This window comes from Leptodactylus fuscus, chromosome 3 (assembly GCF_031893055.1).
Source record: "Leptodactylus fuscus isolate aLepFus1 chromosome 3, aLepFus1.hap2, whole genome shotgun sequence".
NCBI classification, from domain to species: Eukaryota; Metazoa; Chordata; class Amphibia; order Anura; family Leptodactylidae; genus Leptodactylus; species Leptodactylus fuscus.
In genome coordinates this window covers 217492837-217564925 of record NC_134267.1, presented here as the reverse complement: position 1 = coordinate 217564925, position 72089 = coordinate 217492837, and the positions used below count along the sequence as shown (strand labels likewise).

Genomic DNA, 72089 nt, shown 5'->3' with positions numbered 1-72089 from the left:
CTTAATCATTTTTTGTTCTAAATATTTTGGTGTTTGCAGCAGCCATTTCAGTTTGATATATCTAATAACTGATGGACACAGTAATATTTCAGGATTGAAATGAGGTTTATTGTACTAACAGAAAATGTGCAATATGCATTAAACCAAAATTTGACCGGTGCAAAAGTATGGGCACCCTTATCATTTTATTGATTTGAATTCCCCTAACTACTTTTTACTGACTTACTGAAGCACAAAATTGGTTTTGTAACCTCAGTGAGCTTTGAACTTCATAGCCAGATGTATCCAATCATAAGAAAAGGTATTTAAGGTGGCCAATTGCAAGTTGATCTCCTATTTGAATCTCCTCTGAAGAGTGGCATCATGGGCTACTCAAAACAACTCTCAAATGATCTGAAAACAAAGATTGTTCAACATAGTTGTTCAGGGGAAGGATACAAAAAGTTGTCTCAGAGATTTAACCTGTCAGTTTCCACTGTGAGGAACATAGTAAGGAAATGGAAGACCACAGGGACAGTTCTTGTTAAGCCCAGAAGTGGCAGGCCAAGAAAAATATCAGAAAGGCAGAGAAGAAGAATGGTGAGAACAGTCAAGGACAATCCACAGACCACCTCCAAAGAGCTGCAGCATCATCTTGCTGCAGATGGTGTCACTGTGCATCGGTCAAAAATACAGCGCACTTTGCACAAATAGAAGCTGTATGGGAGAGTGATGAGAAAGAAGCCGTTTCTGCACGTACGCCACAAATAGAGTTGCCTGAGGTATGAAAAAGCACATTTGGACAAGGCAGCTTCATTTTGGAAACAAAAATTGAGTTGTTTGGTTATAAAAAAAAGGCGTTATGCATGGCGTCCAAAAAGAAACAGCATTCCAAGAAAAACACATGCTACCCACTGTAAAATTTGGTGGAGGTTCCATCATGCTTTGGGGCTGTGTGGCCAATGCCGGCATTGGGAATCTTGTTAAAGTTGAGGGTCGCATGGATTCCACTCAGTATCAGCAGATTCTTGAGAATAATGTTCAAGAATCAGTGATGAAGTTGAAGTTACGCCGGGGATGGATATTTCAGCAAGACAATGATCCAAAACACCGCTCCAAATCCTCAGGCATTCATGCAGAGGAACAATTACAATGTTCTGGAATGGCCATCCCAGTCCCCAGACCTGAATATCATTGAACATCTGTGGGATGATTTGAAGCGGGCTGTCCATGCTCGGCGACCATCTAACTTAACTGAACTTGAATTGTTTGTCCAAAATACCTTTATCCAGGATCCAGGAACTGATTAAAAGCTACAGGAAGCGACTAGAGGCTGTTATCTTTCCAAAAGGAGGATCTACTAAATATTAATGTCACTTTTCTGTTGAGGTGCCCATACTTTTGCACCGGTCAAATTTTGGTTTAATGCATATTGCGCATTTTCTGTTAGTACAATAAACCTCATTTCAATCCTGAAATATTACTGTGTCCATCAGTTATTAGATATATCAAACTGAAATGGCTGCTGCAAACACCAAAATATTTAGAACTAAAAATGATTAAGATTAATAGGGGTGCCCAAACTTTTTCATAGGACTGTATCTTTAAATTAAATAATGGTCGCAGTGACTCTCAGGTCAGGCTTGGTGGATACCAAAGAACATTGTCTGTTCACTTTGATCAGTCCACCATTGTCCTGAGATGACAGTCATTGGACCCGATGATCCAGAGGAAGGTGAAACAACCCCCCCCCCCCCAATTGTATCATTGAGTGGCGGAAAAACATGACATGGTCAGATGAATCTAGTTTTCTTTTGCACTATACTGATGGTAGGGTCAGACTCTGGCACAAGAATGGATCAATAGACCCTTTCTCCTTTCTGTGCACACCCTGGTCCTGTGTAGGTAACGATGAATTGTTGTGGTTTTGAAGACCAAAGGAGATCCAATGTGTTACTAAATGGGTGTCTCTAATAAAGTGGCCATTCCATGTATATACCATACAATTTCATTTGTATGTGCACAGTCTATGTCCATTGTCACATGTCTGCACTCACCTTCCTCCTCCCTCTGACAACTTACTAAAATCCCTATTTTTTCCTACACTCCGGCTTCCATTTTTATTACCACCGTTTCTAATAAATGGGACACATTTCCATGTTAATCCACATATTTCTGTAACAGAATCCAGACTGGATAGTTTACATACATGACTATAATAGGAAGCATTTTCCATAGTAACCAGTAATGTCCATCCGATTTGTGACATATCCTGTAATGACTACGCACGTATAGTATGTGGCCGGGATCTGGAATGTGGTTTTTAGGAAGATTTATATTCCTTTGAGCCCTGGGTTAGTTATCTTGAAGTATGACTACACTTGTGTCTATTTCACACTGATAGTTTATATAATAAATTCATATTTTCTATGAAATTCTCTGTAAAATATAAGGATTTAAGATTGAGATTTTCAGCCGCAGTTAACATAAGTGGTGTCCCCTGAACTATTAACCAATCTGACATCCGGAAGGGAGATTTCAGGATATGACACAAAAGGTCACTGCTTAAAGGAAAGTGTAAAAGTTCAATCTTCCTAATGAAAAAAGCAACTTTTAAGCCATATGCAAATGAGCTATTGTGTGCACCTGGGGCGTGGCCATGTCTGCCATACATCTATATATGTCTTCTATATATGTCTAACTCCAACAAACTCAACATATACCAATCTCTGCAAAGGGACTACACCATGGCCACCTACCTAGAGAAAATACCCCTCCTCAAACACAGACAGACCCTAAGCCGAGACGGATTGAGGGCCCACAATCTAGAAATTGAAACGGGGTGGCACAAGCAGTCATACAAGCCACGGGAAAACAGACTGTGCCAACACTGCGACCAAGGGGCCCTAGAAGACGAGGCCCAATTCCTGCTACACTGCAAGAAATACTCAGCTATGAGGGCCGTCTACTACCGAAGACTGTCTGCCCACATCCCAGAATTCACATCTGCAGAAGAGAAGAGGAAACTCCACATCCTACTGGGAGAAGAGGAGTCCACTGTGGAGATCACTACCCAATATGTGTCCAGCTGCCACCAAACAAGAGGAAGATGAGACCCCAAAGACTATTAAACCCACCCACCACCCAAAGACCTTTAAATCCCCCTACCCACCCCACTCTATGCCCACCCATACCCACACGTCCCATGCAAGAACGACGAGACCCCAAGGACGTACCCACAAACCACACACCCCACGCCCACCCCCTTCTCCCACCGCCAACCATTCTTTGCTTTGATAATACCAAATGTTTTTCTTCATTTGTGCTAATAAATCCCGTTTGTATCTTGTATCTTTATGTTAATGGATGTCACCAAGTCATGAATAGAGATGAGTGAAGAAAAGACCAGTTTTCCTAAAATTTTGTGTTCTTCATAAAGCAAAATTTGATGGGGGGTTGCAACCTATAGATCATATGGGATCTCTTCATGCTCCAAAGTATAACTCTCAGAGTTAAGGGAAGATGCAGAAATACTACAACCCTATTACGACCTCTGCTATGACCCGCAGCCTGTGATGTTAGCAAAGTTAACAGTAGCCAAATTGAAGGTGTATCAGGAAAATTTGGAAAAGGAACACCAGATGCAACATTGAAGCCCAGTGAAGGTTAGTACAAGTGTTTTTTTTCTGCACCTTCCCTAGCCGCTTCCGATTCCAACTGAACAAGTTTGTTCCAAAACGAATGTTGCACTTGAGCCTCGTGGATATTCTTGAAACCAATCTCTTCAGGTTTGCCCATCATTAGTCATGACCACAGACTGTTCTGGTGGGGATGGCCACACAACCAGTAAGCTCATCACTTGCATATGGATGGTTTAGAAGCAATCTTCCTGTTCCTGCTACTTCTTCTCTAGGTAATAGGAGACTATTGGGACCTCTACCCCTCTCTGAATTTGGAAATTTGTATTTGGACCAAGAACAGTCTTCATCGTCCTGTGGCTTTCCATTTTCTTGTCCAATCTGTGAAAAGACCTATACAACTATAATAAAGCTTCTGAAATAGGTCATCTAGCTACAACTATCTTAGCAGAGTTTCTGCAAGGCACCATAAGACACGGTGTTATTAGAGATGTTATATCTATGTCCCATGTCCCAACTCCAAAAAGTTAATTAATTCAGAATCTTGCAAACAGTGAAATTAACATCTCAATCTAGAATGATGTCATCTCTGATAATTTTCTCATACGATATCAACCCCAAGAGACAAAATGAAAAAAATTCTGTAACCCTATCCAGAGATATCAACTCTGCAGTCAGTGTCACATTGATGCAAAATGTCACAAAATCTCAAAAAATGTGGCAATGATGAATTATCCCAATTAACACAACAAATCTTTGCCTATGATTAACCTTGAACAAATATGTGAAGCAAATTGCCTATAATTACGAAGAGAAAGCTAAAACTAAGACTGAAAATGGTAATAAGAATAATAACATAGAACAAGGGCCTATAGTGGGTGCAGAGGTGGTAGTTGTAGCAGGGAGTGGGTGCCTACAGGGGCTTAGAGGTATCCGTTACATAAGAAGACACTAGTATGGTAGTATTGTAGAAGGAGTCGTGGTTAACAGAAAGCCACCAACCAGGACGCATTTACAACCAGATACCTGGACCCTGAGAATTCGTAGAACCCATCCCTCCCTGGGAGAAGCAGAGACTTACAGTATATATTGTATGGAGTGGAGTAAAGGCACCATTTTATCATCATCTTATTCTGAGCATCCCTCACCACAAGCCTGGGAATAGCCATTCCAGTGGATACTACAAACCCCATCAGGAATCTGCACGAGTTGAGTGTTAAATGTTCTCAGAGTAAATTTTCATCTTCAACTGCACCACTGCCTCTGGAGTCTTTCCTGCGCTTACCATCAGGGCCCTTCCAAACACCATCACATGGCTCAGGGTAAGAGAGGTCCCCTCTCCAACTGAAGGTTCCCTGGGGGAACAACTACCACCACCACACATACTCACCACATCAGTGTCCAGCCTGGGAGTTAGACTGGAGGAGTTTGGTTGAGCATCCTTGGCCTACCACTGACCTCACAGCCATTACTACTACTCCTAGCTTCCGGTTCCATCCATTGAGTTGGGGCATCAACCAAGACCCTCCGATAGATAGGTTACGGTCAACTGAATCAAGCATTGTTTTTCTCATAAGAATTGTTACCTCTCTTACTAAGAAATCTCCTTTTGGTCAACATGAAAACAAGCTCTTTGGAGCAATAAGGGTGTTGTCATTGCTCCGAAGATCTCATTTGCAAAAACGGTAATATATTGGCAATGGAAGCACCGATTCACATGGGGAAAACACTGTATGATTCAGGTAACCCTAACCTATCAATCTAGGTTAATATGCTGGGTTCTGGTGCAGACTCCTTTACTTTTTGTTATCTTTATGTCTTATTTTTATGCATTTTTATGTATTCTCCAGAAAGCAAGATTTATGGGAAGCTCATCGTAGCTTGGAAATAAGATCTATTCCCCAACCAACCACAATTCTACAATAATATTTCTTATCTCAGTGACATCTACCAAAATCTAAAGTTAGTCTTTAACATGAGTTATTCTTCCGATACAAAATACCCAACTATATTCTACATGATGTGGTTTCCATAATATGTAAAGCTGAAAAAGTTGATTAATACTCTCGGAAACCAACGAACATCTCCAGGGTAATAGTGAACAGGATGATCAAAGGCTCATCCACTGCCAAAAAGTAGTTAAGCCATTTTTCACATATATGTAGAAAACCTCTAAGTCTATTATTTAATTAGCCAAGGAGCAACTGATCACAATGTTCCAAAAATCTCACTAAACCCTTACATTGCATAGCCGCGTCTACGGCTTTACCCACGTAATTGTTTTACGGGTCTGCTTTCCCTCATTTGTGCGGCACGTAGGTCGGCTTACAATTAAAAATTGCTTGTGTTCAATGGGTTCCATCACTTTGAGTGATAGACTATGTAATGTTGTCTGCAGAGAGACCTCGAAGCAATTGTTTTTGGATAAGTGAGCCCATTCCATCCAAACATTTTTGAAATTTTTTGCTATCCCTGGGTTCGAGTAACGCTTTCCTTCTGACTGCCTACACCGTATTTCCGTAGCCTGTTACTAATTTGATCTGACTTGAAGGACCTTATCGTCCGGGGCAGACTTGAGCAGCTGCAGACCTTTGTGTTGTACTTGGAGTGTAGGCAACGTATGACCTCAGCAGATGTTTCTGTAAAGGTGCAATTAGGATTTCCTTCTTCCTAATTACTGGAATTGACATAAAAAATCAAAACATAGCAGCGAAAGGTGCTTATAAGGACCTGAGGTCTCGGCTTTTCATGATGTAATATCTCCATGGCATTGCAGATCTGGTCTCTACGGAACAGCAATCAAAGCTAGAAGAATCCGTGAGGTTAAGATAATATTGATAAAATAGGAAGAAAGTGTAAAAGAGTTAGAGGTTCTGACAATGGGGATAGGAGAATAGTTGCTGTATCCAGTGCGGCATATAGGTTTACTGCAAGTAGACTAATTCTAGTGCGGAAATGTCAAGAAGGAAGAGGAAAGTAAGTATTTTATGTGTTTATCATAGATGATATACAATATACTTACTTATATGGCAATTTATTGAATACTTTTGGTAATGTGAGATACCTCCTCCTGTTCTTAAATGAGTAGAGGGAGCGTCTTAGGCTACCAAAGCATTGTGAGGCTAGATTGACACTAGCATTCAGATTTTCCTCCTTCAGGTCCACAAGACGGAAACAAATCAAATCAAATAGGCTTTATTGGCACGTCCGAATAGATATTTTGCATTGCCAAAGCTAGTAAAGTGTGTGGGGGGGGGGGGAGTTGGAGTCGAGGGGGAGAGTATGGGGGGGGGGCTGATTTGGGGTATAACAGTCCATGGAGTCTCATCTTCCTCTTAGTTGGTGGCCGCTATATGGGGAGGTGGGGTGGGGTGGGTTTTTTGGGGTATAACAGTTTGTGGAGTCTCATCTTCCTCTTAGTTGGTGACAGCTGGACATGTATTGGGCAGCGATCTCCACAGTGGCCTCTTCTTCTCCCAGTAGGATGTAGACTCTGTCAGCTTAAAAAGTGTTCGCACATGGAAACCCACGGACCTCACAGGCTATAATGTGATCCGCAAGTTCCCACCTGGTTTCCACCAATTTTATACTGGAGCTGGTGGAGAGAAAAGTCCTCCTTTTCTCCACTGATTTTAGGCAGATTCAATGGCAGAATTTCCAATGGAGATTCTGACGCTTGTGTGAATCCAGCCTGAGGAAGAGTTATGAAGACTAGCATATTCATCGTCAGTCCTCCTGCGCCTGTACCAAAATCTATGTTAGATGATTGTTGGCTTAGGATTAGGGTAGAGCCGATCTTGAGATTTCAGGATCGTTTTTTTGATCATTTTCCAGCCGATCCTGATCCCGATTCCGATTGTGAAATTTTCTTAATCGCCGATTGGGATCTGATCTTTCCCGATCCCGATCGCTCAACCCAAATGTTAGCTTTTCCCATAATGATTGGCCAGTAGCCAAACATTGTGGGAAATAACCTCCGACCTTGATCCCACTGGAAAAGATCAGGATCGGAATTCCGATCGCGATCGTGAAACTTACTCGATCGCCGATTAGAATCCAATCTTTTCCAATCCCGATCACTCAACCCTACATAGGATTCGATAAAATGATAGTAAATAATGCCCCCGATCCATGGCATAAGAAATGAGAAGTAGACAGCCATTTTACAGAAGTAAAAAAATGAAAAAAAAGAAACAAAAAGATTAAAATTGTATTTTAACTATACATAAAGCATTTGTTGTACGTGTTTTATTGGAAGCTATATCATTTTAAATTTATTTTCTGAAGAAGATGCATGAAATCACAAAATTTAAAATTTAAGTTAATTTAACTATTTTGGTAGAAAATTAATTACATTTTTAACACCCTATTACTTTTTCTTTCATACAATTTTTTCAGGGAAGTGGCAATTGCGATCTCTGGAACAAGACCGGAGTTATTCACATGACAGTGCCATTTTTTATAGACCTAACGTTCATTAAAACCGTCCATGAACGTCCATTTTGATAGGTGTTTTGCATCCGTTATTAATGAGCCATTAAAGAAAAAAAAAGCTGAATTTCACTGGTCTTTCTTCTTTTTACCCAATCCACCAATCCTTTCTTAACAGATCTAACGTCAATCCAATTTACAGCCATTAAAAACAGATCCATTGATTTCTATTCAGTCCATGTTGGATCAACATGGACAAAGATAGAGCACAGTGGTGTAACTAGCACCGTAGCAGCCATAGAGGTGGGCCCATGTTTTTTAAAAAATACCTGCTGGAGTAATCCATCTACCGAGGTTCCTCTGTCGAGGTTCCATTGGCAATATATATATCCAAACTGAAGCTGCTATTATTACACTGGGTGGTTCTCTTCAGACCCCCAAGTAGGGACATTGGAGGCCCAGGGGAGGTGAGTGAACACACACAAAAAACAGCATTACTTGGCTCTCCTGGACTTGGATGGGACTCACTGCTATCTTTAAGCCTCTTTAGTGACATCACAGAGATCACGGGGATCAGGCCGGCGTCACGACGCATAATGACGTCAACATAACCCATGTCTGTGACATAATTGAAGAGGAGTTGCATCAGAGTTTAGGAGAGGTAAGTAACACAGTTTTTTATGTTTGTCACCTCCCCTGGGCCTCCAATCATTATACTCTGTGATTTGAAAAGACACCAGAGTAAAATAACAGTTGCACCCCAAAAATTCTTGCAATATTTATAATGGACACAGTATGGGCTGCTATGGAAAATTTTGTGTGTGCATGGTTTACTATGTGACATTATACTGGATGGAGGGGCCACTATGGGATATTATACTGTGTGGAGGGGCCGCTATGGGACATTATACTGTGTGGAGGGGCCACTATGGGACATTATACTGTGTGGAGGGGCCACTATGCAACATTATACTGTGTGGAGGGGCCGCTATGGGATATTATACTGTGTGGAGGGGCCACTATAGGACATTATACTGTGTGGAGGGGCCACTATGGGACATTATACTGTGTGGAGGGGCTGCTATGGGACATTATACTGTGTGGAGGGGCCACTATGGGACATTATACTGTGTGAAGGGCCCGCTATGGAACATTTTAGTGTGTAGAAAGGCCACTCAGTGATATTGTCACGGGGTGACTAATGCTATACAGTCTCAGAACACTTCTCACTGACAAGTGTGTGATGTGATAATAGCAGTGGTAAAAGGAGATGTTTCTGTAATGAAAAATTCTATTGTAGTAATTCTTTTTGACCACAAGATGCCGCTGTGTTAGGTAAAGGAAAAACCAGGAAGTGACGAGTTCAGGAAGTGGACTGCTGTAGTGGGGGAGAAGAAGCTGGCTGTGAGCAGTGAGAGATCTGAGGGACAATCCATTGCCATCCGCTGCCCTGCAACGCTTGTTTCAGGCCAGGGCCAGCTCTGGAGAAGCCCGAACCTGTTGCTGGTTCCCATGTCAGGAGAGTTGGAGACGATTGCTGTGCAGACGCCGCGGAGCGGATGACAAGAAGGACCAGCCCTTGTGACACCGTGTTCCAGTTGCCTGGAGGCAAAGAAATTCCTGTTTCCTTCGGAAAGTCCATCTGACTGTTCGCCCCCTTGCTAACCCGGGTAAGCGGAGCTCCGATTCACCTTTCATAAGGGTGAATAGTGTATACACGCAGTAAATAGTTTTTTTTTTTTGGCGCCAAAAACCTAGCATAGACTGGTTCCGGCCATTTTGCTTTAAAGCGAGTTCTATCCAAACGGAGATACAGCACGTGTTGTCCTGCTATTCAAAAGAGACACTATATCCTGGATTATAGTACCAGAAGTACGTCATAAGAGGAGTTATTTGTTTCACTAAGACTTGTGCAGCTAAGCACCAACTTCTGATAAAACAAAACCGGTTGCTGAAGTCTTCCCTGCAGGGTTGGGGTAGTGTGTTGAAATGTGGATATTGGGGAGTGGGTAAGTTAAATAGTAAACTGTGATATTGTTAACCCCAGTGTGACACCGCAGGTGATCTTCCTCTGCATACTTACATTGTTTTGTTAGCTTGGTATTAATAGGTAAATTGCAGCTGCTATATATATGTAGCCGCTAGTTAAAGGCATAGTTCACTAGTTCTGACATATTAGGTCACGGTGCAGTGTCACTCAGGGGTCTCAGCCCTCGGCTGAGTGTCTTGTAATTATTGATTTCATCAGGCCTGTTAGCCTGGAGTTCACCCCAAAAGGGTATAGAGTAAAATTTATATTTCTTACTTCGTGTCTGGTGTGGTTGTGCCTGTCCGTGGAACCGCTGTATCCTAAAAGTTCCTGCAAGAGCCCCGGTAGCCAGTCGGCTGCCGTGTCTTTCCCTTCCTCCTCCCCCCTTACAATATTATACTGTGTGTAAGGGCCACTATGGGACATTATACTGTGCTGAGGGGCCACTATGGGATATTATAAAGTGTGGAGGGGCAACTAAGTGACATTATAGTGTGGAGGTGCCCCTATGGGACATTAGACTATGTTGAGGGGCCACTATGGGATATTATACTGTGTGGAGGCCACTATGGGGCATTATAGTGTGTAAATTGGGTGTTATACCATGTGAGGGCCAATTCAGATGACCAACGGTGAAAACACCCATGAATAACGTCCATTTTCCACAGCCATTTTGCACCCATGGGCTGCTCACTTTCATGAGTCTCTAATACATATGAATATATGGAGGGATCCGTGAAAACAGACAACAAGAGAGCTTGACCTTTATTTTGAAGGTCTGTTATAATGGACCTTCAAGATATCGATTATGTGAATAGCCCCAGTCACATGAATGAACATTAATGCATCTATGTGACATGTTTGGACACGATCTTTGGGAAGATATAGGGTAAGGCAGCATGCCCACGACAGTGGTAGAAAACATCTGTGAGAAACCACAATTGTGTTGCACCTATTTTCAAAGATCCTTCCGGGTCTATTGAAGAATCATTGAAAATAGACAAAAGTATGACATCCTATTTTTTTGACGGACCATTAAAACGGACCATCAAAAAAAAAAAGAAAATCTTGTGACTTTTACAAAATAAAGTGCCAAAGTGTGCAGGGAGAATCTGTGAAATATGTCTTTACTATGAGTATGGTGTGTGTATATATATATATATATATATATATATATATATATATATATATTATACTACACCGCCTACTGCACATATCTTTATATAATTCAATTTGCGTGAAAGCTGCAGAAATATGACAACAATCCTGTTACATAACCATAAGGCAGTTACATCCATCAAACACTTATTTGTATCAAGCCCTCCATAATTTTCTAAATTACCATCAAAATGACCAATTACCATCAATTTTGCAATGAGAATACGGCATGAATTTGACTTATGACAAATTGAAAGGAGCATTAAGTGCAATGACTACCCTTACAAAGCACTAAATGGTTTCATCACTTTAACCAAATCCAGAAAGTAGTATATACAGCGTTCCCTGATCTCCAGACAATGGGAGAAGTGCATTAAATCTCCTGGTTATTCGGTTTCTGCACCGCAGTGTATGTGATAGGTAATGGTGCTGTTACTTGAAGAGATGGGTGAACCTATCAAAATTAATTTCGGGTTCGGCTGCTCAGATTCCCGTTTTTTTATCAGGATGAACAAGCTCGGTATGAACCACACTTTAAACTACTTTAAATTGACTTAAATCTCCTAGGAACCCACCTATAAAACATAGTGTAGAACACTGTCAGGTCTCCTAGGTACCTATCTATAATACATAGTGTAGAACACTCTTAGGGCTCCTAGGAACCTATCTATAATACATAGTGTAGAACACTCTTAGGGCTCCTACGAACCTATCTATAAAACATAGTGTAGAATACTGTCAGGGCTCCTAGGAACCTATCTATAAAACATAGTGTAGAACACTGTCAGGGCTCCTAGGAACCTATCTATAAAACATAGTGTAGAACACTGTCAGGACTCCAAGGAACCTATCTATAAAACATAGTGTAGAATACTGTCAGGACTCCAAGGAACCTATCTATAAAACATAGTGTAGAATACTGTCAGGACTCCTAGGAACCTATCTATAAAACATAGTGTAGAACACTGTCAGGGCTCCTAGGTACCTATCTATAAAACATAGTGTAGAACACTGTCAGGACTCCTAGGAATCTATCTATAAAACATAGTGTAGAATACTCTTAGGGCTCCTACGAACCTATCTATAAAACATAGTGTAGAATACTGTCAGGGCTCCTAGGAACCTATCTATAAAACATAGTGTAGAACACTGTCAGGGCTCCTAGGAACCTATCTATAAAACATAGTGAAGAACACTGTCAGGGCTCCTAGGAACCGATCTATAAAACATAGTGTAGAATACTGTCAGGGCTCCTAGGAACCTATCTATAAAACATAGTGTAGAACACTCTTAGGGCTCCTAGGAACCTATCTATAAAACATAGTGAAGAACACTGTCAGGGCTCCTAGGAACCGATCTATAAAACATAGTGTAGAATACTGTCAGGGCTCCTACGAACCTATCTATAAAACATAGTGTAGAATACTGTCAGGGCTCTTAGAAACCTATCTATAAAACATAGTGAAGAATACTGTCAGGGCTCCTAGGAACCTATCTATAAAACATAGTGTAGAATACTGTCAGGGCTCTTAGAAACCTATCTATAAAACATACTGTAGAATACTGTCAGGGCTCCTAGGAACCTATCTATAAAACATAGTGTAGAATACTGTCAGGGCTCTTAGAAACCTATCTATAAAACATAGTGAAGAATACTGTCAGGGCTCCTAGGAACCTATCTATAAAACATAGTGTAGAATACTGTCAGGGCTCTTAAAAACCTATCTATAAAACATAGTGAAGAATACTCCTTCCTAATGCAATCATATAAATAGACAGATCACTGCCCCCAAACGGATCAGCACACTCTTCTGCTGCCGTCTATCTGCAATCTTACCATTAAATTGTTATATTCCTTCCAACTTCATGAAACTGCCAGTTTTAGGGGCCACACGGTGGCTCAGTGGTTAGCACTGGCGTCCCCGGTTCAAATCCTGCCAAGGGCAAAAAAACATCTGCAAGGAGTTTGTATGTTCTCCCTGTGTTTGCGTGAATTTCCATCCCATACTCCAAAAAAGACACACTGATAGGGGGAAAAAAAGTACATTGTGAGCTCTATGTGGGGATCACAATCTACATTAAAAGAAAAAAAAAAAACTGCCAGTTTTATATAAGCCCCTGCCTGACCAACATAAATAGCCGTGTGAGTGGACAGGTCATTGCCCTCAGCAAGATCAACACACTCATCTCCTGCTATAGGAGATTTTCTGACGTGAAATTTACACTTATTTTTTACCAATCTGTCCAAAAGTCTGTTTATCACAAGTCCATCTTTTTGTATAAGAGGTATATCTATGCTTCTAAAACTTCAACACTTGAGTACGGATGATAGAAAACCAGCCCCTATTTCTGCACCTTAGCCATGACTGTGCCGACTCTCTGTGTGACATCATCTTTCCCATTAATGCATGACTAAGCGTAACAAATGAAATCTGCAATGAGCCACATGCATTAACCATAAATTCATCCCTGTCATTTTAATGGTCTTTGACCAAAGATAATTTATTTTTGTGGCTTTTGTGTGTTATGATGGGATATCGCCAATAACATTTGTTTTACTCAGGCTAAAATAAACATAAGTATTACAAATGGATGATAAATGGCCGAGTACTTGGGATAGGAATAAACCAGTATAAGCATCCAATAAATAAAGAGAACCATATTAAAAGGAAACTGAATGATGAAATGCAGAGACGTTTTATACACCCAATGTTATATATTTTGCTGGGTCCCATTCCATGAATGACCATACACCCGCCACATCATTGTCAGGGTAGGACACAAGAGGGACAGTTGGGTTGCTGATTTAATGGATTTTGCCAAAGTGTTTAGTGAAATAGGATCGTTCAACAATCAAGAACAAACACAACAAATTAGAAGTAGGTTTTTACTTTTCAGTCGTCTGACCTGTGCAAGGGGAGCCTCCTTCTCCTCACACAAAGCAGAATGCCAAAAACAATAACTCAAACAACCAAATAAGTATAATTTTTAACAATGGATCCATCTGCAGTCCCTGCTCATAAATTCCTAAAGTGGTCAATGACCTCTTGTTGGATTGGACTACACCACCAATACCTATAGAGTGATATCCAAGTGTCATCCGAGAGCATTCTGTGATGTATTTCCCTCTACGGGGGCTTCTGATCCATTCTGTTCCAATGACATGGAGGAGGAAAGGACCTGCTCTGTTAGGAAACCACCCCATTGGGAGAACATTGGCCTGTAGACTGTGAAAAAAATATAATAAAAAAATGTACATTCCGATAATAAAAATTGATAAACATTAGAGATGAGCGAACAGTAAAATGTTCGATATTCGATATTCGTTTCTAGTAGCCCCTCAATATTCGACTACTTGAATCGAATATCGAATCCTATTACACTCTATGCTCGTTTCAGGGGTAGGCAACATTCGATCAAATTGAACTTACCAAGTCCACGAGTGAGGGGCGGGCTGATTTCTCCGAGAAGTCTTCTCCATGCAGTGTCCCCGCGGTGTCTTCCGGCTCTGAATTCACTCTGCCAGGAATCGGGCCTGGGCAAAGCCGACTGCGCATGTCCGCACTACAAGAAAATGCCGCTGTTCCTGGGGAATTTCTTCTTTCCTCCATATATAAATGAATCTTCAGACAGCATTGGGGGCGTATACTGTACTGTCTGAAAACTCTCCTGCGACGCCTCCATCTTCTTCTCCGGACCGCCTCTTCTCTCGCACTTCCATCATGTCTTCATTCAAAAGCGCCGACTGTCGTGCGTTTGTCCACCTGCCATTTTCCTGTGGCTGAAAGGGAGAGGCCGCTACACAAGTGAATGCAGTCTTACCGAAAGAAGAAGCAGGTGGACACGCGTGGCTGTAGAAGAGAGGCGTCACAGGTGAGTCTTCAGGTGGCACAGGGGGAGCCCTCAGTGTTGTTTGAGCACAGGCAGACCGCCCCCTATGCTGTCTTGAGACTCATTTACATACAGAAAAAAAACAGGAATATCACCGGAATGGCGGTGCGGAGAACAATGCTAAAGATAGGGGAAGAATAGCCTTTCTTAAGGCTATTCTGACGTGGTAGTCCTGAAAAAAGGGATTCTAATGATAGAATCCCTTTAAGCCAGAAAAACTAAGAAATCCTTTTAAAAAATGAACACCATAATAATCTAAATAAGTTTGGAGAAAACTTTATTGACTTTGTAGTTTTTCTTGGTGCCACACAACAATAAATATGGAAGCAGGAAATCTGAGCTTCTTGAGGGGGGAAAACAAGTCATAGTAAATGTATTCTGATTTATGACTGCGCAGGTGTATATAGCGCGGCGTACATGTGATTAGTCCGCATTGTTTCCTCTCCATCCTGACAGCTCTTTCTTTTCTTTCCAGCTCTCCGGTTATTTATCCGCGTGTGATGGGTTCTGCATTGTGTTTGAAATGTGATATCCATTTTGATGTGACCAGGAATTCTCTATTTTCTATGTGTGTGTGAATTGGCCGGATCCTCCAGGGATGCCCATAATTATAACAATGTGTGCGTCCCTCAGAACTGCCTCCCCGAGGAAGTGACTTAACGCAACACTGCAAACACAGCCCTTCAAGACCACTTTGAGTCCAGCTCGGAACGCGTTTTGCTATTGTAACCTGCTTTTGTTCTGTGTTTATTGATGTGAAGCAGCCTGACTGTCTAACAACATTAAAAAGACATGAAGGACGCAACCCTTGGAGTCTATCTAAATCCATTTGCCTTTTGCCCCCAATGCATTATACATAAAAAGGAAAGAAAATATGTCAGGGGGTGCAGGCAGCGCTAAGGGGAGGACCCCCAATTGTGTTGTCATACCACCAGTTATCCATGTGTAGCTTTCCGTTGTGTTCTTTGTCTTAGCCCTCCTGTTGGTACAGACACCATCTTCAGGGACTGGAGCTGTCAAGGGGCAAAAGCAGGGGATAGATGAGGGAACCCTTGAAGAGAGCAAAGAGGAACATGTGAGAGGGTTAAATGAGTTGTAAGAGGGTCAATTAAGTGTGTGGCCCATGACCCTTATATGTGTATTGGTTACAGTTTCTAAAATATCTAAAGGCAACTCATGATAACTAATAGAGATGAACAAGGACTATTTGAAACGGTAGTTTTGAATAGCACGCTCCCATAGGAATGAATGGACGCAGCCATGACCGGCGTCCTGCCGTTTAACCCCCTGCGCGCCGGCCGCTCCCATTCATTCCTATGGGAGCGTGCTATTCGAAACTACCGTTTCGAATAGTACTCGCTCATCTCTAATAACTAAGCTTGGTGGGCACACCTTTAGTTTTTGGTCACAAGCAACGATACTGTATGGGTTCCCTTAATGCAAGTGCAAAACTAGGTTGCTTTCTGCTGCTTTGTAGCCTGTTGCAACAACACCTTACACTTAATGTTCAAGACACAACTAATTTGAAATGTACAAAGAACCTCTTATATACTGTTGAAGGGGGTTTTCCAGGCAAAAAATAATTATTTTCAAAAAAGGTCTGTTAATGCTATCAATAGGTTAATAAGTATACCCATATACTTTTAGCAGTGTTTAGAGTGATTTTTTGAGTTTCTTTGGGAGCTCCCCGGCACCTCCTGCATTTGTTTACACTGGTACATTCCTGTTCTGTTGTCCTACTGCTACCATGATGCCTTGGGCTTCACTCAGAACTGACTCTTGCCACCTCCCTCTCTCACTCCCTTCCCCTCTCTTTCTTACTCACACCCCCTCCCTGTGTCCCTAGCTAGCCCACTCACTACTAGCCAGTCTTAATTAACTCAACCCTCCACCAAATCATAGCTACCTGTCTTCCAGGCATGGGACCAGTTTTCTGGTCACAAAATGGCATTCCGGATCTATTTCCCAGGTGTGGGCCCAGAAAAAGTGACATTCCATTCCTAGAAGATCCTGCCCGAAGACAGGTAAGTATCATAGGGTGCGGTTAGTATAGATGACATTCTGTTTCCGGAAATGGGGAAACGGAACATCACCGGAAAATTGGAAAAGTACCTGGGACTGTCACATGATGATATAGGTAAATATAGGTTTTTGGTACACTAAGTCATTTAGAAGGTTAGGATGTGATTACCTTCAAATTAAAGCTGAGAGTTTGCACTTTAAGCCCATATGAATTCTATAACTATATCTTGAATATGTTTTTGTAAACAGCTAAACTGCTAAAACTTGTATCATTGGCCAAATATTTCTGGACATACCTCTAGTATGGTTCTACCCTTGCTTGGGGCCATTCTCCAGTGTACACACCCATAACCAGACAAGTATGTTTCCCACATGTAAAGAAACACATGTAATACAACAAGCAGTTAACTGTTAAGGACTCAATGCCTGCAAATAATAGTTATCCTCGTATTGGTTCGTTACATTGGTCACTTAACCTAACAGTCCATTCCTTAAAAATAAAGCCAGACACATTCTTTGTAAGGGGCTGTGGTTTAGGGTAGCAGGTGGTTGAGATCAACCACATTAGTGGTGGAGGGCGCACGATCAATATATATCACCTATTCACAGAACACTAGAAGCCTCACCACTAGGACTCTCACAATTATTAGAATGGATGTCCCAAGGCCACCAGTCCTCCTCACTTTATGACTATGGTGAACAGAACTGTAAACAGAGTGGTGGTTGAACATGTTCTATCCAAAGTCTATGGAACTGATGGAAATACAACACCCAAACATTATCACTCCTCATGTTCATAGAGATGGTGATACATGTTGATTGTGGGAAAACCTCTTTAAATTTCATCAGTGCCAAAAACGGACTTTGGTAGACCAGGGGTCTAGTAGCTCTAGGTGAGAGACTTTGCTGTGAATTGATATTTGAGCTCTAGTTCCTAGGGCCTTCAGGGTGAGAACAGGCTAATGGGCCATGTCATGTGTGGAGCACCTGAACTGAGTTTCAACCTTTTCCAAGACGATAATGGGTGGCCACTCTTGAAAGTCAATAAATACTGGTCTACTCCAGGATTAAGGAAGGCTTAGTGGTGGTTGAACTCCTCAAGCCTCGAACTGCTCAAATATTTAGTGTAAAATTTTAGATAAGGAATAAAAAAACACCAATTTACTACAGAATATGTTAAAATACAGAAGACATTTATGTTTAGTATAAGCATTGACTATCTCGAGGAATTTGTCTTATAATGTTGTGAAAACAGTGGAGAAAATTGTCAGGCATTTCCTGACATAACAATTCCAACAAATCTAAGTTATCCTTCTAATATCTGTCCTGTTTTTGGCTGATTTTTATTTATTTTTCCAAAAACATGGCCAATGGAAGTCAATGGCTGCATATACAAATCCATCTTTTTTTGACGCACCACGAATACAGTCCTTTAAAAATAGGACGTCCTATTTGTTTACTTTCTAATCTGACGGACCCAATGCAGGCCCATGAATCCATTTTAATGTCTTTTTTTTGGCTAATGTATCTGTTTCATGGGCAAAAACCGACCAGCGGACTGGTCAAAAAAATAACCAAGGAAGTGCTTCTGTTTTTTTAATTGACATTTAAGAATTAGGATTGAGCCGATCTTGAGTTCCGATCATTTTCTTTTCGAACTAATGCAAGTCAATGGGATTTTTTTTTAATAATCAAAGACCAGATTTTAAAAACGATCCTATTCACTATACAGCATGGAGTTCAAAATTTTTTAGAATCCACGCTGTGTAGTGATTAAAAAAAAAAATCCTCTGGCTACTTAGTCCCCCCTGGTGTCCACTTACCTGCACAGATCGCTGCCGCTCCCCGTTCTTCTCACTCCTCTTCTCTCTCATTTACAGGACTTCAGAGCACCGCGCGCACCCCCACCTCCCTAGGCTAGTGTTAGAGATGCTGGGAGTAGGCAGGGATTGTTGTGGCTTAGGAGAGTGTGGGCGGGTACAGGGTGAGGAGACATGAGTGCTTCACAGAAGATAACTATCTACTCTTCTGTTTCCTTCCTGCTATGCCGTAGGAATGAATGGACGCAGCTGGCGCGCAGGGGGTTAAATGGCCGGACACCAGGCACATGCTGTGTGCTGGCTGCATCCATTCATTCCTATAGGAGTGTGCTATTCGAAACAGCAGTTTCAAATAGTACTCGCTCATCTCTTGTAGCTAACATTGATAGCTTTTCCCACAATGCTTGGCCAGTAGCAAAGCATTGTGGGAAATAACCTCCGACCTCGATCCTGCCTAAAAAGATCGGGATGGAAATTCCGATTGTGATCCTGAAATTTACTCGATCGCCTATCGGAATCCGATCTTTTCCAATCCCGATCGCTCAACCCTATTAAGAATGGATGAACAATGGATGACAAACACGTGTTACAAAAGTTACTTTAGAACAAATTGGTAATAAAAAAATTGATGCTGGCTATGATGGAAAGGCGTCTGTGGCCATACAGATAGATCAGAGCTCTGTCCACCAACAAAAGCACCTGCACTGATCATGGGAGCATCAGAACATACATCAATGGAAGAAGATGGACTGATATGATGAATCATGGAAGGCCAGGTGCATATATGGCACTTGGTGGAGGCAGTGTGATGTTCTGGGCAATATTGTGCTGGAGAAACCTTAAGACCCATAGATGCTACTCCTTTCACATACCTAAGCTTTATAGAGGCCAAGAACCCCCTTCATGGCAGCAGTATTCCACAGTGACTTCTTCCAGCTGGATATTACCCCCTTCCACACTACAAAAATAGCTCAAGACTCACTTGAGAAAACATGGTAAGTTCAAGGTATTGACTTGGCCTCCAAATTCTTCAGATCGTAATCCATTCAAGCATCTATGGGATGTGTTGGAAAACCAAGTCCATAGAAGGCGTACCTCACAATTTAGAGGAGTAAAAGGATTTCCATGTTGACATCTTGGTGGTGCCAGTGTCCAGTTAACACAAGGAACCTTCAAAGGTCTTGAGGAGCTCATGCCTTGTTGGAGGAACCAACACAAAACTAGGTAGGTAGTGGTAATATTATGGCTGATGGGTGCAAAAAAAAAAATTATACATATATATGTTTTTGTTCTCGTAAACAGTTAGCTTTGACGTTACCCAGAGCCGACCTGTTATGATGAAAGTCGTTTTAAAGGAAGGAAAAAAAGAAATAATGAAAGAGAAAAAAAAAAAGATTATTTTCCATACATCAGTGAAGGACAAACTAATAAAGCCGGGGGTCTGGAACATTTCTCTCCTTGACGATTGACTTATCAGCAATTGTCATTGTAACAAATCTGGAAATTACATAATTGCCAGAAACTGGAGCTATTTAGCTTGGCCGTCGCGGAGGTAGAGGTGATTTATTTTTTAAAGCTTGAGCTTTCGAGAAGATGAAGGCTTGTTTAATGGTAGACTGGAAATGGAAACAAGAAGGGGTCCACTTTGAAAGGCCTAATGTAACTAAATTGTCATTACGGTGATAGAGCAAATAAACTAGCGGGGCTCATACTGCTTTCATTTACAGGGCTGCCTGTTCTTCAGCTGTCATTTGGGAGCGTTTTTTTTTCTTTTTCTTTTTGTGGATTTTTCCCAAGATTTACTCTACGGGTCTTCGATAACCACCACCGCCCTCCGTATGAGTGTGGCAAATATTCCTAGAATGTCCCAAAATCTCATGTTCTCAAGTTAAATTGTTTAGGGAATAGAGTCGTTAGACTAGAAGTGTATCATTTAGAGTGTAATACCGCCAATTATACAGAGCCAGTTAGGATGATTGGATGAAATTAAGGGGCATTCAGTAGGGTAAAACGTGAGAAGTGAAATCATGTAAAAACTCCCTCGATATCATTTAGGCTATAATCTTTCCTTCTAGAACTGAGGCTCCGTATAGGAAACCTTTATATACTTCTTTAAGAGGTTAGACTTTTTGCAATCCTTTCTCATCTCCCAAAAAATCAGCTGCTGGATTCCCAGTGACCAACTACAGACTGTTAAAGGGGTATTCCTACGTCGCATACTCACCAGTCTTCACTGCTGTAAAATCTTCTTACTTCCTGGTTTCTTGCATCATTTGGTGGGCGGGGTTTCACATGCAACCTGCCGTTTAGCTCTGCCCACTGCATAGCGTGATCCTATGGGGCGGATGAAGGGCCTGTGATGTCATCAAAGGTCCTTAAACACTATATGCACAATATTGGACTATGAAGTACAGGCAGGAGCAACTCCATTCTGTGTTACATACAGAGACTGCCTGTCATAATGAACACAATTGAATTAGCTAACCTGATAACTGGGAGAACAGAAGACGAGTTCAGAAATGAAAGCAGCTCCTCTCCCCTATCTGAGAGCAGGAAGCTAGGTCACGTGGTGTAGACACAGGACTAGCTAGATACACAGGCTCGCTCCCTGCACTTAGCCCCTCCTCCTCCCCCCTGAGAGCAGCAGATACATCACTTGACTTTTGAGCAGATAAGTCAAGGGCTGTGTCAACAATGAATTGAATAAAGTAAGATAGTGGACAAACAAAGCAGTTTTGCTGAAGCAGTGTATTTAGGAAAAGTCTTACATCCACATTAACAAGCAGTATAGATAGGATCCTTGTGATGGGACAACCCCTTTAAATTTCACTACAGCACCACCAGAGGCGAAATTAAGTATTACACAGTGTCCAATGAAACCAAGAAGCTTTCTGTGTAATGTAGGACATGATAGGTCCTCCAGGGAAAGAGACACTCTTTGTAGCTGTTCTCTACTTTGGGTAATAGATGAAGGACTCCCCTTTACTTTACTTAAATTGGCTTTTCTAAATTAGATAATCCAATTAGGAAAATGATGTCTGACTAGCAGATTGTGAATAGAGATAAATGAACCAGCACTTACCAAGCCGAGTTTGACTTAAGTATTTCAAATTGTTGTTTTTTTTCATGATCTAAAATATCCGCCATGTTATACTCTGGAGTCTCTTCAGATCCCATATTATAATAGGTTGGAGGCGGAGGGAGGTGATTAAAAAAAAATTGATACTAATATTCTCTTTACTTCTTTTGGGCCTCCTTGCAATGTCCGCTCTTCTTGTGACATCATGTGCCTGGGATCACCACTAAGACCCATGATTGGACCACCAGCAGTCACATGGGCACATGACGCTCGACATGCCATTGTCACCGCCGAGGCCCAATCACAGGCATCAGATGTGACCTTGAGTACATGTTATCACCGAGGAGGCGGAGAGAGAGCGGAGGACATATGAAGAAAGTCCACAATATAATAATGTCACTTCAAGACATCATTTTGGCTGTGTGTCTTAGAGACCTAGAAATTGGATAGACAAATTTGTAGATGCTTTGAGAGCATTCTATACTATGTTTTAAGCTATTTTAAGGTATGAATTGAATCTTGGACCCAAGCCACCTGAAACTGAATTAATCCTAAGGGGTTTGCCCATCTCTAATTTTGAGTCTCATAGCAGATAAATTTATCTTAAGAATGCAGAGCCATGATGGTGGGAACAGATGATATCATGCTTTAATATAGGTCTCATAGGAATGAGTAGAGAAATTGACTCAGTTAGAGAGTAAGAGTACTGGTCACATGAGACGACTCCCATAATCCGAATTGTAATCCGAAAAACCTCTTTAACCACTTCCGGACCGCCCATAGACTTTATACGTCCGGACAGTGGTTGCCTTGTTCTGACAGGACGTATCGGTACGTCCACTCAGAACACAGCAGCTGCACGAGATCCTGCAGCTGCTTTCACTGGGAGCCAGCTGTAACTTCAGCCGAAACTCCCAGAGAGAAGACAGGGAAGGTTTATTCTCATCCCTGCCTTCTCAATCGCTGTGTATACAGTGCTCAATGAGCTATACATGGCTATGGGCGCCGCCATGATGCGGCTGCCCTCTGACCCGGCGGTCATGTGATCCGCCGGGAGCAGCATCTTGCAATAGCTGCTGGGTCCTACAGGACCCAGATCAGCTCTGTAAACTGTATACAACATGCAGGAGGCTGTATTCCTCCTGCAACTGGGGCTAAATGTACCAGCCCCAGTTATAGGAGAAATCAGCCTCCAGTACAAAAAAAAAAAAAAGCGATCAGATGTCCCCAAGGGTCTATTATGACCTTATGGGGACACCATCTGAAAAAAAATATTTAAAAAATTAATTCAAAAGTTTTTTAAAAAAATGAAATAAAATAATTTTTTTAAAAAAATAAGTAAAATAATAAGTAAAATAATACGCCAATAAAATGACGTTATTAAAGATTATAGCCCCACCCCCGATGACACCATACAAAATAAAAATTACCGTAACCGAGAGGAAAAACTATTTTATAAAGTTTTTCAGTGACACTTTGTATTATTAAATAAAAAATAAATAATAAATTGAAAACCAGACACAATTTCCCTCCTATTTTGTTTATATTTTCCCAGATATAAAAAAAATTAAAACACATTCGAAAATAAAAAAAAAAACCATAAAAATAAAGCCCTATGTGTCCCTGAAAAAAGACGCAAAAATTAGTTGAATGAGACGTATGAGAAAAATGTTACAGCCCTCAAAACCACACATACAAAAAAAACCCCGAAAATTTATCTGGTCCTGGACCACAAATTGGCCCGATACTGAAGTGGTTAACTTCCTTTTCTATCTAATCTGCCAAGAAAACATCAGGTAAACACCAAGATTTTTCATTACTTATCTTTTCGAGCGTCATCATTTCCTGACCATTCTCCACACCCGGATCTTCACAACACTCTATTCCCCAGATTCACTTAATTTTGGCCAGAGCAGACACGATCCCTTTTATGATATACAAGATGTACACATTTATAAAACAGACTTTACAACTAGGCAAAAAATATCACAAGAGACAATATGGATTACGTTGATGAAACACCCCTTTCACTTGGTAGGTCGGGTATTGTACACGGCCATCCGAAAGTCACAAAAGTTTGTACCGTGATAATATTTAACTATACAAAAAGACAAAATAATAATAAAGGTTGGACGGAGCTATTACCTCCCATCACAACATCAGAACCACCGTCACAAGATTTGGCTCTTTAAAATAAAAATAAAACAATTGAGAATGAAAAGAAAGTCAAATAGACTCCAAGGGATACAATGAATCATGAAGTCAGATTTCTTATCTGTAAGCTGGAAACGCGTATTCCATATTGACTATAATGTGTATAATGCTCCAACAACATCATGTTACAAGTCAAACATATTAAGCATGGTCGGCACGGCAAGGTCAGTCCACCAGACTAATGACACAACTCACAGCTGGAGCCCAAGTTTATAGAACAATTGTACGGAGGTGTACAAGGGCATTGTAGAACGGAAACAGTAGTCAGCCATGGTTGAGTTCATGGTGGCTGTATGATTTACCAGGACCTCTGGCCAGTGACGTAACTAGGAATGGCGGGGCCCCGTGGCTAACTTTTGACATGCCCCCCCCCCCCCCGACCGACACCGAAGACCTCGACTGACCCCTCCTATGCATTCCTGTGCACTCTATTATGCCCCATAGCGGCCCCTGCACACAGTATTATCCCCCATAGTGGCCCCTGCACACAGTATTATCCCCCATAGTGGCCCCTGCACACAGTATTATCCCCCATAGTGGCCCCTGCACACAGTATTATGTCCCTTAGCGGCCCCTGAACACGGTATTATCCCCCATAGTGGCCCCTGCACACAGTATTATCCCCCATAGTGGCCCCTGCACACAGTATTATCCCCCATAGTGGCCCTTGCACACAGTATTATCCCCCATAGTGACCCCTGCACACAGTATTATCCCCCATAGTGGCCCATGCACACAGTATTATGTCCCTTAGTCGCCCCTGCACACAGTATTATGTCCCTTAGTGGCCCCTGCACACAGTATTATCCCCCTTAGTGTCCCCAGAGTATAATAATCGGAGACCCAGGGGAATAAAAACATAAAAAACTACTGTTTATTACCTGTGCCCCAGCTCCTATGCTGTCAGCCTCCGCTGCCATCCTTCCTCAATGACGTCAGACATCACATGACCCGGGACGCAGGCCGGGTTCATGTGACGTCAGACAACTAGGAAGAAGGCCTGGCAGGATCGTGGAGAGGTAAGCAACAGTGTTTTTTATGTTTCTTACCTCTCCCGGTCCACCAATCATTATACTTGGGTGTCCGAAAAGACCCCCGAGTATAATGATAGCAGTGGTAGCGGCTGTCACCGGGCCCCTAATGTCCCAGGCCCTGTGGCAGCTGCCTCTGCTGCTATGGCGGTAGTTACGGCACTGCCTCTGGCACTCTCCTTAGGTGATGTAATGCTGAGGAGTCTGTATATTGGATGTTGGTGGCAGCTGTGTCCTGTAGCACATTGTGTGGTATAGTCCCTGTTCTTCCTGATGGGGGTTGGGATGCCCTCGATTGTATAAAGTACAGGTTTACTGACTGAGGATACAATTGGTAATGGTGGTAATTTTACAAATTTTCAAAACAATCTTCCACAAGATGGAGGTACAACTTTAGGACTCCACTGGGCTGGAGCAGAACCCGGAGCAGCTTTAGGACTCAAGTGGACTGGGAAACATGGGGTCAACAAGTGTTTCCCTAGTTCTGGCAGTCTCTCTCTCGAAGTGTGCTTTTTTATCTCTTTTTCTTCTGTTTCACAATCCTACCTGTATTTGGCAAATTGCAGAGTACAGATTCCAAAAAAGTTTGCTAGGTCTGGCATGAAGCATGTTGGTTCTCGTTGAAGGGATATTCCATCTAGCCTGCTCCAGTCTCATTGGTATAGTCCATCGTAAAGTTACAATGGGTAACTATTATAAAATAAGCAATAAAGTGATAATTCACAGTATAAACCAGTTTTCACCTTTATAGCAGTGTTCCCCTGGAGCTCTGCACATGCACACTGAGTTTGGCTGAGCGTTCAGGTGTTTTTAATAGAGAAGGGGAAGCAGTGGCGTAACTAGGAATGGCGGGGCCCCGTGGCGAACTTTTGACATGGGCCCCCCCCCCGACCGACGCTGAAGACCTCAACCAACTGACCCCTACCACCGCCGCCACCCCCCCCCCCCCCCCGCACATTTCTGCACACACTATATTGGCCCCCATAGTGGCACCTGCACACAGTATTATGTTCCCATAGTGGCCCCTGCACACAGTATTATGTCCCCATAGTGGCCCCTACACACAGTATTATGTCCCCATAGTGGCCCCTGCACACAGTATTATGTCCCATAGTGGCCCCTGCACACAGTATTATGTCCCATAGTGGCCCCTGCACACAGTATTATGTCCCATAGTGGCCTCAGTACACAGTATTATGTCCCTATAGTGGCCCCTGCACACAGCATTATGTCCCTATAGTGGCCCCTGCACACAGTATTATGTCCCTATAGTGGACACCCATGAACAATTATTATACTCTGGGGTCTTTTCAGACCCCAGAGTATAATAATCGGAGACCCAAGGGGGGGATACAAACATAAAAAACTCTCTTACTTACCTTTCTCCTGACTCCCCTCCTCTCCGTCGGCCATTTTCCGGGACGTCATGTGACAGGGTCCTGCGTCGCGGGTCATATGACGTCACGCAAGTAGGCCGAAGCCTGCGCGGAGCCTGGAGAGGTAAGTAACAGTGTTTTTTATGTTTCTTACCTCTCCGGGCCTCCGATCGTTATAATCGGGGGTCCGAAAAGACCCCCGAGTATAACAGTGCTTGTGGGGCCCGCGGTGTCACTTACCGATCCCGGTCCCTGCCAGGATCGGTAAGTATATGGGGCCCGTTACCGGCTGGAGTAATTCCAGCCGGTAACGGCCTATTAAAAAAAACAAAAAACGCAGCGGTAGCGGCTGTCACCGGGCCCCCTAATGTCCCGGGCCCTGTGGCAGCTGCTACTGCTGCTACCACGGTAGTTACGCCACTGAGGGGAAGTGATCTGCTGACATAAACCTCTGGCAGTGACTTATCTTCCAGGGGGAACTGAGCAATATGTTCATCTTTTCTCCCTGTAGTGTTGTAGTGAGGATGCAGGTCTTCTGGACTAAGTCCACCATGCCATAGTTACTGTTTTAGATCAGAACACTTTATTCCACGCTTCCATCATGGCTCCCTATCTCTAGCAACTCCTAGGCTAGGCAGACAAAGCAAAATAAGTAAGCAGAGCAGAACATACTTATAATAACATCACACTCCCCTGATATCATCTGCTATGGAGTAAACAGACCCCATACAGAGATAAGATTGAGGGGAGTTTCCATAGCATATGTCCCATTGGCTGGTGTCGGACATCGTCTAGTTCAGGGGTAGGGAACCTTGGCTCTCCAGCTTTTGCAAAACTACAACTCCCAGCATGCATACTTGCTCTGCTGTTCTTGGAACTCCCATGGAAGTGAATGGAGCATGCTGGGAGTTGTAATTTCACAGCAGCTGGATAGCCAAGGTTCCCTACCCCTGATCTAGCTGATCCATGGGATCTATGGAATGACTTTGATGTCTAAATATAATCCACTAGCATATTAGGGTCTCCCACAGATTTCAAGGATGTCGATATTGTTATATTAGGTCATATGAATCTATGCAAGGTATCCATATGTATTTCCTGTACTTGAAATAAATCAAAAATGACCTTGTAGTCTTTAGATTCTGTCTTTAGGCTTTGGACCTGTGACTTAAAAAAATCTTATCTCAGTATAAAAGTGAAATATCAGAATATTTTTACTGTACATCAACTTTTAGCTCAGTTAATTCCATTTTTGTGCAGTGGCATAGCAATAGGGGTTTCAACAATCATAGCTGCAACCAGGCCCATAAGCCAGGGAGGTGTTTTGAACCTGATGTGACAGTACAGTTAGTCCTGGGTAACCAGAATCCCCTACACTGAGGCCAAAACAGTCCTGAGTGTAAAACGCTCTCCTAACCAGAACAGAACCAGGCCCAAGAGTTCTTCACCAGTGCTCCTGATGGTGGAGTTGGACTTGGTAAATTCTGGGATCCAGAACCGCAACTGTCCAGAGAGCGCCGCACGCTCAGTGCACCCCAAGTAGCAGAGGATCTAGAAAACCCAGAAACACTAACCTCATTGCATGAGAAGCAGTAGAGTTGGTCAACAAGGAGAGTGATGATCTGAGGTATGCCATGAGATAGCGGACGCACCACAGGAAGGTCCTACAAGCCAAGTCGGTACACAGGAGGTCTCCCAGGTTCCAGGGATAGCCAAAAACAAAGTCAATCAAGCTGCATTGGTACACAGGAGGTCATGAGGCAGTAGGAGGGAGAAGCAAATGCGTAATCAGGAAAGCCGGGTCATACACAAGTGGTCACGGAGTAGCCAAGCAGAGGTCAAGCAGGAGTAGTCAGGAAACAAGCCAAGGGCATCCAAGGAAGGTCAGAAGGTAGCTAAATCAGGCGGTCAAGGAGAGGTAGTCTGGAAGGCAAGCTAAGGTCATACACAGGAACACAGAAGGAAAAACAGGACGTTTAGGGTCAGGATCAGAATAGAAGCGCAGGAGGTAGCTGTCACCAGGTATACTGAATAACCAGTGACCAAAATGAGGCCTAAATAGCCTATGGCCCACTGCTGACCCATTGACTTTGGAAGTAAGAGTTCAGGTCCCAGAAGGGGACCGGAATCCCCCGCAGACTATTGCAGAGGTTCTGTCCTACCTCTACTTGGGACCGGAAGCACCGAATCGGTGAAGAAGACAGAGTGGGCTGGCAGCCTCCGTACAGCGCAGTGGAGGCTCCGGCCCAGAGCTCTGACAGGAGGTATACTAGCATACATAGAACTGAGCCACTAAGAACTTCCATTATATTGGTGTATTACCATACATAGAGAAGAGCCAATATCTCTATAAAGGTTGAGGTCCCCAAAACAGTCAGGAATTAGCAGCAATGGCACCAATACTGTGGTAATACAAGATTGTAGCCAAGGATTGTCACTAGAAGAATTATCAGAAAGCTTGAGGCAGGAGAAAAGGATGGTAATGTGGACAAGGATCAGATGAAAGGACAAAAGTCCAATTACCAGGCAAACCATCCAAAAGTCACATGGTAAGGAACTAGGCTGAGGTCAGGATCAGGATCTAGGTCAAAACATGAAAGCTTAAAGGAATACCATGGAAAAGAAATAGGGAAGGTTAAGCCTATTTACCAAGAAAAGCAGGTAGGACAATTTCCCTTGAACAGGGCACCAGGCCTGATGTCATCTTCAGGCACATCTTGCCTTGGTAATCCACTACTCCTATAGAGCTAGAGGAAACCATCACAGGCCACAGCAGAAGACAGGGCCTGGAATAACAGGAGAAGAAATATCTGATTGCCTATCAACAAGTCATGGCCATTTATAGAAGATGCAACTGCTCACAAGGGTGTTGTGCTGGAACTAGGTGAGGTAAGTAAGTCCTTGCGGTGCTTGGTATTGTGAAAGGGTATTTCTCTACTCATTTTTGTATTTCCTTGTCCAGTGTTTGCTCTTGATACTGTGCTACAAATCTACATCCTGACGTTTGATGACTAATTCGGGATTGGACCCGGAGATTACTTATGGAAGAAGCCATGCATTCATAAATGGAGCAAGGGTCTTTGTATTCCTCTTCTTCGTATCGCATATCTCCAACCTAGAAGGTCCATTTCCTGTCCATTAGCCACCATGACACTATAAACTATCCATATCCAGATAAAATATATATATATATATATATATATATATATATATATATATATATATATATTTCAGCTCATCTCTACGGTTTCATGTTTAAATCAAAAAATTGTGAAACAAATTTTTGTGTTACAATGAAGAAATTCCTAAACGGTGGTAGACTTCTTAATGAATGTCGTACGATACTTCTTATTGATTTGTCTTTAGCAATGTTTTTATGTCTTGTAAAAACCAGTAAAATAATCTAAATTAAAAAACGATTCGATGCAAAATGATATGAAAATATTCTTGCCAAAGAGTGAAGAGGTGGGGAGGATCATATTAATCTAAAAGCTTTTGTGGCAATTATGATAGTATGACTTGTCCTCCTTAAAGAGAGGCCCTCCAGATCCAGGTAGAGACTTTTTCGAGGCAACCCATGAGCCAAAAAGCATATTAAATCACTTACAAAAACAAATGATATTGTTGAGTTGGAATGATAAAAGACCCAACATAAACCATGAATTATGATATCTTAGAAGGTATGCAAGAACTTGTGTATACCAAACTGTTAGCATGAAGGCTGAAGTTCATGGGCCACTATGGGACTCTATCGAGATAAAGTTAAGTGGCTTCCATTTGTCAAGCCCTCTTAGGAGCTATGAGGCAAGGTCCTTGGCATGTTTTCCTCACCCTGTGCTAAAATAAATCTTCTGATTTGGGAATGGGAGAAGCAAGTGATAAACTTCTTTAAGCCAACATTAGGTCATCCTATCAAGACCAAAGCCAATGTAAAAACGACAGATGAACTCCATTGGGAAGGTACGGGTGTCTTAAACTTTTGACTTGTTGAGAACTTGGTGGAAAATTAAAAGTTGATTTCATCTGGGCTCCAAATATATGAATGTGTTTTTAATATGAACATCTAATGGCAACAGATCAATGTTCTGCTTTCTCGGGGCTTCATCTATGGATGCTATCACTGGCATTGTAGGAATTGTTGTTCTGGGTACTACATTTTTGTGCACTATGATGCTCATTTGCCAGGTGATACCATCTTTAATGTAACAATTTAGCTGGTAGTTTGGCTGGAAGTTTCAACTGGTTTAGCGTTGAGTTAAAACAACAAGAAAAAATAACTTCAATGTCTACCACTTGTGGCCTTCAATTGTCTAGCCTGTGCAAGGGGAGCCTTCTTCTCTGTCACGCGGAGCTCACCATACTGCAGATGAGTCTACCTCCTCTTCATGGATGCTGTTATTCACCTGCTGAGTACCTAGCTGCCAATGATTGCTGGACCGTCTGTCAATTTCCAACTGCGTGCCACAATTTACGTGAGCTGCGTCCACCCCTCCTGGACTCCTGCATTTACTAGGTCATCTGTGAAACCATCAACACCTAGCACTCCATGCTACATGTCAACAAATGCAAATTGCAACAGTAAGCAAATAACAAGCTGATCCAGCAGTTATGGCCAACAAAAAAGAAGAAAAAGTCACATAAGTAACAAGAGGGGGAAAGGTGTGAAAAGGCTCAAGAGCTGAAGATGGGGGGAGTCTGAGCACAGTGTTGGACTGAAGCTTCTTGGGCCCACCAGATAAAAATGATTGTGGAGATCCACCTTACAACATCCCCTAGAAAATAGATCATAGTAACCTTCAAATTTGTGTTTCTAAAAGAATCCCCTTCTATGTTTCTGGTGAAACCTTCTCTCCTCCAGACGTAGAGGATGTCCTCTTGTCACTGTCACTGGCCTAGGAGTAAAGAGATCCTCAGAAAGTTCTTTGTATTGTCCCTTCATGTATTTGTACATTGTTATTAGATCTCCCCGTAGACGTCTTTTCTCTAAGCTGAATAACCCCAAATTTGTTAATCTATCGTTGTCCTCCAGTCCACCCATTCCCCTAATCATTTTGGTTGCCCGTCTTTGCACTTTTTCAAGTTCACTTATGTCTTTCTTGTATATCGGGGCCCAAAATTGCGCACAATATTCTAAGTGTGGCCGTACCAGTGATTTGTATAGAGGCATAACTATGTCCTTGTCATGAGAATCTAGACCTCTTTTGAAAGGTTGGACTTGATGGACTGATGTCTTTATCCAACCTCATCTACTATGTAACTATGTAACTGTACTCCTCGATGGTGTCGGCCATCTTCAATGACGTCCGGGATGTCACATGACTCGGGACATCAGGGACGTCACAGAAGTAGGCCCAAAGCCTGCCTGAATGCTGGAGAGGTAAGTAACATTGTTTTTAATCTTCCCTTACCTCTCCTGGGCCTCTGATCATTATACTTGGGGGTCTTTTCAGACCCCCGACTATAATAGTATTTGTCACTTACCGATCCCGGCCCCTGTCATGACTTTTGCATATGGGATGTCCCTCACTCCTTCCTAAAACCACCCAAACTACGGTAAATAATGACTTTGGAATAAATGCACAAAACACTTTATTTTGGGGGGCGACGTTAGCAGGCAGAGAGCAGGCAGGGAGAGGACCTGCTCTCTGCTAAGCGTGAGAGGAGGCCGGTGGAGCAGTGCTGCGTCCACAGGGCCTACCCAATCCACCTCTCGCTTCCCGTGCCAGGCTGCCGAGACGGTGACGCTAAGCCAGTCCAGGACAGCTTGTCCTGGACTGGCTTAGGTCAGCAAAAATGCTGCCCCCCCCCAACCAACAATTTAATATATTTTACGCGAGCGAAGCCGTGGGTACTCTACTAGTTGCATATAAAGAGATATGGAAAGTATTAGAGTGGAGATTGTTCGCCTGAAACAGCGCCACACATATCCACAGGTTGTGTGTGGTACTGCACCTTAGCCGTATACACTCCAATGGGAACCTAAGCTGCAATGGTCAGGTGTATCACTGGGTTTGGAAGATGGTAGCCATGTTTTTGTAATCCTGTGTAACCCCTTAGCTATGTGTCTGAATCTTGCATTTACATGTGGATATATTTAGCTACTTCATGATGGGAACGGTATGAAAAAAACTTTCCATCTTGGCAAAATTTTCTGTTTCTATTTCCACGATAGGGTTGCCTTTATGAACATGTAGCAGAGCTGAGCTTGTCAGATGATTCAGAGTTTGTTAGATGTAACAATATAATTTTGCACTTCTCATATTGTGTACTATCAATAGTTTTACATGGGACTGCAGAGAAACTGGTTGCATTATGTTGCAGAAATCTGATCTGTTTTTTTGCAATGTGCCTATTGCTATTATTTGATATGGCGTTGCAATGAGTCTAGATATAGAGGGTGCAGCAATAGCAGTCGCTACCAGGGCCCAGGACCCTTAGGAGTCCCCAAAGGTTCCTTTGCCACATTACAGATTTTGCAAAGTCTGCGCAACGTATAGAGATAAAGGCTTTGTTTTTGACAGTGGCCTATAACCTATGGCTCTGTAGCTGTTGTGAAACTACAACTCCCAGCATGCTCAGCCTTTCATGTCCAGCTCGTTGGGAAAATGACAGGCAATCGTTGAGTGACAGGCGATCCCAGGTCGCCCTGCACACTTGCAGTTATGGCATAGGTCTTCAGTGGTAAAGCTGCAGATCACCATACAGAGGGGTGTGAATTGTTTGCAGGAGAACATAGGAGGGGCGAGCCATCCAGTCCCCTAGCCCCCGCCCCATGGCATGTTAATTGCCTGGTATGTGTAAGGCCTGAGGTTCACCACTCCCTTGCCCGGCCTCCACTGCTTGCTCCTGCACTACTTTGCACATCCACTGTCCCTCCCAGGGTGAGTCAGTAAGCAGAGGGCGTTGGTTCAGCTTCCTATTCATGTCTTCTCTTTTTACGTAAGTGACAAGGAAGTGTCCTAACTCTGTACAGTAAACCGCCGACTCTCACTAAAACTTCTCTTTAATTATTCATTGCTATAGTCGGTGACCCAGCGTCAGGAAGGAGCCTTGTAAAGCATCCATACACAACCTCGTAGCTGCAGCATCAGCCCCAGGATAGAGCGACACAATGAGCGGAGCTTCACCGGACACCACACAAGCATCACCTGCCAATCCAGCAGAAACCGAAAGCCACCATGACACTAAAGCAGCCAAGGCCTTCTATGACAGTGTGGCACCCAAGAAGAAACCTAAGCTAGTAAGTATCCCGATATATGCAATAAACCGCCGCAGCGTCCTAGGATCACATTATATTATAACACTATGCTTTATGTCTACAGCCCAAGCCCCAGAATGCCATAACCATTGCGGTGTCATCCCGAGTTCTGTTCAATATGGTCCAAGAGAGGAATATGTATGAAGAAGAAGGGGTAGAGAAGTATGTGCTCTACCAAGTGGAAAATGAAGAGATCCCTCTCAAGCCTGGGCCTGCGTTTCCTTTCGTGAAGGTAATCCATGATAGCCACACGGCATCTCACTTTACAGCACCGCATTTTTGGAGCTGATTTTGAGGCATTTTCTCTCTCAAAATCGGCAGTGACCGACGCTTCTTTATTTAGTGCGCTGAAGAAAAAAGCGTCTTGCCATATCTCGCCACGACTAAGGCATCAGAATCTCCATTAAAGCCACAGCACGTGACCACACACTGATCAACATGGGATTTTGTGACAAGAATTTGCAAAAAACACAGTGTGGACCCAGCTATAGGCTAAGGCCCCACGGGCCGGAACCACCGCACTAAAGCGCTGCAGGAACAACCGCAGCGTGAACGCATTGCTGTTCTTCCCGCAGCGCTTTGAACAAAAATTCTGAGTTTTCCTCCACGGACTTTCTGTTACAATTATATCTATGGGAAAGCTGCCGGCGTTTCTGTAGATATAATTGACATGCTGCGATTTTCAAAACCGCAACGGTTGTGGAAATTGCAGTGTGCCCGTGTTGCGACTTTTTACACAAAGTGGGCATGGGATTTGCATGAATCCCATCCACTTTGCAAGTACTGTGAAACGCAGCGATTTTTCCCACGGTGTTTCCGCTGCAGCCAAATCGCCGCTTTTCTGGCTTTAGGTCTGGTAATATTGTCAGCATTCTGTTCACATCAACGTAGTGGACAACCTAATCTATCACATGAAGGACCTCATTGACCCTACTGTCATATAATGGGGTCTGGGGGTTCCATCATAGTGTCCTACATCTGGATAAGAAGAATACTGCTAAAAACTATAGGCTCTTCAACGTATGTCCCAATGCAGTTGTGAACAGGGCCTTAGACGTGCACCTGCTGATATGAGTCACTCATATCTGTATAATGATCTACTAAAGATATATGCCATATAGTACATGTCACTCCATTGAAGAACACTATAGTCAGCCTCGCCCTAAACTCAAATGGCCGATGACGGGGAGTAATAGATTCTCGTACCTTTATCAACCATCCATATATATATATATATATATATGTCCATCCCTGCAAAACATTAAAGAGACCTGTTTGCATATAAGGCCAGTAGGCAGAGGTGTAGCTATAGGGGGTGCAGAGGTGGCCCTGGAACCTCATAAGGCCCCAAGGTCTGTCCACAATATAAGAATATACTAGTACTATAACTAGTATATGGTAAGTGGGGGGACATTATATATTTTGCATTGGGGCCCAGGAGCCTCTCCACAATATAAGTAGATACCAGTACAATAACTAGCATATGGTAAATGGGGGGACATTATATATTTTGCATTGGGGCCCAGGAGCCTCTGCTAGTAGGTCACCCACTATGTAGGTGCTCCCACACATCCTTCCAGATTCACAAGCGCTGCCTGCAAGTTGCTTCCTATCTCACCTTCTTGACATTCTTCTTTCTCAGCTGCAGAAATGACATACCAAATATAGCAGCGTATAAACAACCTGCAGGCGTGGGGGAGGGGGATTACTTCTGCACCACTGATAGCTCCCGCAAGAAGAATTTGGGATGGGAGTGTATATTGCGGAAATGACGTTTTGTGGAATGTAGTCACTATATGAGAATATAAGAAGCTGGGTGTCTAATGCACCGCACCGATTCATTAGGCTTTGATGCCATGTATGAGACCATTTTGGCATCACTCGGTTGCACTGGTATGTGTACTGCGTACCTCAATGCCCATGTCAGAAATGGTAGGAAACGGAATTATAATGATACTTTAAGGGATAACCTCAGCAGGGATTTCCCTCTTCACCCCTCCATAAAAATATAATAATAATCTAACCTGGCAATTCCTAATCTGGGTCTTGCTTAAGAACTTTTCCCTGGCCTTCAGAGCTGGTTATACCAATTACACCAATGTGCCCGCCTGAGTACCAATAAACCTGCCTTAGGTTGGAGGGACTGTGCAGAGTAAGAAGAAGAGTATCAGACCTGGTGGGGCAAAACGCTATATTAGTAAAATGCTGGGACAAAATATGATGCGGCCATAGCAGGACGTCACGATTAGATATTTTGTAGGGGTAGATTTGCAAGGTATCACTCATCTCTTCCCCCTCCCACAGGGGCTGTAAATTCCACTCTGACACTAAAATAGGGGCAGTGGGCACATGCCGCTGTTAGGCAGCTCCGTCTGCCCTCTGACAGCTCTCAGGCCCCTCTTCCTGAAGTGCGCAGGCCAACCAGTTCTCCATCAGCTGCGTCCTTGCTGCAGGTGGCGACTGTGACAGAGAACTTCATTAGGCTCAGGCCCCCACATAGCGGGTCACAGTCAAAAAGTGTTACGTTTCCGCCACGGTTTTTCCCACAGCGCGTTTTACAGAAGGTCAGAAAGGACTTTCTGCTTCAGTTATATCACACTAGTCCAAATTTTCACTAATCACTCTTTTCACACTAGTCCTATCGCCCCTCCCAATTGTGCACGATGAGAAGCCCACAATGATGATGAAGTATCAAGGGGCAAATTCAGGATTTTATTATGGGGGAGGGCGGAAATAACTTTTTGGAAATCGTCAGCATGTCAATTATACCTGCAGAAACATTGGCAGTTCCCAATTAGTATAAATATATTCAAAATTGTATTATTTATTTAACTTTTTGGCTTATCTCATCCATTGCAATTTGGTCAGACACCTTGGTGGATTCCATTAGAAGTCACTGCGGTATGTTGTGCCCTTTTCTTGATGTTGTTTCTGTTTGTAATGGGAAACATGATGCTGATGTGAATAAAGCCTAACATCAAGGCTGGGATTGCATAGTCGTATTAGGGCCGGGAAACACAGTCCATGGATCGGCTGCATTTACCAGCTTGACTGCAATTTAAGGCCAGGTTCAATCAGGGTATTTTGGACCGGAATTTGATGTGCAGGCCGTCTCTGGTTCTGGTCCAAAATACGGGTAGCGACGACTGGGTGCTGGTGCACTACACCGGCATCCAGTTGTGGCCCCCCCCATCCGGATTAGGTCCGAATGAATGGGCCTAGTCGGGAGGAGGGAGTGTCTTCAGGTGGATTCGAGCATGTCGCTTCTTTTTTTGGGAGCCAGAACAAACTGCTCTCGGAAAAAAGAACTGACTTGATTTCAATGGGAGACGTTTTTTGGTCAGGATTTTTAGGCAGTTTGGCCTTAAAATCCTGACCAAAATACTCCGTGTGAACTCAGCCGTACTGATATGTCAGGTCTGGAATTTCAGCCATGTATCCCATCCATAATAAGGCATTGATAACCCAGCCACATGTATACCCCTCTAGAGAACCCCTTTACTAAGTCAGTGTTCATATTTGCATTATGAATTACATTTTTCTGATCCCTCATAAACAGCAGAAAAAACTAATTTCAGTTGTGATAGCTTTGCCACATGACGTACTCCAACATTGTCCAGTGGGGCAGATTTACTAGGCCTCATGTACACAATGTCGGCCGTGTGGGCATTCAGATCATCCAAGTGTAGACCGATAGCCTTTCCTGATTCATTCACTTGTATGGGATGTTCCGTCCCGTTCAGAACAGACCCTGCATTATAATTATTGGATGGGAACGCAGTATCAGAGCCCCCCGGGCACGGCCCCCTCAGTCTTGTGCATGAGGCCTAAAGCTGAAATAAAATCTGGTTGCGTTACCCATAGCAACCAATCATAAAACAGCTTTCATTTTTTAAAAGCAGAATATAAAATGAAAGTTGTTCTGTGATTGGTTGCAGCTAGGATCCACGGTTTGATAAATCGGCCCCATTGGGGGACATGTATTGTCCCTTGTATGTCAGATTTATGATCATATATTCAAGTTTAGTGGTGATGTCAGACATATACACCAGTTTATAGCTTTCAGTGTAGGTACACAGCCCAGCAGGGGGCGCCTGATTTCTGAGGGGGTGTAACCATATCATTTTTATGCATATTTTCCCATTATAAACTGTAGAAACTTGAATGGTCAGTGCATTAAAGCATATTATATGATGTGTAGTTGTGTAATGTAGACAGATGCGGCCTAAGGAGATCAAAACTCTATAGCAAGGTGTGCAAAATTATTAGGCAGCTCTTTTTGCTCAAGCAAAATGGGCCAAAAAGAGATTTAACTTAGGCTTGATTCACATCTGCGTTCGGGTTTTTGTTCGTGGGGTCACCTAATCCACATTAAAAAGCGGTCACCGTATATACTCGAGTATAAGCCGACCCGAATATAAGCCGAGGCCCCTAATTTTACCACAAAAAAACTGGGAAAACTTATTGACTCGAGTATAAGCCGAGGGGGGGAAATGCAGCAGCTACTGGAAAATTTCAAAAATTAAAATGGTCGGAGTTTTTGGGTGCAGTAGTTGCTGGGGAAGGGAAGGGGGTGTTTTGGTTGTCTGTCTGCCCCTTCCCTGAGCTTGAGGACTGTTTTTTTTTCCCCCCATTTGGAATTCAGTCTGGCTGACTATAGGGTATCTGCAGTGCTCCTATTAACCCCTTCCCGACGGAACAGGAGCACTGCAGATCCCCTATATTCAGTAGACCGGGCACTGTCAGACACAGGGATACCTAATGTGTTTGTGTTTCACAGTCATTCTCTACGTTTATATGTATTCTAGGGAAAGGAGGGATTTACAACTTTTATTTTTTACAGCTTCTCTTTTTTCCTCCTCTATTTTATGGGAGATTCTATACATTAATATTGTGGCTGGTCATAGCCCCCCCCCCCCCCCCCCCACCAAACTCGAGTATAAGCCGAAGGGGGCTTTTTCAGCACAAAAACTTTGCTAAAAAATTCGACATATACTCGAGTATATACGGTACTGTAGGAAATTCGTGGACCTCAGAGACTGCAGGACTTTTCTCTCTGCATTTTCCATGCGGATAGGGGAACGGAATGGCCCGAACTAAGATGTGCACCGGGTCTGACTCTGAAAAGTCAAAAATTATTTCAGGGTACCATATTTCAGTAAAAGTTGAAATATGTGCAGCGTCTTGCAGGACAGTCTGTTCTATAACTATATAAGTCTTCATACATGATGTCCTTTTCAGTTTTTCTACTGCAAATATCACTATTTTGGCTGAAAAATATTTAGCATTTTACTTTCAGGCTGTGCATGTGTACAATAAGGAGCAATCCCCCCCCCATCCATTGTAACTACGGTAGTCTGTTTACATTCAATTCTGCCAGGAGTAACTGTATAAGAGCAAAAATATAGCTGAACAAGCCCATGTGACCATCATATAGGAGATCCAGGAATACTAAATGGCAAATATAGAATATATGCATGCAGATACCCACTATATGACAAAGGAAAAGAGCAATCTATGAGAACAGTTAGTAAATCTGCTTGCTGTCTATGAATAACCACATCCCCCCAAGCCGACTCCCCGAACGGAAACCAAACACAGATGTGAACTGGGCCTCAATTTTACTTTCTTAAACATTCAGGTTTGAGGTTTAGTAACATCGTGCACACAATATAGTGGAAAATAATTGCAAATATGACAGTATCTGTAATGGAGGCTTCACCGGAGATGTGAATAAAACCTATAAAAGCTAAAACTACTGACACAATACTTAATATTGGGTTTTATTGACTTAATATACTGATATTATCCATTCACTTGGTGAGAATGTGTCCTAACACGCAGCTCGGTACGAGTAGGAACACCTTCCCGCCTGAGGCTTATCTATGCTTCATAGTGTATGGTAGCAGTGGTAGGACAGGATTACTACACCACGGGATTTACAGGCTACACTATGGAGAGAATCTCTAATACCGCAGAGCATTACTAGGTTGCTATAATGCCAGCTATAGGTAGTTCCAAGGCGGTTTTATTTCACTTAGCTGCCATAGGCATTACTGAGTGCACCTACCTACCTACAGGCCTCCGCATATAGGACAGGGGACATTTTCAGGCTTCAGTACCCTAGGTGCACTGTACCCTTTCTAGAGATTGGCAAACCAATTGTTCGTTTTTTAATGAATTTCGTCTTAGGCGAACTAAAATGGCCAACGTAACACGCATTACAGTACATTATTATATTCCGGGGTCTCTTCAGACCCCAAAGTATAATCGGTGGAGACCTATTGGATTTACACTCCCCTTCCCTCAGTGTCTGGCGCTCTCCTAGTGATGTCATATGCCCTGAGTAATCTTTCACTTTTACCTAATCTGTTTTTATTTTCTGATTGTAGATGTTATATTCTATTTTCTGTATATTATTATGGGGGCAGCCATCTTGCCGAAGCTTCTCCTCTGGTCTGTTAACAGCATTTAGTGATATGCTTTATGGCATAGCCATGGCCATAGGCAGCAATAGTCTGCAGCTGACTCATTGTGACCCCTTGAAGACTACTGTAGCCGTGGTCAGTGTGCTATCCGTGTATTTCATGGATTGCACACTGACCCATTCTTTTCTATGGGCCCGAACACACGATCGTGAATTTCACGGTCCCGTATGCGGGCCGACACTGTGGGCCGCAAAGAATAGAACAGGTCCTATGACTGTGCTATTTTGCTGCCCATGCTTCCATGGCTCCTATTCATTTAAAGGGGTACTCCCACGTCGCATACTTACCCGTCTTCGTTCCTCTAAAATCTTCTGTCTTCCGGCTTTGTCTCGTCATTGGTGGGCGGGGTCACATATGCAAAGCCAAGCGGCGAGATGCCGCCGGCCTTGCGTGCGCGCTCATACACCAGTCTAGCCTTCACAATGCAGTTACAGACCCGACACCCTGCGGGTCTGTATTAGCATTGTGAAGGCTAGACTGGTGTATGAGTGCGCACGCAGGGCCAGCGACATCTCGCCACTTGGCTTTGCATATGTGACCCCGGAGCGGAACAGCATCGCTTCTGCCGCTGCTGTCTTCATGCAGGGCAGAAGCATAGCGATGTGCCTGTGCCAGCGTTTAACAGTACCCAGCATCCGCCTATTATAGCGGATGCCGGGGAGTTAGATACCGGCACAGGTGAAGCCAGCAACATCGCTATGCTTCTGCCCTGCATGAAGCCAGCAGCGGCAGAAGCGATGCTGTTATTCCGCCCCCCGCCCCGGAATCGCTTCTGCCGCTGCTTGCTTCATGCAGGGCAGAAGCATAGAGATGTTGCTGGCTTCACCTGTCCCCCAAAGGGTAAACTACCCCCCCCCCCTCCAGGCTCGCTCCGTGTACTTAGCCCCTCCTCCCTCCCCCCTGAGAGCAGGCAGACACGTCACTTGACTCAGGAGCAGCTGGGTCAGGGCTGTGGCCACAAAAAAATGAATAAAGTGATATAGTGGCCAAACAAAGCAGTTTTGCTGAAGCAGTGTATTTAGGAAAAGTCTTACATCCACATTTACAAGCATTATAGATAGGATCCTTGTGACGGGACAACCCCTTTAATGAAAGGAGCCCTGTGTGCCATCCATGTCTTTAATCCACAGCCAGTTGGTTGCAGCACAGTCATCTGCAATCAACCTTAGGCTTCATTCCCATGGAGTAACGTGCCGTTCATTCTGACACGTAAACAGGTGTCAGAGTGAGTGCTGTAAAACAGAATCCCATTGACTTCAATGGGTGCCGTCTTACGCACGCTACACATTGAAATCAATGGGAGGCTTTTTAACCTCAGTAGTCAGTAGTGGATGCAATGATGGGTCAGTGGTGTTATCTATAGAGGTGTTTCCTTCTATTGTATTCCTGTCTCTGATCTAATTAGGTGACTACAGGAAAGAAAACTCCTGCAGAACTTTGGACGGACTTTCCTTAGTAACAGCTCAATTAGGGGATTACTAAGAAGAAAGTCACAGCCTGTTTTCTAATAAAAAGGAAGTTAGATAGGCTAATAAAGTATATTACAAAAATAGCCACCAAACACACCCACAATAGTGAAAAAAAATGGGAGATTCATTTTAACAATATATATCCAAGGATTGCACCATATTCCGGCTGTTCCGAACATCTAATCGCTATGTCTTTGTCTATTAGAACCACTGATGTGTTTTAGTCTCCATCTCATGTTCAGTTACTACAGTAGTATAACATATGTGTTCCCTCAGTTATGGGTGATGGGATGACAACTTTTTAGTTCCTTTGAGATTATGTTGACAGGTTGGATACCTCTCTGATGCTTCTGTTTATACCACAAATATTACAATGTTTCTATCTACGGTTCCATTGAAAATCCCGATTTAAGGTCTCGTAAATCTACTACTGACTGATGTATTTATCCATTGATTAAATAGGATAGAGGGAAGATTTATGTAGTCAGGATTTATGGGGTTTCCCATCTACTGTGTCAGGAGCTGCTAAATAAACAAGGAGTTAATTGTAGATGGTTGTCAGGGCTTGTCTGTGATCCTTCACGGAATGATATGGAATAGACATTTAGGGTAATGTTCGCAGTTCTGCCAGAAATCTGGGCCGAACAGTATTAAATGGGTTATTTAGGACCTGAAGGTAATTGATACTGATGGCTGATCCACGGGATAGGTCATCAGTATCAGATCGGACGCAATCCTGGACCCTGGACCCGATCAGATGTTTCGGCCGAAAGCCATATACTAGGTATATGGCACAAAGCAACCCTGCTCCTATTCAAGTGAATACGATCGGGGCTGCAGTTCCAGATGCCGCCACTACTGTATACAGAGATCTGTACACTGTATATAACTGTGGGGTCACCTAGTATATGGCTTCCAGTGGCCGAAACATCTGATTGGGACTTATCCTGTGGATATATCATCAGTATCAATTACCTTCAGGTACTGAATAATCCTTATAGCAGTGACAGAAACTTTAATGATTAGAAGGTCTGTCTAGGGTTAGAAAAATATGGCAGCTCTTTTACGTAAACAGCACCACCCCTGACCACAGGATGTGGGTGGTATTGCAGCTAAACTCTATTCAATTCAGTGGAGTTGATCTGCAGTACCTGATACAACCTGGGCTATCAGTAAAGGCATAGCTTTATTTTTCTAGCATGGCTATTCATAATCTGAGGGAAACAATAGAATGATGTGTCCTAATCAGAAATTCTATCAATTATCTAAGTGTCACTACAAAGAACATTTACTTCTGGAGGACTGAAGATGTCGAGGCTCGACATAGTCAATTGATTTCATTGGACAAAATGCAATACTTAATTTCCCCTATGGGGGCACTGCAGGGAAATTAAACAATTCCTGTCGGTTTCCGTTACACTTTACAGCTGATGAATGAGTTTCCCACAAGCAGGATAACCTTTGACCATGTTTTTGTAAAATCATAGGCAATCCCTTTAAATTTAAAGGGGGTTTCCCATATTTAAATTTAGCAGACAATTGGAAATTTGCAATTTTTGCAAATATGTTTAAAAGTTTTGGAGAGTTTTAAAGCTTTTCTCAAACCATCCTATCCTTGTGGTTGTTTTGATACATTGCCAACGGATACGACCATGTATGCTGGAACTTTCTATATATTTTCTTTTCTACCCCTACTAAATATATAGGGTAAAACCCTCTCACTTCTGCAGCTAAATTTTGCGTTTTTCGAACACACATGCATGTTTAGAAGTGCAACATTTTGTTTCCGCAGTGCGTGGATAAGATGAAATGAAATCTCATTCACTTTGCTAGTACTTTAAGGCCCGGGTTCACATCTGCGTTCCGGCCATTCCGTTCCCCTTACTGCATGAAAAATGTCCTGTAAGCAGCGCTTTTCTCTCCGCATATTTCGTGCGGAAACCACACGGACCCCAATATAGCCTATGGGGTTCGTGGGTTTCCTTAGGTAACCGCTTTTTTATGCGGATTAGGTTTCCATTTGGAGGTCCCCATACCCATGCGCAGATGTGTACCGGGACTAAAATGCAACCTTTTTTTAGGCTGCATCTCCGCAATGAGGAGCCTTACCCCAAAATTTTCCTTTTTCAAAAATTTTAGGTATGGACAGAAATAAATTCAGTAGAAATTTTAGAAGTGATATTTTGAGGAAAGAACAAGTCAGACAACTCTGCGCTCACTTTTATTAGTCCTTTGTGGTCGATTTAATCCTTACAAATTACATAGGATTTTCTGGTGTAAATTGTCAGTTTTACGAGAATCCCGCTTTATGAATTTGGGGATTTCTTGATTCTTTTAGTAATTATCTCTGATGGATGATGAAGTAAGTAAACAGCTTCTTATTTGCTCAGAACCTGCACACATATTTCAGGTGTAGATCACACCTTGTGGCAGGCCCTGACCTGTAGTGTTTGATAAGATAACGTTCAGGATTTATTTGCTCATTACGTTTTGTTAAAGGGAAAGCTAATGGACAATTTGTACTGAGTGTTTTCCTCTTAAAGGCTAAGTCCCCACATAGCAGGCCGCAGCAAAATAACGCTGTGAGAAAAACCATAGTGGCAATGCATTGCGGTTTTGATGGCGATCAGCTCTGATTACCAGGAGAAGCCACAGACAACAACACATTTCTCCTACAGTGGCCACTGCAGGAGAAATGTGGTATTACATGGTGCCAATTCAAATCAATGGGTTGCTACTTAACACATGATCAAGCGGAGTCCTCCAGAGTGCAGAATAGGAATACCCCCTTCATGATGCCATATGGACCACCCATTGCAGATATAACTCAAGACACCTTATGGAATTAGATGTAATATTGTTTCACAAACATTGGAACACTGTAATATGTCATTATATAAACTATGTTACTGTTTTTGTGTCAAATGAACACCCGACACACCCTACAATTATGTGTTAGTATATAATTGTACTAGGTGTACAGGGCTGTATATGTAAAATGGTAATTGCATGGTTGTAACTATATTCCTATAGGTCAGTCTGTACTTATGAGCAGAGGACCAAGCGGTTAACAGTAGATTGTTGATGGGGTCTATATAGTTCTGACCATGTTATTTTATGGGGCCACTATGGGGTGCCATTTTCTCACCTAGAAGCGTTCTCCTCTAGAAAAACCAGTGACTTCGTGTTAAAAGTGGCAACTTCAAATTGGGACTGGCTATTCATTTAGCTGACCGCTATTCTCCCTCTTCTCTCCACACCCTCACCCATATACACTAGGTATGGGAAAACATGAACATCTTCTTCATGGGGGAGGAGAGAAAACGTCTCCCTTAAAGGGGTTTTCCAGGACTTATTAACCAATAACCAATGGTTGCCCCTCTGCTTTACAGGCCACATACATTGATCACATGGCCTGTTTCACACATACCATAGTTGGCCGGTCGAAATTGGCAATTTTGGCCAACTTTTCCCTAATGTGTATATTGTCTTTCCAAAAATCTCATTGGTGTTAGTAGGTTGAGTGCATGTTTAATAGGATTGGCCCCATCTGTATTCATAAGTGGTCCATGAAGAAGTCCACCTGGTAATTTCATGTCATCCCATATCCCATGTATATTTGTCTTCTCCTTCTACAGGCCGTGGAGGAGGTTAACAAGCAGCTGAGGGAGCTGTATCCAGATAGTGAAGAGCTCTTTGATATCGTACTGATGACCAATAACCATGCCCAGGTCGGTGTACGGCTCATAAACAGCATCAATCACTATGGTAAGTAACAGAAATATCTCTTTCGAGATCACATTGACTTCCATGGTGGAGTCCTGTAGAGTTGGACGCCTCTTTAATCTGCACATGTTTATTTGCCTATGTCAGGGTATGGATGACATTGCACATTTTTCAGCTTTCATCAGATGTTCCTTTCCAGAACAGTAGACTTAACTTGTCACATCAGGAGCTGCAGCTGAATGGTGAGGCTCTCTATCACCATTGAAGAACACCCCCTCCCCATTATAAACCTCTGGTGCTACAGAAGGATTAAGTGCAGATGTCCCTGGCTGTGAGTAATGATGACATCTCCCCCCTTGCCGGTGGAAGTAAAAGAGTAAAGAACCTCCACTGGGCAGCTGGGGGAAGAGATGCTGCAGAAAATGTGAGGTCAGCAGATAGAGCTCAGGATGGAGTTACTCAGGGACTGTGTCTGCCCCGGGGTGGTCCTCCTGAAGACTTTCATCATGACACCTATGTCAAGAAATGAAGAATAACAAGCTCAAGTGTTGCTATTTCAAGTTAAACACAAAGTAAACCCGAGACCCCCGTCCTGATGAGAACGCTACAAGTCTTCATGTAACTTCAAAGTACAACTTATTATTGTAGAATTGATTCATCATTTCTCTACGTCCAGATTAATGTGACTTGGACGTTCTCCTCTCCCTATATAATAGGTTTTCTATACATGGAACCTGCACATGGGATCTAGGTTGAGTCTCTACTATGTTAGAAAGAACTTTTTGTATCTTTGAGGACCATTTCAGGTCCTCCTCGCCCCGTCACTTACTTTTTAAGTTGGCCGAATCCTTTTTGTCAATGATTGGGTGGACCGTGAATCTAAAGGCCGGGCAAGAGGATGGAATAACCATTTAATAGATCTGTATGACCTACTCCGCGTGAAGAGGGGGAACAAGTCGTAATGAGTGATTTGTTTTTTATTTTATCGAAAGGCAAAGTCTATGGGGCAGATTTCTGTAGAGTAGTGTTAGCAAAGCCAGTCTTTTTAGACCCCTGTGCTTCATATACAACGAGGTGCACTAGGGCCCCAATGGTCTTCCCTAGTGCGTTCTGGAAATGATAGTTAGAAATATATCACTTTGCACACAGGTATAGCTGGTTACTGCTTATTGATCTCTGCAGTATGTTGTCTGTGTCCATGTCCTTAATCCTCCAAGCCAGAAGGCCCTGTAGAAGCCAGGGATTGATGCCTTCCTTTGGCTTATGATCAGGGAACGCTGAGTTAGTTTCCAGGTTCTTCCAGTATCCACCAAGGAACCGTTGGCAGGGGAAAGGCAGAAGATATAGGGGAGTAAGGAACCTAATGGTCACACACATCCCCCAAACCTCCAGGAGGGACTTCCCATTAGTCCATCGCACCCGGGCAAAAAAAAACCTGGACAGATGGGTAATTGTGTATTGCACACTTGTTATGATGTATCAATGTAGTAAAAATCCAGCACTACTCCAAGGTCTTATAATAAAAAATAACTTTTAATGGAACATTAAAAAGCAAAAGGAACCAACAAAAAAGAAGAGAAAAAAACCTGTTTAAAAATTATGTTCCCTACGCGTTTCAGGGCCATGATGCCCCTTAGTCATAGCACACTTGGACTTGTACTGAGAGGAATTCTATGGCTTTTTTTTTTGCATCAAAAATAAGCCACTTAGCTCTTTTTACACCCTAAGGGTGCATGCACACTACGTAACGCCGGGCGTGTATGAGAGCCGTACACGCCGGCGTTACAGCAGGGCTGCCGAACACTTCCCATTCACTTCAATGGGAGCGCTCGTAAACGCCGCTGTTACGAGCGCTCCCATTGAAGTGAATGGGAAGTGTTCGGCAGCCCTGCTGTAACGCCGGCGTGTACGGCTCTCATACACGCCCGGCGTTACGTAGTGTGCATGCACCCTAAAAAAGTGGACAGAGGGTAAGGAATAAGAAAGGTGTTGTGAATCTTCAATGAAGTCTGCACTGGCATAGAGCTGAGTTCTGGTAAATGGGACCTTCCATGGTGCCGAGGCCTCTTAATTAGAGATGAGCGAGTACTGTTTGGATCAGCCGATCCGAACAGCACGTTCCATAGAAAAGAATGGATGCACCTGGTACTTCCGCTTTGACGTCGGCCGGCCGCTTAATCCCCCGCGTGCCGGCTACGTCCATTCATTTCTATGCGAGCGTGCTGTTCGGATCGGCTGATCCAAACAGTACTCGCTCATCTCTACTCTTAATAATTCTGGTACATCTTGTGCCTGTGGGGGGAACAGATTAAACCTGTCACATGGAATTATGGTCTTAAGAAATTCCCACAACTGAGTTTTCTTCTTGGCCTCTTGTGAATTTATACTGTAAAGTCAAAGATCTCCTTGGTGACTCTTTATATCCTTACATGTCATGGTAAGCCTGCAAATCACTGTCAATGTTCGGTGTATAAGTATATGTGACTCCTGGCGCAGATATGCTTAAGGTGTCCATAAACCCCCTACAGTCCCACTGAGTACCAGATGCATGTCTATTTGGCACCTGATGGATAGGTATATGTCACTATCCCATACTTTGTATGGGATATATAGTATACTGTGGCATACATCATAGATTAAAGGGGTTATCCAATGATTGTTTAAAAACTTACCTCGCCCAGGTTCTATTTGAACGGAACTTTAAATTTCTGTGTTGTTTCCGACCCTGGATCATGAGATCGGAAACAGCACTGGACACCTAAGTCTCTCTGCCTCCATTACCTATACCTTGGCCTATTACAATCAAACTAGTCTGCCAGCCCTATAGTACAGATAAACTAGTGAGCAGCGGAGAAAAGGAAGGAGGTAGATCACTTGATGGTTCCGATCATGAAATCCAGGGCCGGAACCAGTCAAGAATCCTAAGGTTTGATCCAATTAGAACCCCGGGAATTACGGTTTTAAACAATCCCTGGATAACCCCTTTAATGTTCAGTGTATACATATGGAATTTTCCCCATATACATCGCTTCCGCATAAGGTGATATAAGCAGAGCATTAAACCTGACTTGTACTTTTTACTAGAAGTCCCACAATGCATTGCTGTTTGGTGACAGAACTCCAGCAGAAGTGTTAAGCCGGGTCCACACAGGGTTTTTTGGTCAGGATTTTGAGGCGGAATGCAGCTAAAAAAAAACACCTAACATTGAATTGAATGGCTTTCTTTTTCCACGAGCGGCTTCAAAAAGAAGCGACATGCCCTTTCTTCAGGCGGATTCCGCGGCTGATTCAACCGCGGATGTCCACGGCGCGACACTCCCTCCCGACTAGGCCCATTCATTTGGGCCTAAACTGGATTCAGTCACGGCTTGCCATTTTTTGGACCGGATTCTGAGGCGGCCTTGGCCTCAAAGTCCGGTCCAAAAAACCCCCACCTGAACCCGGCTTTAGACTGAGGACCACCAGGTAAAATGATTCTGGGGACCCACCCTACAACAATGTTTAAGAGATAAACCGTGATAGCCTTCACATTCGGGTGTCTTCTGTGGGACCATTATTGTGTTAGGGCTTGGGCCCACCGGATGATCCTCTGGGACTCTGGTGGGCCTGTCCAAAACTGTCCATCAGTAATCGAGAACATCCATATATCCCGGATTCTTAATAATGCCAGAATAAAGGAATTTTCCAGAAGCGCTTATTCTAGTGGAGTTTTCTGAAATTCTGCAATTTCACCTAACTTGTGCCAATAACTTTTTCTATTTTAGGTCTGAACATTGAACGTTTCTGCATGACAGGAGGGAAGAGTCCAATCGGTTACCTGAAGGCGTACCTCACCAACCTGTACCTATCGTCAGATTCGGAGAAGGTACAAGAGGCCATTCACGAAGGTAACGTCCACTCGTCGCTCTTAGCTCATTCACTCTCCAAACAGGAAGACAAATTGCCGTAGTCTGGAAAAGTCTGTGAATGAATGTTGTCTTTTCTCTGGCGAGTCCTGTGCAGATCACTAGGGCAGTGTGTCACGGGGCACACTCAATGAACTCAGGCCCTACCGGTCTAAAATGAAGCTTCTTATATGGCCGGAGGTGGCGGGACCCTGCCTTCCCCGTGTCATTCACAAGACTGCTATTCATTCACCTCCTGGTACTTGACCTGGGTCTTGTATTTCATCTCCGCATCTCATTTTCCCAGGGTTAGAACTAAATCACTCAGTTTCTTCTAAATCAATGGAAAGAGGCACAACAGCAGTATCTGTATGTGACTGGTCAGCAAGAGGCCATTGATTTCACTTTAGTCGGTGACTAATTACTTGGAGAACATTAACCTACTCAGACCTGTAAACATACCAGCTGTTCTGAGTTATGGCAGTCAATATGGCTAGTGGAGAAGCACGAGAGTAGTAGTAGTAGTACAGAGGAGGTTGCTAAATGGTTAAGTTGTGTAGGACCCACATAGGGTTGTGTAGGTTAAAGGAACCCTCTAGGTCATTCCTTATTTGCCTAAAGTCCATTTTCTCTCTCAGTGGTTGTATAGTGCTCTGTACTGTAAAACCTCTCTCCGGACACTGACTTGTGGTCTATGGGGTCCACCGGTTACCACTTTTTAAGCAGATTTGGTTTCCATTTTTCGGGTCCCCAGAAGGACCCGAAGAACGATACCCAAGCGTTAATGTGATCCTTGAGTAAGCCTAATCCTGATCATTATTGTAGGACGTCTCCCTGTATAGAGTATAAGCGCCGGCTGGCTCACCTTGGAAACTTTCCAGACCTGTCAGTCACGTGCCGTTGTTGTGTAATGGCTTTTACATGTGTATATTATTTTGTCCATAGTTTGTTATCCTTCTTTTGGCATGGCTTCACTCTTATAGTAGCAAAATATTCCATAGACGGAAGACATCACAGAGCGCTGCCACACGGCTGCTTAGCTTCTGTTGTGTAAACCTCGGCTGTCAGGGTCAGGCCAAACAGGCGGCCCATTCAAGACCCCCGACAGATCAGACAGTATGAGGTCTGAAAGCTGTGATGTGAAAGAGGGCAGTACATGACCGGTATAAAGTGACCGGTCATGTACTTTACACTGGAATTGGGTCTATCTGATGGTGGGACAGCCCATCGCCCGTGACCATACACAGACACTACAGTAGGAGCTACCATGAACATACCGATACAACCTGATCTTATAACATGGTAACCTGTCCATATTACTGTATTCCTTTATCTCATTCCAGGCATTGCAGCCGCCACCATGTTCATTTCCAAGCGAGACATAGTTCTGTCGGAAAAGGAGCTGAGAGTGGCTTTTGATGGGGACGCTGTCTTGTTTTCGGATGAGTCTGAGCAAATTGTTAAAGAAAGGGGTTTGGACTCTTTCTTTGAACATGAGAAAAAATTTGAGAACAAGCCCCTGGCGCAGGTACAGTATGGGATTTTATACCTGTCACCCACAAGAATCATAAAAAGGGGCTTTATGTTTCTGAAGTAAGAAAGGTTCATTTTGTTAAAAGTAGCAAGCAGGGTACAAAACAGTTTCAATTTTAGAACAAAAATTAGACACATGCAACACTACCGTTGTTGATGTCCGTTGCCGTCTTCCGTCACAAGATGACAGCAATTGACAATAAACTGACGGAAGACAGCAGCAGACATTGCCAACGGTAGTGCGAACGCCTTCTAAGAGCCTCATCACAAATTTTGCATTGGGGCCCAGGAGCTTCAAGTTGTGCTCTGTACATAACTAGTCCGGCTCTCAGACAAGTGGACAGAATTGTATCCATTCTAGACAATGCTCTGTGAGTCTGGACTCCAGACTGATACATTGTAGCAAGCGACAAGAGAGATTTGCACAGATACTGTTGCTCATGTATTGAGCTCACAGAGCATTGTCTCGGCTGGTTACAATGGTCTCCACTTGTCAGCTGAGTGCAGAACTAGCTATGGACAAGTTTACTGACTCTGAATCATACCAAGAGTCTTCTCATTCACTGACAGCAAACACAAATCTTGAAAATGGTGAGAACCTGCAACACAAAATATATTACAAGTTTGTATGCTTTATTTGGGTAAAACCCGGAAAACTCCTTTAGGCTAAGGCCCCAAGGGCCGTATCCGCAGCACTAAAGCACTGCGGGAAGAACCGCTGCGTGAACGCATTGCGGTTCTTTCCGCAGAGCTTTTAAGAGAAAGTTCAGAGTTTTCCTCCGCGGACTCTCTCTTAACATTATATCTACGGGAAAGCTGCCGGCGTTTCCGTAGATATAATTGGCATGCTGCGATTTGCAAAGCCGCAATGTCTTTGCCAATCGCAGTGTGTCCGTGCTGCGATCTTTTCCGCAAAGTGGAGATGGGATTCGCATGAATCCCATCCACTTTGCCTGCACTATACAACACTGTGATTTTTCCCGCAGCGTCTCCGCTGCGGGCAAATTGCGGCGTTTCTGGTCCATGTTGCCCCGGCCTTAGGCTGAGGCCCCACATTGCGGAAACACAGCTTATTTTGTAGTAGATTTTGTTGCTGTTTTTTGAGCAAAAGCCAAGAATGGGCATATATAGGAAGTTCTTATACTTCTATCTTCTGCTCAATCCACTTCTGACTTTGGCTCAAAAAACCACAACAAAATCTGCAACAAAAAAAAACTGTGTTACCACAACGTGGGGCTTCAGCCTTAGGCCAGGGCCCCACGTTTTAAAAATGTAGTGTTTTAGGAAACAATCAGGTTACTTTATTCCAGTTTGGAACTGTGAGCTGAAATCTAGTAGTTTTCTCTAGTCCATTTATGTTGGCACTGGCTTTGATAAATCTACACAAAATAGACCACAAAGGGGCACTGTGAGCTAAATAACAATGCAAAGAGTAGACCGAGCTCACAACTGCCTTGTATAGGACTGGACTGTAAATACTTGTAAGGATGAGATATAATGGCAACATACACAACGTGGTATCTGTACCTATGATAGGTATGTCATACACTAGTGTATCAGAACAGTGGCCCAGCTTCTTTATGGATGCTCCCCAAATAAGAAAAGAAAAAGAAAGAAAGAAAGAAAGAAAGAAAGAAAGAAAGAAAGAAAGAAAGAAAGAAAGAAAGAAAGAAAGAAAGAAAGAAAGAAAGAAAGAAAGAAAGAGATAGATAGATGATAGATAGATAGATAGATAGATAGATAGGAGATAGATAGATAGATAGATAGATAGATAGATAGGAGGTAGATAGATAGATAGATAGATAGATGATAGATAGATGATAGATAGATAGATAGATAGATAGATAGATAGATGATAGATAGATAGATAGATAGATAGATAGATAGATAGATAGGAGGTAGATAGATAGGAGGTAGATAGATAGATAGATAGATAGATAGATAGATAGATAGATAGATAGATAATAGATAGATGTTGGATAGATTTGATATAGATAGCTGTGACTATAGACAGAAGCCATAACCTCAATGTGTAACCCTGGTTATTTGTCTATATACATACCTATATACATATACATACAGTACCTATATATATAGCGCACCAGGCCATTTTCCACCTTCTAGACTCGTGAATCCCTGGAGCCCTGCACCTTGTAGTATATACATGGCACCAAATCCAGAAATGTCTTAGCTGTTAATTCTTTCTTTGTTGTGACAACATCTTGCTCTGATTTAGCGCAGACATGTATAATGCAGTGGGGATCACACGACGCTCCGAGTATTTGTTATTCTACGTTTGCAAAACACTGGATCGGGATTGTTATGTGATTTTTAAATGCAACAATAGCCGGTGCCAAGTCTGTGCCCAGTGCCAGAGCGGATTACGCAATCCGGGCAGTCTGCTATAAACAGGTTCTATTAGCAAACATTAAAATTATTTATAATGTGATTATTCCTAACAATCTATTTCAGATTTTGTAATCTGAGTTGCCCAGAATCTCAATAGATGTAAATGCTAATGGGAAACATACTCCTATCGTCTACAGGGTCCATTGAAATGCTTTCTAGAAGCCCTGGGAAAACTCCAGAGGAAGTTTTATGCTAAAGATGCCCGTCTGAAGTGCCCCATTAGGACCTACCTTGTGACTGCCAGAAGTGCTGCCAGCTCTGGTGCTCGAGCCTTGAAGACCTTGCGTGCCTGGGGTCTGGAGATAGATGAAGCACTTTTCCTTGCAGGGGCTCCAAAAGGACCAATTTTAGACAAAATTCGGCCTCATCTTTTCTTTGATGACCAGATGTTTCACATAGAAGGTGCCCAAGAACTGGGTACAATTGCAGCTCATGTTCCTTACGGGATTGGTCAAAAGTACCACAAATCAACCTTAAAGGAGGAAGCCAAGAAGGAACCAGAAAAGAAATAGAGGAAGGGTCTTCTCTTTACACGCACTTGTATGTAAATAATTTGGTATCTTCTAAGGTGTTTATAATTAAGCAAATTATCTTTTCCGGTCTATTGTTTGGGTCTCGTAAGAAATCTGTCATTGGCCTTGAGGAAGCTATGGAAGCCTCTTCCACACCACAGCTACATATCCTTGAGGCCCCTTCTGTGTTGACCCTGCAGGAGGGGTCTGAAACTTGTCTTTATGATACACTTAAATTGATCAGATGTTAGCAACATTTGTGGTCTCCAACCCTCAGAAAGTTCTCAATCATCGGAACAGTTGGAAGATTTTGGTCCACCATGGCCAATTGTTCCCTACTTGTAGTGAAGTCTCTTACCTTCAAGCTGTCTTGCTACTAGGCAGCCATTAAAGGGATTGGTCTTCAAAAATTTACTCATTGTATTAGATAGTGAGTTTCAACCTGCAGGTTGGTCTAGGTGAACACGCTTTTGTGTCTTCTCTGTCGGTCTGCATGAATGTAAAACTTTTGCTATTGGACCAATGGAGAAGCCATCTCGGAAGTGTAAGGTAGCTGTTTACAAGTATGTAGAGTCATACAGGGTAGCCTTGGTAATAGGATGTAGATGTTATGGTGTTTTACTATAGTACTATGTATATTTTATACACGTTCCTCTTTAGGACCACCAAGGTGGTGGCAGCTCGGCTTGTATTGTGTGCCTTATGTAGTCACCTTCAACTAATGTTGCTCAGTAGACAATGTCTTTGATACAGTCATGAATGTAGTCTCTTCTAAACAGTAGGACTGTGGTCTGTAATTGAAGCATTAAAATAGTATTTAGGTGTCAACTCCACCATGATAGGATCCTTGGTTTAGCTTGACTTGTTTGCTTCATTGTTGTAAGATACTACAAGTTTTTGGGGATACATCTTAAGGTGGCCTCCCACATTTGAGGAACGTCGACTGGTGATTTCAGCTGGACCAGCCATCCATCTAACATGCATAAGTGTGCCAACTCTCCCATTACCCCACTAAGAATGCATTTGTTGTAAGCCAAGCTGAGAGTGCATAGGTATGGGGGAGTGGGAGAAATAATTGGTTGACCACTAGTTATTAAGAGACACAGCTTACACAGTTATATGTCTATTTGGGCATGAATTCTTCTTCACCCTGATATCTGGTGAGCGTCAGGAGCCCCCATACCCATTAGATGATGCTAAAAGCAGCCATCTTTTATATAATATCTATGACCAGCTAACAGGAGACAAAGATACTGAGCTTTGGAAAATCATCTTGAACACAATTTTCGGTTGATTTTAGATACTTAGAACATCCAACATCGTAGGTACCACATGTGTCTGTACATACGGATTAGATGGTCCAAGATCTATGCTTCAACATACCCAATCCTTTTGTTCTCAGGGAAAACCGTTGCCAAAAATGTTCTGCAGCTTCCCTCATTGAGACTACATGCATGCTCGGCTCCGAGAGTGTGGGTGGCCATATTAATGTTCAGTTGACTGCTATCTGAAGGGGATAATAGGAGGGATTGAACTTGGTAGGGTAACAGATACTGCACTGATGGCTTATTTTAGAATCGGGTATGTCATGTTATCTACTTACATATTCTATTTTTATGCCTTGAAGATAGATTTGATGTAGGTTTGCGGATGAATACAATGAAGTGTCCTTAGGTAATGACTGCTATGTTTCACGATCCAGGCCTCTCATAGAGTACAAAACCATGAATATCCACATGCGGGCTACATGTCCTCATATTGCTCCAGAAACAGCAAATACTATGAAAATCATACAGGGAAGCTGTTTCTGTAATATGAAGAAAATAGACCACATGTTACCTGAACATGGCTTTAGCAATTCCTCCCGACTCCATCATACACACGCACTCTTGCTTTGGGAGAGAGAACTAAGCCACCACTAGAGAATAAGCCCAACTCTTCCTTGTCTTCACATCATCAGTCAGGGAACAGTCGGGACACCTCCATGCTAAGTAGATGATCCTCCATTCCATGAGGAAATCACAGGCCTAGCTAACATTGAGTCATGTATGGCCAGTCCAATTAAGAAAAACCAGTACAAATCATTTTAGGGCCCACTATACTGTTAGGGCTCCTTCACATGGCATAAGCGCTCGGCTCATTCCGAGCCGTACACGCAAGCGCTTCTAAACACTTCCCATTCACTTCAATGGGAGCGCTCGTAAAGCCGAGCCGAGCGCTTACGCCGTGTGAAGGGGCCCTTACATGCAAATATTCCATGACAGTCATTCACTAATTCCTAAAATGTCTCTAACATAAATGTATCTTCCAGCACTAGCTTGCTGCCTAGCCCTTGCTTCTGGTTGTCCTGGGGTCCTGTCAGTAGCTGCTGCCTGGCTCTTCCTTTGAATTAGAGCCCTGTTATTATTATTGGTGACTGGGACCCCTGGAGTGTGATTAAGAAGATGGGTCCCATGGGGAAAGGATACTGGTTTGCCCAACTCTGCACCTAGATGTCATCACAGGCTCCCAATGTGTCACTGTATAAAGATAAACTGGAGCTTCTTGGATAATCTATCCAGTATACTATACTGGCACATAGCCTGGTTGAGATTTTATAAGGTAAAAATCTATATGAAGTACAATGACTGTATTGTGCCTTGTTAGGGTGAGCTGTGGGCTCACTGGGGATTCACCTGTGGGCCAGTCCAAGCCTATATATATGGTATAACTGGCTGATAAATATCGTCTGGAGTGACACATTGTCCAACGTGATTGGCCGCCATCTGTAATGTTTACAATAGGACATACCAAAGAATCCACGTCTGTAAACCCTGTAACACTTGGTATTTTTCTCAATTGTATTTTTTCAACTGAAAATATTGCAAATATTTGTGAAAAAATATTTTTTCTACACACTATCTACTGTAATGCTTTACAAAAATAGGAAATAAAAAAAATATATATAGCATTTATGGTCTTTCTTTGGTGTCTTGCTTTTGACCACAAAAATAGACTGAATAAACATATGTAATTCTTATATTCAGCCGTGTTTGGGCCAAGCTGACTAATTCAGAGACAAAAGAATTCCTCTATACAAGAGGGGAAATGTGACCAATGTTGTCTAATTATTTAGGGGATAAATGATAAAGTTAAAGGGACCTATGACCTCTCCTATTTTAGTAAATACTTACGTTTCCCATGAAATAACAATTCAGGAGCAAATTGGTCAGCCATGAATTGTTATTATATTCTGGGATCGCTTCAACCCCACAGTACAGGTAGTCCTCGGGTTACGACGGTCTCGGGTTACGACGTTTCGTGGTTACAACTAGAGATGAGCGAGGAGGTCCTTGCTTGTCAGGAGTGCTGGCAGCTTGTGTTTATGTGGGAGCTGACTTTTTCTCATAGGAATGCATTGGCCAGCATTGATTGGCCAGTGTACAGCATTCGGCCAATCAACGCTGGTTCTGCCAGAGGCTCGCCTGGCACAATGGAGACTGCTGTGGTCCGATCTTAGACTCCGCCTCCTCACAGACAGAACCAGTGTTGATTTGCCGAATGCTGTACACTGGCCAATCAACTCTGTTCAATTCATTCCTATGAGAAAAAGTCAGCTCCCTCGTAACAGCAAGCTGCCAGCTCTCCTGACTAGCAAGGACGAGCCTGCTGCAGAACCAGCGTTGATTTGCCACAGGCTCGTCTTTGCTAGCTGGGAGAGCTGGCAGCTGCAAGCTGCCAGCTCTCCCTGTACAGTACGTGATTTAGTGTGCAGCGGCTCGGAACCGAGGAAGACTGTACTGTACTGTATATGGTGCAGTCTTCCTCGGTTCCGAGTCGCTGCACACTAAATCACGTTGATCCGTTCCTACACAGCGTCGTATGGTACATGTTTCCTACTTATGTCGAAATTCGGTTTCAAACGCTGCGTAAGAACGGATCCACGTCGTAAGTCGAGGACTACCTGTACAATAAGTGGAATTCCAGGGCAGTGCTAGCAAAAAAAAAAACCTACTACTTACCGTTCCTCACCTCTCCTGGACTTCTGAGCTTCTTTACCAGCATCCAGTCTTTACACAGAGGCTTTTGCAACCTCTTCTGGTGTCTTCTTCGACATCATATGCCCTGTGGTCACCACTGAGACTTGTAATTGGTGTCATGATATTGGAGCACCCCAAGTGACTGCAGAGGTCTGCTGGAGAAGACATCAGAAGAAGGTGCAAGAGCCCAAAGGAGAAGACTGGACACTGGGAAAGAAGACCAGAAGCCCAGGGAAGGTGAGGAAGGGAGAGTGTCAGTATTTTTATTTTGTCTGCACCTCCTCTGGGCCTGCACCTATTGTAATAGACCCAGAGTATAATAAAACACTTTTGGTTTGGACTGAATAAGTCCATCCGAAACTAAATTGGGGGGCGAACCATGTGAATATTTGCAAAAACGAATCTCACAAGTTTCTCTTATTTCTAGTCTTTACTAGATAGATTTTGCTGTGGAATCACAAGTAATCTGGTGCAAACTCCACTGAATTTGGGTTATGTTGCAGATTTTGACTTCCTTATTGAGCTGCATTGAAAAATCCACACCACAGGTCAATTTCCATCGTGAGTAGGGTTGAGCCGATCTTCAGATTTCAAGATCCGATTTCCGATCATTCTCCAGCCGATCGTGAAATTTACTTGATTGCCGATCGGGATCCGATCTTTCCTGATCACTCAACCCTAGTCAATGCTTCTCTATGGAAAAAGTCACTTTTAGGGTCGAGCCAATCTTGAAATTTCAAGATCCGATTTCCGATCATTTTCCAGCCGATCCCGACATTTGCTCGATTTCTGATCGGGATCCGATCTTTCCCGATCGTTCAACCCTAGTCATGAGATTTCTTGAGTTCTTATCCAGTTTGTTACAACTACATTCTGCTATGGATTTTTGTAGGACGAGCCAAACAAACAATCTGCAATTTTTCTGCAGCAGAGCAGATATTTTTTTTAAAATGGATATCTCTACCCACAACAGGTCATTGAAGCGATTCCCCAGCAGGTGTAAAGCTTCTTTTTGCATGTACTTGAAAGGTATTATATGAGGTTAAGCATAAAAAACCCCAAGAACCTTACCTCAGCCAAGAACCTCTGTTGAATTTGGCAATGCTATGTTGACCTGGAGCGCAAGAACCTGGCTGTATAAAACAGGTACTTGCACATTCTATTACGTCTACCTTATAAAATGTTCACTAGACTATTATTTTCACTTAAGAATTTATTAGGGAATGGACTTCCAAATCCTAATCAGCCTTTTGGATAAGGTATGCAACGGGAGGGGGGGGAGAGTAAAAAACATTAAGATCATGCAAATGTATTCATCATTCTTCTATACTTCCAAGCTAAAAGCAAGAAAATTTAAAAAAAGAAAAAACTTCAAAAATTAGAAATGTAATTTTCTTTTAATCGAAAATCCATATTTAGACAAAGGATTATTTTCACAATTTATTGATGCAGGTGGAGGATTGTAGTAAACGTTCCCATGGATCAGTGACAGAATCACTATATCAAGCAGAATATTACTGATGAAATATGGGATCGGAAGAATGTGCTTTCCCAGGCTGTAAAGATGCGGTGAGTTTGGGTTGTGTTCTATGTCCCAAGTTGAAGGAATTCTGGAAAGACATGGGATCTATTATCCGGAAGCCTCCTATTAACACTATAAGCTCACTATGCTCATCCTGCATGCCAAAATACACTGTCCTCCTCCTACAGGTCCTATCACCAAGCAGACCGTAATATTAGGATTTGGACTTTTCATTACCGAAAATCCAGGTCAGTTCTGAAAAATCAATCAAATATACGATCTGAGGAAAGTTTTAGATACAATATATTTCCAGAGATTATTGATACAAAGCAGATACATATTGTAAAAGGGTTATCAAAAGCCAAGACTTTTTGGAAAGGAAGTCACCCCAATGGTCACCTTATGTATGTGCCCATCTAGGGGTGGAGTTATATCCCAATCCTTTGCAGCTTGACCAAGAATAATCCCTCGTAGCTTGACCAAGAACATGTAAAGGGAGAAGTCATGTAAAATTCAAGAAATGCGAGGAATACAGTTTACAAATTTTTGAAAACTAATATCCGAGAACTTTCCATGTGACAATTCAAGTGGATCTGGCAGGTCTCCCGTGTTCCCGTATACAAGGACAGCATAGGACATAAGTTTGTATGATTTTATAGTTGTCAACATTTTTTAAAAAAATTTCTAGATATACTTCCCCTTTGGTAAGTAATGGTTTTAAATTGCCATGGGGCAGGGATTATTGGGTATGGGTTGCCATGAGTGGGGTTTGTCAGACATAGCTTGCCATGGAGTATGGTTTGTCAGAATACAGAATTCTTTCTGAATGTTTCCAGTATTCTGTTCTCACCGTAATGGTCTAATGATCGGTACAATATAAATCAGAAGGAATCCATAATTCTGATCTAGATATCATTTTCAAGTATTTTTTATATATATAATTGAAATAATCCCTTTAATTAAGACCAGACCCCATAACAGTTCCAGATTCTAGACCAGAAAGCAAAATTTACACCCCTCCACCACCCCTGAAGATTCCAACCCTAGATGCCAAAATTTAGATCCCAGACTAAACCTTAAATATTAGATAGACCAAACCAGAGCATTGAGATGTCAAGCCCAAAAATTCAGATCTTGGACCAGATCTAAAAATTCTGATCTTAAATCTGACTCGGTAATCCATAGCCCAGACCCCTAAATTTAAACACCAGATCCCAAAATTAATACTCCAGACGAGACCTCATTAGACCTAAGATTAGACCCCATTAACTTAATTCCAGATTCTAAAATTCCTCAGGCCAGACACTATAATTTAGACACCAGACCATACCCTAAAACTCAGACCCAAGATCAGATCCCTATTTTTCCTGTACCTTCAGCTTGTCTGCTGTCGAAAAGCAGTCTGATTTTGTTAAATTTTAGTAAGGTTATGGTAGAGGAGGACAGGAAGCTCTCATATGTTTTATTTATGGGTGAATGGGGCAAGCAGTAGGGTTGAGCTGATCTTGAATTTTCAGGATCGATTTTAAAATCCGATTTCCGATCATTTTTCATTCGAACCCGATCTCGATCCCAATTCCGATCTCAATGCAAGTCAATGGGATTTTAATTTATTAATCGGAGATCGGATTTTAAAAGCAATCCTATTCAATATACAGCATGGAATCTAACAATTGTTAGAATCCACGCTGTGTAGTGAATCACTAAAGTAACCAGAGGATTTTTTTTTAATCCTCTGGCTACTTAGTCACCCCCTGGTGTCCACTTACCTCCAGAGATGGCTGGTCCGGTGCCCGGTGCCTTCCTTCTTTTTGTCCTCGCTGCCACTCCACGCTACAGTCTTCTCCCTTTGCTGCCCCCTCCCTGCCAGGTTAGGAGAGTGTGGGTGGGTTAGGAGAGTGTGGGCGGGTAATGGGAGGGGAGACGTCATGTAACCCCGCCCTGTACCCGCCCACACTCTGCTAAGCCACAAGCCCCGCCTACCTAGCGCTTTAAACACTAACCTGGGAGGCAGGGCAGCGAGGCAAGAAGAAGGAGGGCACCGGAGCAGCCATCTCTAGAGGTAAGTAGCTGCTAGAGATGTTTAGTTTAGCCTCCCATTCGAATGAATGGAGGCAGCCGGCGCGCAGGGGGTTAAGGCTGTGTGCCGGCTGCTTCCATTCAATCCTATGGAACTGCAGCGGAGCAAAGCAAAGCATTGTGGGAAAAGATCACGGATCTCAATCCCACATAAAAAAATCGTGTTCGGAATTCCAATCGCGATCGTGAAATTTTCTCGATCACCGATCGGAATCTGATCTTTTCCGAACACGATCGCTCAACCCTAGCAAGCAGGTCTCACAGGATATTTCTATGGGAGGGTGGGACAAGCAGGACTCACAGGTTTTTCCTATGGGTGAGTGGGGCAAGCAGGACTCACAAGATATTTCTATGGGTGGTGGGCAAGCAATTCACAATCAGTTATACAGCTATTTACATAAAAATACTGAATGTCCGGCTGTGCAAAGACAAACTTCCAACTGGTAACACCTGGATGTCAACTTATTTCCAAAATTCTAGGAGGAAAAAGCGAAAAAAAACAAACACAAAGAGTAATAAGAAAAGATTCTCCAGGAATTTTATTTCAAGGGATATGAACAGACATGTCAGGAGAGGTGACAGATCCTCCTTAAGCAGGAGAATCGTGCCACCGCTCCAAAGAAAAGAGAATTGCCCATAAAGCTGTTGAAATGAAAGGCGTAAGTCCAAGGTCAACAATAGAAATCCTCCAGCGAAAAAGCACATTAGAAAGCTCGCACATTGTCGTTCCTAGAAGAAACACTGGGGAGGAAATTTCCAACCTGGCCAATATTGTTTAAGAATTGCTTATTATATTTTTTAGTGCAACTTCAAGGATGACACCAAAGTCCCAAAATCCGGGCCAGAGAAAATAAATTCTAGAGAGTTCTACAAAATGCACTGGAAAGATGAAACTCTCCTCTTTCCTCAGAAGACGTCTTGAAATTAACTTGTAACTTAACAAATAAAAAGATCCTGGCTTGGTTAGGCTGTCTGATCCCTAGTAAAAAAAAAAAAAAATCTTAAGTAAAGAGACCCTGTAGGTTGGAATTGCAGTAATAGTAGGTTGATTTATCTAGACTTTATCTTTCTAGTGATATTTATGTAGTTTTGCCCATTGGCACAAACATTAGACATGGGGCAGACTTGCCAACTCTTCTATAACATCCGGGACGTCCTACAAAAGGGGTTGACCTTCTTGTATCCCGGATCAGTGGGAAAATCCCCCACATCTGCTGGTCTTCTGGTCATAGTATATGTGGCATGGGCACTTTCATGAAAAAGGGGTGAGACAAAAAGAGAGCATATCGCTTTCCCAAAAGGGGGTAGACTTGTCCAAAGTGGGGCATGTCCTTGGAAAGTTAGGAAGTATGTTATAGGGCCACAGCTATAGGGGGGTGTAGATCAGACACTGAGTCCTTTTTCACATGGATTGCTATAACATATAAGAAGACCTTTGCTGGCTCTCACATGGTATAAAGCCCCCTTTATTGGCCACACATGGTATAAAGCCTCCTTTACTGGCCCCCACATGGTATAATGCCCCCTGTACTGGCTCCCACATGGTATTATGCCCCCTTTATTGCCCCACACATGGTATAAAGCCCCCTTTACTGGCTCTCACATGGTATAAAGCCCTCTTTATTGGCCACACATGGTATAAAGCCCCCTTTATTGGCCGCACATGGTATAAAGCCTCCTTTACTGGCCCCCACATGGTATAATGCCTCCTGTACTGGCTCCCACATGGTATAATGCCCCCTTTATTGCCCCACACATGGTATAAAGCCCCCTTTACTGGCCCCCACATGGTATAATGCCCCTTTACTGGCTCTCACATTGTATAAAGCCCTGGTATAAAGCCCCTTTTACTGCCCCCTACATAATATAATACCCTCTTTACTGTCTTTTTTTGTATGGTATAAGGCCCCCTTTATTGGCCCACACATGCTATAATGCCCCCTTTACTGACTCCAACACACGATTTAAAGCCCACTTTCCTGGCCCTGATATGGTATAAAGCCCTGTTTTCCTGGCCCCCACAGTATAGATATAAAAATAACAGAGGATTATACAGTATATATGTGAATATAAGACTCATACAATGAGTAAAAACATTTTATTTATGGGGGTCTAATGTCAGGACCTCCAGACAATGTCTATTATACAATAGCTAAATGTTACTATATCTTACTATATACAATCCTACTGGAGGCAGAGAAGAAGCTGAGCTCTAGTTATTGTATATCCCAATACAGGGCCGCCGATAGGCCAGTACTACTGCTACTGGCGTCAGGGGCCCGGACAAATTTTAAAATGGGGGGGGACATTGTATGTCCTGTTTCAACTCAGATCTGCGTCCAGAGGACGCAGATCTGAGTTGAGCACATACGCGGCTGAAGCGAGGAGCTGACACAGGTCAGCTCCTCACTTCGCCGCTGCCGCCTGTCTCGCTGACACATATGCGGCTGAAGCGAGGAGCTGTCCTGTGTCAGCTCCTCACTTCGCCGCTGCCGCCTCTCTCGGTGACACATATGCGGCTGAGCCGGAACCCGGCTCAGCCGCATATGTGTCAGCGAGAGAGGCGGCAGCGGCGAAGTGAGGAGCTGACACAGGTCAGCTCCTCGCTTCAGCCACATACATGTCAGCGTCAGTGAGAGAGGCGGCAGCGGCGAAGCGAGGAGCTGACACAGGTCAGCTCCTCGCTTCAGCTGCATACAGTCCTATGAAAAAGTTTGGGCACCCCTATTAATCTTAATCATTTTTAGTTCTAAATATTTTGGTGTTTGCAGCAGCCATTTCAGTTTGATATATCTAATAACTGATGGACACAGTAATATTTCAGGATTGAAATGAGGTTTATTGTACTAACAGAAAATGCGCAATATGCATTAAACCAAAATTTGACCGGTGCAAAAGTATGGGCACCCTTATCATTTTATTGATTTTAATACTCCTAACTACTTTTTACTGACTTACTGAAGCACAAAATTGGTTTTGTAACCTCAGTGAGCTTTGAACTTCATAGCCAGATGTATCCAATCATAAGAAAAGGTATTTAAGGTGGCCAATTGCAAGTTGATCTCCTATTTGAATCTCCTCTGAAGAGTGGCATCATGGGCTACTCAAAACAACTCTCAAATGATCTGAAAACAAAGATTGTTCAACATAGTTGTTCAGGGGAAGGATACAAAAAGTTGTCTCAGAGATTTAACCTGTCAGTTTCCACTGTGAGGAACATAGTAAGGAAATGGAAGACCACAGGGACAGTTCTTGTTAAGCCCAGAAGTGGCAGGCCAAGAAAAATATCAGAAAGGCAGAGAAGAAGAATGGTGAGAACAGTCAAGGACAATCCACAGACCACCTCCAAAGAGCTGCAGCATCATCTTGCTGCAGATGGTGTCACTGTGCATCAGTCAGCAATACAGCGCACTTTGCACAAATAGAAGCTGTATGGGAGAGTGATGAGAAAGAAGCCGTTTCTGCACGTACGCCACAAATAGAGTTGCCTGAGGTATGAAAAAGCACATTTGGACAAGGCAGCTTCATTTTGGAAACAAAAATTGAGTTGTTTGGTTATAAAAAAAAGGCGTTATGCATGGCGTCCAAAAAGAAACAGCATTCCAAGAAAAACACATGCTACCCACTGTAAAATTTGGTGGAGGTTCCATCATGCTTTGGGGCTGTGTGGCCAATGCCGGCATCGGGAATCTTGTTAAAGTTGAGGGTCGCATGGATTCCACTCAGTATCAGCAGATTCTTGAGAATAATGTTCAAGAATCAGTGACGAAGTTGAAGTTACGCCGGGGATGGATATTTCAGCAAGACAATGATCCAAAACACGGCTCCAAATCCTCAGGCATTCATGCAGAGGAACAATTACAATGTTCTGGAATGGCCATCCCAGTCCCCAGACCTGAATATCATTGAACATCTGTGGGATGATTTGAAGCGGGCTGTCCATGCTCGGCGACCATCTAACTTAACTGAACTTGAATTGTTTGTCCAAAATACCTTTATCCAGGACCCAGGAACTGATTAAAAGCTACAGGAAGCGACTAGAGGCTGTTATCTTTGCAAAAGGAGGATCTACTAAATATTAATGTCACTTTTCTGTTGAGGTGCCCATACTTTTGCACCGGTCAAATTTTGGTTTAATGCATATTGCACATTTTCTGTTAGTACAATAAACCTCATTTCAATCCTGAAATATTACTGTGTCTATCAGTTATTAGATATATCAAACTGAAATGGCTGTTGCAAATACCAAAATATTTAGAACTAAAAATGATTAAGATTAATAGGGGTGCCCAAACTTTTTCATAGGACTGTATGTGTCAGCGAGAGAGACGCGCAGAGAGCGTCGAGGGAGCGGAGGAGAAGGTAAGTTTAATGTGGAGGTGGAACGTGAATCTGGGGGCAGATGAAAGAGAGGACGGAATGACACTGGGGCAGATGAAGGAGGGGACGGCATGACACTGTGGGGACATGAATCTGGGGGCAGAGATGGAGGGACATGAATCTGGGGGCAGAGATGGGGGACATGAATCTGGGGGCAGAGATGGAAGGGGGACATGAATCTGGGGGGACATGAATTTGGGGGCAGAGATGGAGGGGACATGAAACTGGGGGCAGAGATGTGGGGACATGAATCTAGGGGCAGAGATGGAAGGGGGACATGAAACTGGGGGCAGATGAAGGGTGTATATGAAACGGGGGGAGAGATAGAGGGGGGACATATAATTTACGGGTGACTGTAGGAGGATTATACTGTGTGCGGGCACATGAAAAATTAACGAGTGGGCGGAGTCAACACGAGAGTAGGCGGGGATAAATTTGCTGCGGCGCGCTAAGCGCGCCACACATTTTTTCCCTCTTTTAGTTCTTCAAAAGTTGGGAGGTATGGAGATGGGGGGACATGAATCTGGGGGCAGAGATGGAGGGACATGAATCTGTGGGCAGAAATGTGGGGACATGGATCTGGGGGCAGAGATGGAGGGGACATGAATCTGGGGGCAGATGAAGGGTGTATATGAAGCTAGGGGAGAGACGGAGGGGGACATATAATTTACGGGTGACTGTAGGAGGATTATACAGTGTGCGGGCAAATGGAAAATTAATGAGTGGGCGGAGTTAACATAACAGTGGGTGGGGCTAAATTTCCCGCAGCGCGCAAAGCAAAAATGGGAGGGGGGGGCCCAGACACTTAGGCTGTATGGGGCCCCAAAATTCCTGATGGCGGCCCTGTCCCAATATATTATAAGAAAGTAACAAATTTATATGTAAATATAGACAAGTATGGAACATAAAGAAGATCAAAAGCAGTACGCCTCCTACATTGATTTTCCAAAAATAAGGAATTTGAGGAAGCAAGAAAGAAAAACAACATATTTCAAGCCACCTGAGCAAATACAGCAGCCACATTTCCAGCAGTGAAAGGGTCAATCCGACAGGGCCAACACCTGCATTGAGTTTCGTGTTCTTATTTTTATGTTATTTTCTGTAGGTGACTGGACTTCATCTCAGTAAAAAAGATAATAAGTCGTAACCAAGGGGTTCCAATAGTAATACTTGACATAAGTTCCCCGTCCATCATGGCCACCATCGACAACATGTGGGTTCAGGTGGCCATGCCCTATATGGCTTGCGAGGTGAGATGTGTACGAGACCTTTTCATATACGTTTTACCCCTGGACAACCTCTTTAGCCTTTCTAAGGGAAATCATTGAAAATCGGGGAATATTGGTCTTATTTTTGTAAATTTTTTTGGAATTTTAACAATTAGAATATGGAATCCAACAAGGGAGTAACGCGACAATTTGGCTATAGGTATAAAATAGGAACTGAAGTTGGGGCTTCGCCATACATTTGGTATGAAGTGGGTGAGGCTCGGACTTAGCGCTTCACAAACTGCCCTTAAAATTACAATCTCCTTTCCTTCATCTACGATTTAACACCCCCCCCCCAAAAAAAAAAAAAAAAAATTATGTTTCAACTTAAACAATATTATAAAGATGGGGAAGGAATTTAAAGCATTTGAGATATTATTTAATAACGCTAACCACCTCGTAAACATGCTGTACAGATATTCTGGATGACAGTTACGGCTAAACATTTTTGGCTTGACATCTGAAACAAATATCGAGACTACGAGGCAAGGCCAGCTAAGGCAAAGCTTGGGAAATCATACCGAATAGATTTAGTTAATACTGGCGAAAATATGAAAAAAATCCTCCACTGTGAGAAAGTGGCACAGGGAATACAAGCTGAAACGTTATGGAACGGACCCGAGCGATTAACATACCAAATAACAATATAGGACTTGGCATCTGAGCATCATGGGAGTCCATTATTTCTGAAAGGCAGGAAAACAAGAACATGGAAGCAGATTTACTGTCATATTATATATGAGTTTGTACATAAAACAGAGCAGCTGCGGAGCTAGAGAGCAACTACAAAGAGCAACTCTCTCTGATATCCAACATATACACCGAGTGGCCAAAAGTCATGGGAAGGTACCATATGCACTGTTAATAGCGGGTTGCCCCTCCGCGAGCCCTGATAACTGCACCAAGACGATGAGGCATGGACTCCATGAGGTGTTGGAAGAGTTGTAGAGGGATATTGATCCATGCAGTCTGCACTGCAGCCCACAATTGGTCCTGTGTAGTTGGCGCTGGGTCCATGGAGCGGACAATGGTATCCACAGCATCCCATAAATGTTCTATGGGGATGAGGTTGGGAGAGTGGGCAAGCCAATCGAGGGTCATGAGGTCACTGGTATGTTCATTAAGCCAGTCCCATGCCACCAATGAGCAATGACATGTTGCATTGTCTTGTTGGTACACAGCATCCCCATCATGGAACTCCAACACCGGAAAGGGGTGCAGATGGTCTGCCATAAGATGCACATATCGAGCACGGTCATTGATCCCTGTCCCCAGACATTGTGACCCAATTGTGACCATGTGAACACAACCCAGACCATGACTGAGCCACCTCCCACCTGTACACGTCCCTGTTGGCATGCAGGATCCATGGCTTCATGGGGCATACGCCAAATTCACACACGCCCATCAGCTCTGTACAACTGGAACTGGGATTCATCAGACCAAGCCACATGCCGCAGCTGTTCCATGGTCCAATGACGATAGTCGCGCGCCCATGCCAGTCTTCGAGCTCTGTGTTACGGCAACAGCAAAGGGACACAGGTCAGGCGTCGAATGTTGCGGTGCAGTTCTCAGCGTACAGTCCTGATGGAAATGGGGTCCTGGCACCCCACATTCAAATCAGCGGTGATTTGACCCACAGTAGACCATCGAGAGCCCTGTATGAGGGCTGAGGTGACATGACGTCTGTTCATCGAACACTCATGGTCGACTGGTGCGCCGGTTTACGCGGCTGCCAATGTTGTCTCTGTGATATTGCAGGACCACATGAGACACTGTTGGTAATCTCCAAAATGCTATGCCCCATGCGTCTTGCACTGATAATCATCCCACATTCAAAGTCACTTAATTCGCAACATGCTGCCATGTTCACGAGACACCTGTCTGCATCAAACTGCTCAGATATCCTGGCAACACCAGTGCTTTATTCCACATCGCGTCACACTGTTTGAGCGTCAAATGCGACATAACCAGCACTGGGACACATCTTCCCGTGACTTTTGGCCACTTAGTGTACAAAACTAAAACTCCCAGCATGCCCAAATAGCCTGGGGCTGGGAAGTGCTGAGATACGTGGATCTAAAATAACACTAAAATACTCTAGTCAAGATGACAGATGGGCAAACCTCCCAAAACTTTGTTTAGTTTCGGGATAAGGTTTTCAGCAATTCATTTCAGGTCTAATACGTTCAGATAGAACCAGAAATTATTACACTTTGAGGTGTCTTCAGACCTATTATACTCTTAAAGTAGCTAAATTTTAGGACAGCTTTTGATTTTCTGGCAGTATTTGTATCTTTAATTAATTTTGTATTAATTATATTAACAATTTTTGTCTCCTTTCTGTGAAATCCTGCATTTTTTCATTCTTCCCTTTGTTTCTGTATTAAGAGCTGTTCCTGCCTCTCACTGAATGTTACTGTGTAAGGAGTTTGGGGCAGTATAGTGGAGAAAAAGAGGGGAGGGTCACTTGATCCAGTTATATCTTGGGCATTGTAAAACATACAAACTTGCTTTTGGTGTCATATAAAGGAAGAGATTCTCTTCTTTCATATGACATTAAGACTGCTGTGCTATGTAAATTATTTCCAGAGATATCACTGGTTGAAAACACAGTCGGGATTGGAATTTTTATATCATATATATTATACAGCTGTATTTGAATATCCTAATGTAAGGGTCCCTTCACACGGCGTAAGCGCTCGGCTCGTTGCGAGCCGTACACGCGAGCGCTTTTAAACACTTCCCATTCACTTCAATTGGAGCGTTCGTAAAGCCAGCTTTACGCGCGCTCCCTTTGAAGTAAATGGGAAGTGTTTAGAAGCGCGCGCGTGTACGGCTCGGAATGAGCCGAGCGCTTACGCCGTGTGAAGGGGCCCTAAGTTTGTAGGTTTTATAATGTCTGAAATATAACTGATTGATATAAACCTCCTCTACCCTCATTTTCTTTATATGTTACACAGTAACATGTTAGCATATTGGGGGCCTAAGCTAACTGCATTGGCTGTTCATGAACAATGGCGGCTAGCGAAAAAATGCCAATGGCACCGGAATCATTGGAGTGAACCTATTATAAGATGCAAAGAGTTGGAGTTGGAGAAGGTGGAGAAAGGTCCTCTTTAAGGCCATAAAATGTCAAGCTAGGCATAGTGAATCCAATTTACACTTTTTTCAAAGATACACACCGTTGTGGTGTTGGAAATTGCAGCATGTGAGTTATACCTACTGTAACGCTGGGGTCTTCCTTATAGGTATAGTTGTAGCAGAAAGATCACAGAGGATTTTCTGTGAAAAGTGCTGCGGAAAAATTGTAATGTGTTGCCGCCATTGTTTTTTTCCACAGGGTCTTAGCCTAAGAATGTTCAAAAATTCTTAAAAGTTCTGCACCAAAAAAACTCCTTTTTTATACATATTGTAAGGGGGTCCAGCTCACACGGTTGGGGAACAGCAATGGCACAGTTCAGAAAGTCAGTGGGTTTAAAGTCCACGGGTGTTTTATTCACAAAAAACACCAAGCAAACAAAAACAAACAAAAGAAAACCTAGGCCTGTGTGGCCCTAGCTATACACTTGGCGTACCTGACTAACCTAGTGGCTGTGTCAGTACCAGCCCTCCTTTACTAGGCTTTAGAGATGAGAGAACACTGTTCGGATCAGCCGATCCGAACAGCACGCACCCATAGAAATGAATGGAAGCACCTGTGACGCCGGCCGCCGGCAAAGTCAGCGTCACAGGTGCTTCCATTCATTTCTATGGGTGCATGTTGTTCGGATCGGCTGATCTGAACAGTGTTCGCTCATCTCTACTAGGCTTCCTTCCCCAGTAATAGCCATGAGGAAGCCTCACCTGTGAGTACCCGGGACTCAGGGAAAAACCCGTGGTGGACCAGGGGTGTGGACTGGAAAGCTCCCACTACCAACCTGCCCTCCAGTCCAGAAAAACCAGCCCATGATATGGGAAAGAGCCCTAGCAGACTATGTTCTACTAGAGTATAAATTATTGCTCTGGCTTTCCTTTATCTCACTCCGATATACACTCCATCCACCACTTTACCATACACTTTACCACAATATCTAGTATTAACACATATTTATACCACACCAGGATGTGACCGCTTTCTCGTATTGCTTGTGCCCTGAACCTCATGACATTTGCAGACAATATGGGGGTCGCTGTCTCTCCTGTAAGGCTCAGTGATTTCTTACTTACACGGCGCGGGTATCCAGAGTCTGTGATATTTACTTTGGACTAGTCCTGGGCAGCGGAGCTGTACCAAATATCACTAATAACATTCAGATTACATCAACTGTGTCTGCTGTTTGCTTTGGAGCGGGAGCGCTCTATGTTACAAGTGAAGACTTGTTGTAGTATCTTTCACACTCAATCCAGAGCCTCTCACGTCGTCTTTTTCATCGCCTCCACTACTACTTCCACATAAACACTGACCTCAATCCCATCGACTTCATATGGGGAGCCATCAAGTCTTCTTTATAACACCATCTGTCTTGGCTGTGTCTTCTGCTGGAATGTGAAAGTTGTAGAGCTAATGAAGCTTACAATATGTTACTGATCCGATACATATTTCTGGGATTTTTTAAGTAACGGCGACTCGTTTATTCCCATTTTCTCTCGTTCACATGATTGGATTGCAGTAACCAAATACATAGATCAGAATGATATATCCTTGCAGAATTTAGAGGTATTTCTCTCTCTTTAGTTCAGGTTGTGCAGCAACTACATGAGCTTATGTCTTGGTGACAACATCAGTTGTATATGTGGCTCAATGTTCCAAGGAACTTCTACTATATATTGCTTTTTTCACACTGTGCAGCTTTATCCCCTATAGACAAATGTACAGTAACAACTTTGTATTT

The 72089-nt window shown here is 43.1% G+C and overlaps 1 protein-coding gene across 1 annotated transcript; it reads left to right on the top strand.

The window, feature by feature from the left end:
- Window positions 1-33543: 33543 nt before the first annotated feature.
- On the top strand, window positions 33544-56107 carry NT5C1B (5'-nucleotidase, cytosolic IB). The gene is made up of 7 exons (XM_075269166.1): window positions 33544-33607; window positions 33692-33908; window positions 33991-34158; window positions 45522-45651; window positions 49374-49496; window positions 50837-51021; window positions 53573-56107. Exons 2-7 carry the CDS (start codon window positions 33780-33782, stop codon window positions 53945-53947), a joined length of 1110 nt encoding a protein of 369 aa, XP_075125267.1. The 5' UTR covers window positions 33544-33607; window positions 33692-33779; the 3' UTR covers window positions 53948-56107.
- Window positions 56108-72089: the final 15982 nt, after the last annotated feature.

Coding starts and splice junctions, on each gene's coding strand:
- NT5C1B (XM_075269166.1), top strand. CDS start 33,780: ATGAGCGGAGCTTCACCGGACACCACACAAGCATCACCTGCCAATCCA. Junction 33,909..33,990: donor CCAAGAAGAAACCTAAGCTA/GTAAGTATCCCG, acceptor TTATGTCTACAG/CCCAAGCCCCAGAATGCCAT. Junction 34,159..45,521: donor CTGCGTTTCCTTTCGTGAAG/GTAATCCATGAT, acceptor CTCCTTCTACAG/GCCGTGGAGGAGGTTAACAA.